This window comes from Leucopleurus acutus, assembly GCF_964270905.1.
Source record: "Leucopleurus acutus genome assembly, chromosome: X".
NCBI classification, from domain to species: Eukaryota; Metazoa; Chordata; class Mammalia; order Artiodactyla; family Delphinidae; genus Leucopleurus; species Leucopleurus acutus.
The window spans coordinates 116,992,303-117,064,391 of NC_139148.1; the positions used below are offsets into that span (position 1 = coordinate 116,992,303).

The 72,089-nt window shown below is 44.1% G+C and overlaps 2 protein-coding genes across 2 annotated transcripts in view; both read left to right on the plus strand.

Moving 5' to 3' along the window:
- HTATSF1 (HIV-1 Tat specific factor 1) overlaps positions 1–1,515 on the plus strand; it is a 16,061-nt gene extending 14,546 nt beyond the window's left edge. The window contains exon 10 of the mRNA XM_082864044.1: positions 1–1,515. This exon is cut by the window's left edge and continues 187 nt beyond it. Within this exon, the coding sequence (XP_082720170.1) occupies positions 1–1,055 (1,055 nt within the window). The 3' untranslated portion in view covers positions 1,056–1,515.
- Positions 1,516–22,373: 20,858 nt separating this feature from the next.
- VGLL1 (vestigial like family member 1) lies at positions 22,374–47,738 on the plus strand. Its single transcript, XM_082864045.1, has 6 exons — positions 22,374–22,462; positions 22,611–22,688; positions 26,933–27,151; positions 38,304–38,723; positions 40,271–40,330; positions 46,605–47,738. Exons 3-6 carry the CDS (start codon positions 26,950–26,952, stop codon positions 46,646–46,648), a joined length of 726 nt encoding a protein of 241 aa, XP_082720171.1. The 5' UTR covers positions 22,374–22,462; positions 22,611–22,688; positions 26,933–26,949; the 3' UTR covers positions 46,649–47,738.
- The last annotated feature ends 24,351 nt before the right edge of the window (positions 47,739–72,089 follow it).

Genomic DNA, 72,089 nt, shown 5'->3' on the forward strand with positions numbered 1-72,089 from the left:
CAACTGAAATGGCATTTGAAGAACCTATAGATGAAAAGAAGTTTGAAAAAACAGAAGATGGGGGAGAAGTTGAAGAAGCTCCTTCTGAAAAAGATGCTAAAGAAAGTGGCCCTGAAAAAGAGGCTGAAAAAGGCTGTCCCCAAAAAGAATCTGAAGAGAGCTGCCTCAAAAGAGAGTTTGAGGAAGGCTGTCCCAAAAGAGCGCGTGAAGAAGACTTCCCCGACAGAGAGTCCGGAGAACGTAGCCCCGAGAAAGAGCATGAAGAGGGTAGTCCTAAAAAAGAGTCGAAAGAGAATGGTGCAGAAAGAGAGCCCAAAAAGAAGAGACTCAAAACAGATCCTGATGGGAACAGCCTTGAGCAGGAGCCTGAGGAGGAGGCCAGCCCCCAGAAGGCGGCTGAAGATGGCAGCTCAGAACAAGGGTCTGAAGAGTGCTCGGAAAAGCAGTTTGAAGACGACTCCGAAAAAGAGTTAGAAGAAAACGGCCTTGAGAAAGGTTTTGAGGAAGAGGGCTCGGAGAAGGAACTTAATGAAAACATTCTTGAGAAAGAGGTAGAAGAAAATAACTCTGAAAAATCAGAATTCGAAGATGACAGCTCTGGGAAAATGTTTGATGAAGAAGGCTCTGAGAAGGAGTTTGACGAAGAGTCAGATGAGAAGGAAGAAGAGGAAGATGTGTATGAAAAAGTATTTGACGACGAGTCGGATGAAAAAGAGGACAAAGAAGTTGCAGAAGAAAAGGGGCTGGAAGATGTGGTTGAAAAGGACAAAGAAGACGATGCAGATGAAAAGGTGTTTGAAGATTCAGATGGAAAAGAAGATGAGGAAGATGCAGATGTAAAGGAAGATGAAGACACAGATGAAAAGATGTTCGAAGATGATGATTCCAACGAGAAGTTGTTTGATGACGATGCCAGTGACAATTTGTTTGAAGATTCCGATGAGAGAGGGACTGTGGGTGATTCAGGGAATGTTAAGGAGGAAGGGCCCCTGTCCACAGGCAGCAGCTTTGTCCTCAGTAGTGATGACGACGACGAAGACGACGATGACGTTTAATCCCTTAAACTTGCTTTGTAGGGTGATTCCTCCATCTCCGTTTTGCCTCTGCTCCAGGGTAATTACTAGTAGTGTTACATGAACGTGTGCATAGAGGTAGGATGCCCTCAGATCAATGCAGTGAAGTGTTCGTGATTATCTGTACTGGCCGATTTTAAATATATGTGAACAAGTCAACTGGATTCTTGTCTTTTGTCATATTGGTTAAGTGCATGCAGAATAATATTTTTTAAAATATTCTGATTGAAGTTTGTGATATTCAGAAATTAAAAATAAGTTGTTAATATGCAGAAACAGAAAATTAGACCTGAGTTAAATTGCATTTTTCATTCTTGCTATTGCTTTATTCATACTAAGGTTTGGTTTTTCTAAGGACCTGAAAAATCCCTGTAGGAGTCTCCTTGCTTCAGCTTATGATGTTACCACTGATGTCCCCATTTCCCCTCTCTAAACCAGAACATGTTACTAAAACTTATGAAGTAAAGAACACTTCGGAGTTTTTCCCTGCCCGGTCCTCGCAAGTTACTTTTATTTTTCTTTTCTACCCTCTTGCCATGAAAATTGCAAAAGTAAACTTCCCAAGGTCCACAGCTTCCATTATTGAAAATACAGAGGAAATCAGAATTCTCCCGTGTACTGTTTGGGCCCCTCTAGAAGCTGATTAAAGTTACAGGACCTTTGCCCAGAAAAATCTATGCATGCACTACACAATCTTTTGTATACAGTTTGGGGTGGTTCATGGATCCCCTGGAGTTTAAGAACTTTGTCATGCATATTTCAGATTTTTGCTTTTGATTTTGTTCTAGAATCATGGTATCTAGTATCTGCTAAGTTGTGTAGTCCCAATAAAAATTTGGGTCTTTCTTGACTGTGCTTTCCAAATTCAGTATTGGTGAATTGACTTCTGATGTAGCATTAAGAAGTTATTCTCATAAACTAGAAGAATTAAAATAAACTGCATTGGTGCTTTCTCATTATACCGTCTGTCAGTGTAATCATTACCCTCCATAGACAGAAAAGAGTTCTTATACTTCAGGACAGCGTTCTGAGAATGTTTTAGTTGATGTCTGGGGTCTATTAGAAATCTTTAGGCTTTTCACCAGGGATAAATCAGTAAAAGAGGTGAAGAAAGTTAAACATAGAAAAACTGCAAACCAAAATAGTGTTCCCTTTGAAGATAAGCCAGAAGCATTTAAACACTGTATTTATTGTGTTTTACTACAATTTATTGTAATTTGTTGGCAAATTGGTTTTCTAAACGAAAGGGTAAGAATGCTTTATCTTCCATACACAGTGGTTGGAACACATAACTACAACATAAATTAGCTCCAGGCCTGTCAGAAGGAGGCCGTTTTCAGTCTAACTTCTTTTCCCCTGCTCATTAGTTTGGTTGATATCAAGTACTCATGCTCTTTTCATATAAACACCCTGGAGCAAAAGTCACAAACAGCTGTAAAATGGTAAATAATTTACAAGGTGATATTGATGAGCAGACGTTAAGAGTCATGAAACACCTGTTTTCTAAGCAATCAGGTTTTATCGGTCCTGAAAATGGAATTTATGGTGGAGCAACAATACATCTTGTTAATCAAAAGAAAATTGAAATGTACGGGTGGATTGTAAGCACAGCAATGCTCAGCAATTACCCGACAGTTTCTAAGGAGCAATGCTCCTTAAGACTATATATATAAATTTCAAATAATGTATTCAACCCTGAGTGTATGAACCAGAAGTTGCTTCAGAGATGCCTTTCAAAGGCTTGAACGCTCTGCCCTCTGAGTCTACAAGTACCTTGTATAGGAACATACCTGAAACTTCATGTTAGCAGGTAAGAATATTACTGGTCTAGACAATATTAATGAAATCTTTGAAATCATTACTAGTTTCTACAAAAGAAACCCGACAGCAAAATTGGAGTAATTTGTTCCAAGGATCTCTCCTTCTCCAGTAACTCTGGGCTCTTTCTCGAGCCCTGCGTTGTCAAATCTGGCCAATCTGGAAGCCACTACCTCTTCCTTTTTAGAGTGGAATCTTCTGATGTAAATTATTTGGTGATTCTGAGGCTTGGAGAAAAGGTGGGAGTTAGCTAGTTTTCTGAATATACCTTTCTCAAATAATGCCAAGAAGTGCTCTTGGGAGTTCCCTGGTGGTCTAGTGGTTAGTATTTGGTGCTTTCACTGCTGAGGCCCAGGTTCAATCCCTGGTCCAGGAATTGAGATCCTGCAAGCCGAAAGGTGAGGCCCCCCCCAAAAAAAGTGCTCTTAATTAGTTTGAACAATGCCATGGCTTGGGCAACAGCGGAAGGCTTATAAATGTGCCCTTTGTGAATGTTTGTCAATATTCTTACGCATTATTTTTTCCTTATTGAGTCTCAGATTTACAAACTGCATGCCTTTTTTTTTAGACAGTCACTTCTATTCATTTAAAGTCTATTCATAAATGCTTCAGAAAAATGAGCAACTTACAAAAACAAGCTGCTCTTCAAGTTGTTCTTTCTTAAAACCACTCACGCAGTAATCCAGAGATTAATTTCAAATCCCTCTTTTTTAAAAGCACAAGTTATGAAGCACTATAAATAATCTTGTGATATATCCTAATAAATAAAATTAGTGTAAAAAAATCTGTTTGCTCAAATTATTTTTGCTTCTTACCACACTCCATTTACCTGACTGGCTTTGTTCATATCTCTCTAAGTGAAATACAACCTGATGTGAGAAAAAATGTTAAAATTATCCCTTTCTAAAATCACTAATTGCTATTGCAAATAGCCTAAATTCTTGGACACCCATTATTGCAGGGATCGATTGCTTGAGAAAAATACTTAACAGTTTAAAGTTTATTTTTAGGTGTTCAGATCTGTCCTACAGACTTGTTTCAATTTTCATTTGGAACCAAGAGGATACTGTTGTTAGATACAGTACGCTCAAGTAGCATCTTTAGATTGGCTTGTGTTTATAGTTTAGTTATCTAGCATTTCTGGGCTGTGTGATGAAGATGCACCAGTGATCCCAGGCTAGATAAAGAAAGCTCGGACAATAAAATCTTTTATAAATTTTTTTTTAAATTAAAAAAATGAAAAATAAATAATAAAATTTTTTAAAATTTAAAAGCTCAGACAGCAGCAGCACAAAGGTGGCTTTTCTGCTGCCAGCATTCTACTTTTTGCACCCCTTTGTAATGTTTCTGCTGAAATAGCAATGATAATGTTAGAAGAGCAAAGCTCTTAAGAATAAAGCGTTTTTGATTTGCCATTTCCAGCTTTTTCATAGAAACTGGGACTTTGATAATAATAATGATAAACCTGCAACATCTTAATGTAAAAATGTCTAGACTCAACTATGTCTAAAGTTTGAAAATGTGATATCTTGTGCTCTTGTTTTTCTTTATTTTAAAACTATCTTTTACTTTAAAAAAAATTTTTTTTTTTTTTTTTGGCCGTGGCGCGCCCCACGGCATGTGGGATCTTAGCTCCCCGACCAGGGATTGAACTCAGGCCCTTGGCAGTGAAAGCATGGAGTCCCAACCTCTGGACCACCAGGGAATTCCTGAAACTATCTTTTAAATGAACAAGATAAGCTTTGGTTTTCAGGCGATTCTTAGGAAATTATAGATTAGGGTAATAAAATTTTGTGTATCATTTCAATGCTTTTTACTACGAATATATTGCTTACCATATTAAGATACAAGTAGTGTTAGACTGTTGGTTTGGTGTATTTACATTCACTATAGCATTTATTTAATTTGATTCAGTCCATTAGCAAGTATAGATTGGGCCAGTGTGTATCTATTAATATACTAGATGAAGTGGGGCAGAAGGGGCAGTGAGAATAAAGACAGCATTAGGCATGAACCCTCCTCAAATGGCAGCTGTCATCTATGTTGAGATAAGACAGCCAAAAGAAAACAAATGTGGCAGTGATCCGGCAATACCATTTCTAGAGCCTAGCACCGTGCCTGGCACTTAATAGGGGCTCAAATAAATATTTGTTGGATGAATGAATGTAGTCTATGGATACACTTGCACACTCCCATTCATTCATTTGAAGAGGTTCATGGGCTTTACCACCACCTTGTCATCATTCTTGTTGATTTCAATATTGGCATGAAAGACCCTGTTCTTCCCCCAGTCCTCCCACCTCAGCAACCCAACTGTCCAAACCCCACATCTAGGAATCGTCTTTGGTTTCTCTCTCCACCTCCCACATCCAAGCCATGTTGGCTCTAACTCCAAATACACCCAACGTTTGAACGCTTCTCCCCATGTCCACTTCTACCACATTTACTGCCCACAGTGCCCTGATGGCTCTCTATTTAAATGCTCCAGTCACACTTAATAATAAAGTTCAGACTCCTTACTGCGGCCTGAGCACAAAGCTCTGAGTGATCTTGCCCTGCTGCCTCTCCAGACTCATCACGATCACACTACCATCGCCCTGGGTTCTCATTCCTATCCCAGGACCTTTGCACATGCCTCAGCCTGGGATGCTCTCTCCCCGGCCAATCTGGATCTCTCTCATCCTTTAGGCTGCTCAAGTATCACCTGCTTAGAAATCCTGACGGTCAGTAAACCACCCTCTTCTCCCCCTTGATGCTATTACTGTTGAATCCTTTTCTCAGCAACAGATTATCTTATTTATTTACTTGCCTTCCACACCTTCCCTTCTCCCCACAGCTGCCTTGCAAGCTCTGTAATAGCCGTGGCTTTCTCCTGGGCTCTGCTGTCTCTCCAGTGCCTAGAACAATGACTGGCACAAAGTAGACAATCAGATATTTTTTCAGGGGTGGGTGGGAATCATCATCATGAATGTTGTATTCTGTGAGAATCTCCACATTTTTAGAAAAATGTGAAGAACAAGTAGGGCAAGAGAAGGGGAGTAGCAACACTTATCTGTAATATAAAACCAATGAGATAAGAGTTTGAAAACACAAGGCTCACAGATAGAGTTAATCTCTATTGGGGAACATAAAAAATTTCATTTTACAGTTTATTACATTCTTTTTCTTCATCTTCATGCAGAACTGGATTTGAATCATAGCAAAAGGCCAAAGGCAAAAGCAAAAGGCCATAGCAAAAGGCAAAAGATAGGTTAAACTTTCTGACAGGACCTCTCAGTGGGAAGCTTATGGAATCCTCATTTCTGGAAATCTTCCTGGATAGAAAATGTCTTTCCTGAATGAATAGTGGAATATTTGCGTTGGAAAATCCATTTATTTGATTCCTGCAACGATTTCATTCTCTGACCTCCTGATCTCTTCTTTCCTGTCATTTTATTCTCTCTACCTGCTCTGCAGACAACCGGAAATGTTACCAAAATGTTGTGTCTTTACAAACTAGTTTAGGTCTCTTCCAATCTGACTACACACATCATCACTAACCAGTAGAAATAGCTCCATCTTTGATGAAAATGAAAAAACAAGAGCCAGAGTCAAATGCAAAGGCCAGTATCACTGCAAGAGAGTAGGGATTTGGGCCAGTTGGTGAGAAGACTCTCTATTTCATATCAATATATACCAATATCTCTGTTACAAACTCACTGTCTATTAATACCAAGATACTGAGCTTCATTTCCAGTTCCACTTAGATATTGAAATCTCCCAGAATGATGACAGGGACAATGGTGAAGTAAATGAACCTCTTCAAATGAATGAATGGGAGAGTTCAAGGATATCCATGGAATACAAGAACAGGCCTGCCAATCTTAGAACTTTTTATGTCCGAGTCCCACGCAATCAGGAATTCGCTTATAAAACTTTCAGAAGTACTAGTTAATCTGTTCATTCAGTGAATGCAAACTATGACCCAAACATTGTTTTAGCTCTGGGAATACAGGAATGAACATGGGGAAATTGGAGGGGAGATAGACAATGCATATATATATATATATTTTTTTTTTTTTTTTTTTTTTTTTTTTTTTGCTGTATGCGGGCCTCTCTCTGTTGTGGCCTCTCCCGTTGCGGAGCACAGGCTCCGGACGCGCAGGCTCAGCGGCCATGGCTCACGGGCCCAGCCGCTCCGCGGCATGTGGGATCCTCCCGGACCAGGGCACGAACCCGTGTCCCCTGCATCGGCAGGCGGACTCTCAACCACTGCGCCACCAGGGAAGCCCCGACAATGCATATATTTTTGAAAGATAAATTCAGATGGTAGATGCTGGGAACATATCAAATCAAGATGATGTGCTAGAGCCGATTTAGTTGGGGGAGAAAATTCTTTAGGGTGGTAAGGAGGGAAGATCACTGAGGAGATAATGTTTAAGCCAGTACCTGAATGATGAGAAAGAGCCTGCCACGTGAAGAACTGGGGAAAGATAACTCCAGAAAGAGGGAGCAGCAAACAAAAAGACTCTGGGGCATGGTTTGAGAGCCATGGAAAGGGAATGGGTTTTATCTGGAATATAATAGGAAGCAGTTAGAGAGTTGATTTTTTTTTAAACTGTTTTTGGACTTGGTTTTAATTGAGGTATAGTTGATTTACAATATTGTATTAGTTTCAGGTATAGAACAAAGTGATTCTGTTATACATATGTATGTATATATATATATTCATTTTTTGGTTCTTTTCCATTATAGTTTATTACAAGATATTGAATATAGTTCCCTGTGCTATACAGTAAATCCTTGTTGTTTATCTATTTTTCTATACGGTGGTGTGAATCTGTTTGTCCCATACTCCCAATTTATCCCTCCCTCCCCAAGAGAGTTGTTTTTAAACAGAGTGTTGGTGCAATCTGATTTATATTTTAAAGGGATCTTTTTAGGGATCTCTACTGCTGTGTAAAGAACGAACTAGAAGGAAGAGAGAAGAAAGGAGCCTATTTCAGTAGTCTGGGCAAGCAAAGATGGTGGTCTGGACTAGGGTGGTAGCTGTGGAAGAGGTGAGAAGTGATTGGATTCAGGACATTTTGCAGGTAGATATAACATGGAGACTGAGGGTGATAAGAAGTTTGGATTTTATAAGTACAGATGTTTCTATTATAACGATGCCTCTGAAAAACTTCACATTCTGCAAAAATGTGTGCTAAAAATAATAGGGCTTATGGGAAAATGTAGGGTTAGGGAAAACCACTCAAAACCCAAGGAACATGGTAACCGGAGCATTAAGAAAGCAACAGCAATTCCAATGGTAGTAATAGTGGAGTTATGTCTCTATGGCATTTGTGTCCTGTATCCCCACCGGTTAATCCTTCACAGTATTAAACCCTGGGTCAGCTTCCGCCTCCAAGATGTGAGTCCTTGAGGGCATCCACTTCTAATAAAGACCATCCTCAGTGAAATTAAATAAATGGTTCAGGACATAAGCCTTTTTATTTTTCATCATTTTACCATGGGAGAAATGCCTCTGCAGTATCTTCCTCTTCATCTGTACTCACAGCTTGGACAGATAGCTTACCACAGAAAAGACCACAGGCACTATTGAAAGCACTAAAGCGGCCACACTAGTACTAAAGGAAAGTCTCTGCAGATTCCCTGCTTTTTGCTTAAGGTCTTCGTATATTGCTCAGGCCTTTTTGTGTGTGTGTGTGGTACGCGCGCCTCTCACTCCCGTTGCGGAGCACAGGCTCCGGACGCGCCGGCTCAGCGGCCATGGCTCACGGGCCCAGCCGCTCCACGGCATGTGGGATCTTCCCAGACCGGGGCACGAACCCGTGTCCCCTGCATCGGCAGGCGGACTCTCAACCACTGTGCCACCAGGGAAGCCCCAGGCCTTTTTAATGGTGAGGAAGTTGGCCACAGGTCGCTTCAAAATGTTAGCATGCTAGAAAAATGGCATGTTAACCGGCACAACTTCTGTGTTATCCCAACATCAGTCCCCTATTACTTATTAAGTAATTTCCAACACAGAAAAACACACTGTCGGAAACAGGCTATACAAAAGAAAGCCTTTGGAGCTGTTAAGCAAAGGAGTGATGTGATGTGATTTCTGCTTCAGAAAGATCACACTGACTGCTGACAGGAGGACAAACAATGGAGGAAAAGGGCAGCCCTGAGAGACTGTTGCACTGGGCCAGGTGAGAGGTAATGGTGGTTCCGATTAGGCGAATAGCAGTAGAGGTGGTGAGAAACGACTGCATTCATTCTGGATATAATTTGCTGGGAGAGGTGATAGCATTTGCTGATTGAGTGGATGTGGGGATTGAAGGCAAGAGAAGAATCAAGAATGACTTTCTAGTGAAATAAGCCAGATACAGAAGGACAAATATTGTACAATTCCAGTTTCATGCAGTATCTGGAGGGCGCAAATCCATAGAGACAGAAAATAGAAGAGAGGCTGCCAGGGGCTGGGAGGGAGGGAGGAAGAATGATTGCTTAATAGGTACAGAATTTTGTTGGAGAAGATGAAAACTTTTGGATATAGATAGTGCCCATGGTTACACAGCATGGTGAATGTATTTAATGCCACTGAATTGTGGTTAAAATGATAAATGTGAAGTTACGTATATTTTATAACAATAAAAGAATTTCAGCTCACAGATGGCGGTTTCAGGGAAAACTTCTGAAATCCTATTATACTCACTCACAGAAGACTATGCTTTTTCTTTCATCACTTTTATCCTAGTTTGTAAATATGTATTTATTTGTGTGGTTTTTGAGGAATGTCTTTCTCTTCTCCAGGACTGTGTGATCCATAATGATTTCCATGTCAGGTTTGCTAACTTATCTCCCAGCAGTGGCTAGCCCATTGAACTAATTTGGTATGAAAGTTTTTATTGAATTAATTTTTTCCAGTATTAAGGAAGGAAACTAAAATACAACCTTCAGCACCACAAGCATCGCAATTATCTAAATCTTTCCTAGCCATGACATTTATAGAGCTAATTTTAATAGGTCATTTAAAAATATATTTAGCAAATGTGGCATGACTATGCCACACACAAATGCAGAGAGAGAAAGAAGTCTAATTATTCTATTGTTACATCACATAATTATCCATGATCAAATTATAGATTGTAGAAGGGATAATTATTCCTAATGGTCTCCAAGAGCCATCATTTTCTTTAATTGGAATTTGGTAGGGATTAAGTGATTCGGAAGGGGCACGGCAAAACATTCTGATTTTAGGTGATTCACCTGAAGACTGATAATCATGGTAAGTAAACAAAGTTTCCTCTGAGAATCTACATGTCTTGTAACGGGCTTCAAATAAACTAACAGAGTGGGAAATATTATGGACTTATATGCCTAATAATTTGCAATAACTTTTCATGCAATTATTAATAGTTCAAGGGATGAACAACAAAAAAGTGAGGTTTGCTCCTGTTTCTACTTTTCTTTCTCATTTGACTAGAAAGTTTAAGATTTTAGAATAGCTTCTTTGGCGAATGATTTAGATTCTGAATACCCGGCAGAATACTGACAAAATTTATTCTGTAAGCGTATTTTTTTTCTCTGTAAGCTTATTTAAAAACCAATTCTCCTTCTAGTCAAATGCGTTTTTGTTTTTTAGTAGTAATGATAGTGGTGGTGAGGCTGGTAGATTCAATGCTACCTACAATGGGAAATTTCTCTAGTTCACATTAACTATATTGAAGTTATTTTACTATGTGCCTATTCCTTCTTAATCTGCTTTGTTATTAATAAGTGTATTCTCCAGTTGTGTCACTTAGTCTATTTTTCCAAATAGAAACGACTTCATGTCTTTGTAAATAAATGATTATGACTGTTAAAAAAAAAAAAAGAATGACTTTCTAGAATTTTGTCCCGAGCAACTGAGTGATTGGTAGTGCTATTAACTGTAGAAAGAAAGATGGGAGAAGGAACAGGTTTGAGGAGGGGAGGAGGCCATGTTAAGTTGGAGATGTTCGTATGACATCCGTGGAGAGAGGGCAAATAGACCACTTGATGTATGATTCTAAACCTGAGGGATGACACAGGAGCTGGAGATTTCAACTTAGTGACATCAGCATAGGGATAATATTTCAAGCTAGGGGATTGGATGAGGAGCCTTCAGGAGAGACAGTGAAGAGATGAAAGGAGAGGACCAGACCCAGCCCTGAGACACATGAGCATTTGCAGCTGAGACAGGGGAGGAGGGATCAGAAAAAGAGACTGAGAATGAGTGCTCAGTGATACAGGAGGAAAAGGGGGGAGGGTGTGGGTTTCTGGATGCCAGGAGAAGACGGTATTTCAGGAAGGAACGAGTGATCAGCTGTGATGAGGTGAAAAGGAGGGCAGAGAATTGATCATTGCATTTGGCAAGTTGGAGGTGGCTGGTGATCTTTGTGTAGAGCCATTTCAGCAGAGTGCTGGAGAGTAAATTCCAGTGGAGGGGCTTAAGAAGAGAATGGGAAGCGAGAATGTGGAGACAGCAACCATAGGCAACTATTTTGAAGACTTTTGCTGTGAAGCAGAGCAGAGAATGGGGCAGATTCTGGAGGAGAATGTGAGGTTAAAGGAAGGGTTTTCTGTTTTGTTTCATTGTGTTTTAACCTTCACTTATTCCCTCTCTTCTTTACGTACATCCGAGTTTCCTTTTTTATTTTTCTTTTTTAGCTTCATCACGCGGCACGTGGGAATCTTAGTTCCCCGACCAGGGATCGAACCTGTGCCTCCTGCAGTGGAAGCAGGGATTCTTAACCACTGGACCACCAGGGAAGTCCCAACATCTGAGTTTCTGACCTATACCATCTTCCTTTTCTCTAAAGAACTTTAAGGGCTTCCCTGGTGGCACAGTGGTTAAGAATCTGCCTGCCAATGCAGGGGACACAGGTTCAAGCCCTGGTCTGGGAAGATCCCACATGCCGCGGAGCAAATAAGCCCATGTGCCACGACTACTGAGCCTGCGCTCTAGAGCCCATGAGCCACAACTACTGAAGCCTGCACGCCTAGAGCCCCCGTGCTCCACAACAAAAGAAGTCACTGAAATGAGAAGCCCTTGCACTGCAAGGAAGAGTAGCCCCTGCTCGCCACAAGTAGAGAAAGCCTGCACACAGTAACGAAGACCCAATGCAGCCCAAAATAAATAAATAAATAAATAAATTTAAATAGTTTACAAAAAATAAAATAAAGAACTTCTTTTAACATTTCTTATAAGGCAGGTCTACTGGCAGCAATTCCTTCATATTTTTGTTTGTCTAAGAAGGTCTTTATTTGTCTTTCACTTTTGAAGGATAATTTCACAGGCTACAGAATTGTAGATTGGTAGACTTTTGTTCTCAGCACGAAATATTTCACTCCACTCTCTTCTTGTTTGCATGGTTTCTGAGAAATCAGATATCATTCTTATCTTTGCTCCTACTCGTAGGTAAGGTGTTTTTTCCCTCCGGCTTCTCTCAGAATTTTTTCTTTATCTTAGATTTTTTGTCGTGTGCAACTGATATACCTAGGTGTAGTTTTGTTAGCATTTTTTCTGCTTGGTGTTGTCTGAGCTTTCTGGATCTGTGGGTTGGTGTCTGACATTAATTTGGGGACATTCTCAGTCATCATTGCTTCAAATAATTCCTTTCTTCTTCTGATATTCCCATTACGTGTGTATTACACCTTTTGTAGTTGTCCCACAGTCCTTGGATATCGTTGGGTTTTTCCCCTGTCTTTTTCTTCTGTTTGCTTTTCAGCTTTAGAGGTTTCTACTGAGATGTCCTCAAGCTCAGAGGTTCTTTCCTCAGCTGTGTTCAGTCTATTAATAAGCCCACTAAAGGCATTCTTCATTTCTGTTACAGTGCTTTCGATCTCTAGCATTTTTTTTTCTAGCATTTCTTTGTGGTTCTTTCTTAGAATTTCCATCTATCCGCACACTGTCTACTTTATCCATTTAGAGCCCTTAGCAACTTAGTCATAGCTGTTTTAAATTCCTGGTCTGATAATTCCAACATCCCTGCTGTATCTGGTTCCAATGGTTGCTCTGTTTCTTCAAATTGTGAGTTTTGATGTATTATTAATTATTATGTCAGTGTTTTACAGATGCCCTTTATCAAATTAAGGTAGTTCTTTTCCATTCTGAGTTTTCATTATGAATGTGTGTTGAAATTTATTAAATATTTTTTTCTCTATTGAGAGGCTCATTTAAAAAAAAAAACAGAAATTGTGTGTTTTGTCTTTTAGTATGCCCTGAAATTTTTCCTTGAAATCTGGACATGATGTATGAGGTGAAAGGAACTCTGATAAATAGGACTTTAGTGGCATGCTGGTAAGGTGTTGGGGGAGGGGAGGCATTCTACAGTCCTATGATTAGGTCTCAGTCTTTTAGTGAGCCTATGCCTCTGGACTGTGAACCTCACAAGTGTTTCTCAGCTTTTTCTTCCCCCTTAGGTGGGACAGGATGGCTAGAGGGGGCTGGAGTTGAGTATTTCCCTTCCCTCAGGTCAGTTAGGCTCCGCTAAAAACCCCAGTAGGTTAGGCTCTGGTTAACTAGTCTCTCTTGAGGGTAGACCTTAAGAAAAACAGGGTGCTCTGGTGTATTTCAAAATGGTTCCTTTTCCCCTCCGCCTGTTGAAAGCACGAGGGGATTTTTCTCCGATATTTATTGTGAGAACCTGGTGGAGCTCCTGGAGGTAAAGCTCATAAAATGTGGACACTCACTGATGACTAGGTCCCCCTGGAGTATTTTATCTCTCAGACTTGTCTGTACTGAGCCTCCAGCAATCTGTCGATTACAGTTCAGGTTTTCCTGCCCCAGCACCACTTCACTCAGGGGTTTCTGCTCTAGTCAATTGTAATTCAGTCAGTCTCTTCAATTCGGGAGCAGCGGTTTGCCCTGTGACCTCGCTTTTCTTATGAATCTAAGAAGAGTTGTTGATTTTTTTAGTTTGTTTAGCTTTTTACTTATTGTTAGGATGCAGTGGTGACTTCCAAGCTTCTTACATGCCAGACCAGAACTAGAAGTATTTTTTTAAAGTGGGTGTACACACACACACACACACACACATATCACTTGTATGCTGATGGGATGCTGCAGAGAAATGGATGTACAAGAGAGGAGAGGATAATTACAGGTCCAAACCCTTGAGCAAGCTATTTCAATTGGAGAGATGCAAACAAGTTGCCTTTGGCTGGGCAATTCAATTGATCAATGCAAATTGTAGGGCAGATAATAACATGTTTAGCCTTCCATTGTGACCAGCAGTTACCCACACCTCACTCCTCGAGGCCAAAACACAGTTTGCTCACTTGAGGGACTGGACTAGCTTTTAAGTGGCTTATGCAGAACTATCAGCTTAAAAGTTGCCTACTGAACAGCAATGGAGACCAGGCATATCAGAGGTGAGCAGCTGCCCTGATCAACTCTGGAGCATGTGTGGACACACTCCCAGAAATACTATGGGGAGAAGGGAGCAGACCTGGAAAGGATTGGGGAGTCCCGCAAATGTGGGTGATCGAGGGAGCTAGTGTCATTTGGGCAGTGATGTAAATGTGACTTCATTTGTACCCAGAGACTGATGAGGCTCTGGTCAAGTACACTTAGGTTAGTGCTTCTTAAACTTTAGCATGAGAAACCTGAAAAACTAGTTAAAACGCTGGGCCTCACCCCCAGAGATTGTGATTCAGTAGGTCTGGGGTAGAGCCTGAGATTCTGCATTTCTAACAGGCTTCCCAGGTTCTGCTGGTGCTGCCGGTCTTGATAGAAGGCTGGCCTGGAAGCAGTGGGGCCATAAAGAAGCACTGATCCTGTCTCCATACGGCAGGGGGTAGTCAGGAAAATCTTCATAGGAAGAGTATGTGAGCTGCAAAGATGCGTAAGTGTCAGGCATGCCAGTAACAGGAGAGGGAGGGCGCTTCTCATGGTGGTATCAGCTGAAACTAAATTGATCACGTGGCGATTGACGTTGATTGTTAACTGTAATGAACACGTCCGCTTTGCTGTGGGGCATTGCAAAGGAAACACTGATTTTAGATAATGCAGTCTTAATGGATGGGTTAGTTTTACTAAATAAATATGATAGGAAAAGATTTGGATAATACTTGGCTATTATTGGACTGTGAATTTAGATTACCGGAATCCTAATTCGTCAATAAAGGAGCAAAGGAGGAGGGACACGAGTGTGTTTCATTTCCTACCATAAACTATAATAAAATTTTAATAAATACTTTAGATAAATATCCCCTGGCCCCCCTCCCCCTGAGAATACCTTTGCTTATTTAATAGCTGCAGGCTCTACCCATCCAATAAAAAGAGAATTTTTTACTGTACCTCTCTGTAGATTGACATTCTTTAGTTTGGTTTAGTTTTGTTTTGTTTTTAAATTAAGCAAAGGCCAACAGCGTTATCAGTCTCTCTGGAGGTTTGCACAGATGAATAGTGTTCATGTTGAAACTTCACAGTTGACTTGTAGTTATCTCATTATAAATCAGAATGTTGTTTTTGTTAAATGCAAGTTGATCTTTTAAAATAAAATTCACCCTTTTATTTTTTAATTTATTTATTTATTAAATATTTATTTAGGCTGTGACAGGTCTTAGTTGCAGCACTCAGGATCTTCGTTGCGGCACGTGGGATCTTTTAGTTGCCACATGCAGACTCTTAGTTGTGGCATGCATGCGGGATCTAGTTCCCCAACCAGGGATCAAACCCGGGCCCCCCTGCATTGGGAGCATGGAGTCTTACCCACTGGACCACCAGGGAAGTGTCCAAGTTGATTTTTAAATGTCTTCTAGTATTTCTTTAAAATAGATTCCATAAAGTAGTGGTGCTGCATTATAAATCATGTATATATTTTAAACTTTGATTGATTCTGCCAGATTGCCCTATAGAAATGTTGAACTCACAACACCACTCACTACAACGGTGTGTGAAACTGTGCAGTTTCCTCATATTTTTGTTAACACTAAGTGTTATTGACCTTTAAAGTGTTTGCCAATCTGATAGTTGAAAATGGTACTTCATTTTAATTTGTACTTCCCTAATAACTAAGGAAGAGAAGCTTCTGTTCATCACTTGACATTTCTTCCTTTGGATTTGCTTCTTCATATCCTTTGTCAAGTTTTCTATTGACTTGCTTGACTTTTCTTAAAGATTTGTAGAAGTTCTTTTTCTATTATAGATAGTAGTCATTTGTGATAAGTACTGCAAGCAGTTTATCTCAGTCTGCCCTTGGTCTTCGAACTTTACGTTGATTTTAGTCATGCATAAGTTTTTTGTGTGTCAATTGGGAAATCTTTCCCTTTATGTCTCCTGAGCTTTGTGGCATGCTTAGAAAGACCTTCCCCATCTCAGTATGATACTTATTGTAATATATTTCCCGTATATATGTTTCTATATATTCTTTTTTGTAGTTTAATAGTTTAATTTTTATGTTTCTATCTTTAACTCTTATGGCATTTACTTTTGCATAAAACATGAGAAACAATTGGAGTGAGGGGAATTCAGAGCTCAGTTTTCAACATATGATGTTTATGGTGCCTATTAGGGGAGAGGGCTGGGCTGGAGATGTAACTTTGTGAGTCATCGTTACATGGAAGATATTTATGGCTCTGAGGCTGGGATCATCAAATGAGAGATTATAGCATCAGAGGAGAGAGGCCAGAACTAACCAATCCCTGAGGTAACCCAAGGTTGAGAAGTTGAGCAAAGGAGATTGGGAAGAAAGAGGCAGCAAAGCCAGAGAAAAACAGGAGAGAGCGGTGCCACGGAGGCCCAGAGGAGGATGTTTGAAGAACAGAAGAAAGTGATCAACCCTGCTAAGCACCTCTAAGAGGTCGAGTAAGACAAGGACAGAGAGATGTCATTGGATTTAGTAACGTTGAGGTGATTGGTGACCTTGACAAGAGCAGATACGTTGGAGTGGTGAGAATGGACACCCTCCTGGACTGAGTTTAGGTGGGAAAGGAAAGGTAAGATGTAGAGATGATGACCAACCATGGACCACAAGTTCAAGAAGTGTTGCTGCGAAGGGGAAGAAAGGAATGGAAATGGAGGTGGTTGGGATAATGATGGAAATGATCCAGTAGAGATTGAGAAGTTGAAGCAGGAGAGAAAGGGGATAACTGAGCTTTAAGATATGCCTCTAAGTTAATTCATTTCCAAATGAACAGCCAATTGTCATGATACCATCAAATGATTCACCCACCTGTTTCCTACTGATTTGAAACCTATAAAAATATGAAATACTCATTTGTTGTCCATAGTCTGTCCTACTGATCTTCCATGACCTGGCTTCCAAGCTACTAAGACCATTTTCAAGTTATGCCCATTGCGATTGACCTGTTTTATTTCAACAATTGTTTCCCATTTGTAACTCTGTCTTATTCTCTGACCACTTCTTCTTAGCAGACTAGTTTTGTTCTAGGGATGCAATATTCTCTTAGACATCTCTCAAGATATAAGGTAGAATTTTAAAAACATTTTCCACACTAACGTTTCCCTCAGGAGTCAGTTGTTTTCTTGTTCATCCTAGTGTTTCTCCGTGGTGCTGTTGATTTTCCTGAAATGTCTGGTGACAAGCCATTCATATGAAGGACTTGGCTACATTTTGGTAACCTGGTTGGAGTCCTCAGCAGCTGTGAATCACTATTCACCCGACAGGTTTTCTCTCGGAATGTGACAGAGCTGTGTGGGCGAATGGTTAGGATGTACCAACAGGAGGGTTCCCGTTTATGAAGCATGGATGGGGAACAGGTGGCAGCCAGAGGCGGGGAACGCGTCTTATTGGGTGTATCGTGGCTTAGAGGATTTAACTGCCGTGCCAACATGTCCTTTGTTTCCATATCCTTATGGTGGTCCCCAAATTACCCGGACACACCCCACTTCTCTCTCCAACCACAGAGTCGATGCTGGGCTCCCTTTCTGCGCACAGAAGGGCTTTATTTAGAAAGCTGCTCTCACTGGCTATGGCCAGGGCTGAACACTACAGCAAGACACTGTGCGCAGAGTTGGAGAATGGCCCAGCTGCTTTGGCAGACCTTTAACTTCTCTACTTTCTGTTCCATGACTCACGCTAGCTCCTAGCCTCTGCGAATTCTGAGTTTTTCTGGGGCTCTATTTGGAGGATTCATAATTATTTCTCAAATATCCTTCTCCTATTTCTGTGTTAGCAGGATGTGGGTTTCACAGTATAATTTCTAGAAATATCCTATTGTTTCTGAAAGGTCACAGAACGGTGGTTTAGCGTACGGACTCTAGAGTCGGACTGCCTGGGTTGGACAAGCTCTTAACCTCTCTGCGGCTCTGTTTACTCGTTTTTTAAATTGGATAATAATAGCGCCTGCCTTGTAGAATTATTTAAGTGGTTTAGTACATGTAAATTGTTTAGTGCAGTAGCTGGCCCACCGGAAGTGCTGAATAACTTATTAGCCATTATATTTATCTGGTCTGAAGGTGATACCTTTTCGGGCTTTCTAGCACTGCTCTGGATTTGTTTTCTTCTTATTTGTATATCTCTTTGGGCATTTGGGAGGGAAGATGAGATTAAATACATTGCCTAGGTCCATCACCTTGAACTGGAAGTGAGCACTGCATTTGAAAACAATAAAAAGTAAACATTTCAGGTTGTTAATTTTCTACCATTTTGAATTTCACATTCTCTTGATTTACTTAGAATAAGCACAGCTGTAAGAAATCCTAAAAAAAAAAAATCCTAGAGATCATCTAATAGCGCACTCTTCCTTTAAAAATGGGCAAAGAAATGAGAACTTCCCCAAGGCTGTGAATCTATTTAGGGGAAGATCCTATACAAAAGTCAGGATCTCTTGCCTCCTAGTCCAATTCTCCTCCCACTGAAAATAAGTAGATAAATATCTACCATAGGTACCAAGGTTATAAACTTTGTCTGTCTGGGACCATCCTATGCCCCTTTCCTCCTCTTACGACAAAACAGTCTCTCCTTGTATTTAAAGCCCATCTTTCTACCTGGACTTTGATCCCATCCTCTCCTCTTGCTTTCTCCAATGTTTTATATTATTAATACCTTCTTTTCGTAGTATATTCAGTCTCGTGCTCTGAACTGGATCCTTTCCATTGGCCTTTAATCATGTCGAAATCTATCCCTTCAAGAAAAACGAACAGTGAAGTCAGTCAACCACTCATACTCTCACTCCCAGATTCTGCTCAATCTTTCCACTCTTTCACCTCCAAACTCTTGCAAAGTCCTTCTCACATTGTCCGTACTTCCCTCTTCTCCCATCCCGCTGGAGTCTGCCTCTGGCCTCATCACTCCAGCAAACATCTCTCACTAAAGTCAATTATGACTTGCATGCTACTAAATCCAACAGAAATTTTTCAGGCATCAGATTCTCCCACTTCTCAGCAGCATTTGACCCAGGTGATGGGTTCCACCATCTTGAAACATGTTCTCCTTTGGGCTGTAGGGTCCTGATGTTTATCCTCCCTCCTTTGCCATTCTTTCTCAGTAATGTCTGCTGGCTCATTGCTTCCACCTGGCCGGTAAATGTTGCCGTTACACGAGCAGGTCTTTGTTCTTTTTTTTCCCCCCGTATTTTTAGAGTGGTTTAGTTCTTTTTTATGTCTCACTCTCTACTGCCCCTGGGTGAGTTAGACCGTCTACATAACATGACCGTCTACATAACATCGGCTTCCAAGTTTATAGCTCCAACTGAGACCTCTCTCCCTACTGACTACTATCATCCCTTCTTAGATAGCTCAAAGATTCCTCAAAATCAACATGTTCAGACAGAAATCTTTATTTCCTCTCGTAAAGAAGACACACCTGCGATGTTTCATAGCTCAGTGAAAGGTGCTCTAATCAATCAGGTTATGCAACCCGCAAACCTAGGAGTTATCCTTGAGACCCCTCATTCCCTATATCCAATTCGGTATCAAATCTGTCGAGTTTATTTTCTAAATACTACATCTTGAGTCCATCCACTTCTCTCTGCTTCCACCTCAACCCCCAGATGCAGCTACCATCATCTCTCCCCTAGACCACGCGAGCAGCCCTCCAACTGGTCTATTCACGGCCATGTGCTCCTTCATCCTTTCTCTATACTGCGGTCAGACAGAGGTTTTCAAAATGCATATCTGGGGATTTCCCTGGCAGTCTAGTCGTTAGGATTCTGCGCTCATACTGCCGAGGGTGCAGGTTTGATCCCTGGTTGAGGAACTAAGATTGTGCAAGCCGTGGGATATATAAAATATAAATAAAAAAGAAAACAAATGCATACCTGATTATATCACTTCCCACTCCCTCCCCTTCCCCACTCTCCTCAACGCACATCTCCAAAAAACCTTTAAATAGCTTCCTCTTCTTCTGCTGCTTAGGAAAGAGACAAAATGCTTCAGTAGGGCCTGCAAAGCCCTTCTTGCTCTGGCCCCCTGCTTACCTTTCCAGCTCACCTTGCACCACGCTCTCTCCCACTGTCTCCATTCCTTTTCCCTGTGACTCATATTTCCCAGGCCCCTCCCGCCATAGGGCTGCTGCACAGGCGGTTTCCTCCGCTTGGACCAGTCACCCCTCCCCTCTTTGCATGGTTAACTCCTTCTCAGCCTCTCAGATCTCAGCTGGAGCATTTATTTGCACAAGGAAGACAACCCTACCTTTGCTGACGGAGTCAGGGTTCCTTATCACAGGCTCTCCTGCACCAGCTATTGATTCATTACCATTGTGGTTGTCTATTTGTGTCAACACCTGAATAATTTCTCTCCCTCCACTACTCATTCATTCACTCAACAACTATTTACTGAGCCCCTACCATATATCAGGCATGATTTTAGAAGGGGCAACCAACTGTAAATAAATAAATATGCAATATGACGTCCAGAGATGAAAAGTGCTGTGAAGAAATAGGACATGGGGTAAGAGGACAGAGAGTGCGAGACGCTGCTGACGTGGATAGGATGATGAAGGAAGGCTTCTCGGAAGAAGTGACTGAGCCCAGGTTTAAATGAAGGGGAGGGCAAGTCAGGAGGATGTCAGGGGGGTGAGCATCCCGGGGAGAGAAAACAGTCAGTGTGAAGACGACAGGGTGTTTAACTTGTTCAAGGACCAGTCAGGAGTGAGTGGGGCTGGAGTGGAGCGAAGGGGACGGTGGTAAGAGATGAGGACAGACAGCAAAGGGGAGGGGGGCGGGTCACGGGCCAGGAACAAACACCACTGGAAGATTTTCAACAAGGAGTGACAGGATTTGATGCATGTCCTCAAACGATCACTCTGGCTGTCTTGGGGTGAAGGATTAGAAAGGGCGAAGGGTGGAAGTACTGAGTCAGTTAGGAGGCTGTGGTCCGGGGGAGAAATGATGGGGGTTTGGACGAGGGTGAGCAAGGTGGAGGTGGCGAGAAAGGATGGAAACCATCAACAGGTTTCCTTCTCACTTAGAGGAAAAGCCCACAGCCTAAGCATGGCGGGAGAGGCTGTCTGTGCTGTGGCCCCATCTCTCCTCCCTCCGCCTCTCCAGACGCACTGGCCACCTCGTTCTTCTGTGAACAAGCCAGGTGTGAACCTGCCTTTTGTATTAGATGTTCCCTCAGATATCAGGAAAGCAGGTAACAACATGGTTTCCCCCCCGGGGTTCTGCTCAAACGTCACCTTATCAGAAAATTCTTTCCTGACCGCCTTGGATAAATGAGACACTTCCTATTCCCTGTCTCTGCTTCGTTTTCCTGATTAATTTCTCCTTGTACTTACTGCCATCTGACAAGTCCACATAACGTACAAACATAGAACGTGTGTATATTTATTCCAGGAAGGCAGGGATTCGGTCTGTTTTGTTCACTATGGAACAGAACTCCCAGAATAATGCCTGGTATAGAGTAGGTGTTTAATAAATATCTGTTAAATTAATATGATTGAAACAGAGAATGGGAGAAGCAAAGGACGGCTCCAGGCTTTGGGGTCTGAATGATGGGTGCCACTTACTGAGGTACTATTGAAGATTTTTCAGGACGAGGTCTGGGACTCCTTTGCTCCAAACCTGCAGCTGGAGTCCTGAACTGCTCCATCTCTTGCCGGTTTGGAGAAGTCCTCAATCCCTCTGGGCCCCCTGGAAGCCTGAGAAAGTCCAGAATCCTAGGGGGTTGGGCTCCCCTTCTCTTCCCAAGGGGAGAGAGGAAGAAACTAGAGACCAGCCAAACTTCCTGTCTGTTCCAGAGACTGAAAGTCACATCACTTGGATCCCAGCCCCACCACTGAGGCTTCAGACATTACTACTCTGTGTGTGGTTTCCGGGCAAACAATTGGCCGCCCACTTTAAGAGACAATATCGCTAAGTGCTTTTTTTTTAATGCAAAAAGAAAGAAATAAAAAAAAAAGAACTACCTATTTTCCTCATTCCTGCAGGTGCCCAACCCGATTGACTTGTTGGAGTACATTTTCTGCATTCTTAATAGATAGCTAGCAGGAAATGCCTCGTTTAGGCTCTGCTAGAAGGGTAGAAAGTAGCAAGGGGAGGGCACAAGATCGCCAGGCCCTGCCTGGGCCAGCACTGAGCTGCTCTAAAACGGGCCAGGCGGCTCCGGCCATCAAAAGGTACGTTTGCCCGGCCATAGCATCTTCCTGTGTCTCCGCCGATGGTCGAGAATTAAGGTAAGAGAAGGTGGGGACTTTGGGGGAGACAGGAGGGATGGGAATTCAACTGGGAAGGAATCGGGGCTGGGGGCGGGGTGGTGGTGGAGGGCATCACATGCTCTGTTCAGTGAGATACAGTCCGGTCCCTTTGGGGTTTTTGTTCCAGGTGATCACCTCTTTGACTTCCCATCCCACCACCGGCGTGCTGGGTACCATTTCGCAGAAGGGTGGTAAGCACGTCAAGGTAGGCAGCCTGGTAGAAGTCAGGTCAAACCGTTCCTCTTGGATTCCACGTTAAAATATTTGTGCAGAAGACCGGGCAGTATTTTGATGCCTACTTGGTGTCTTGATATTTTGTGCGTTGGGGAAACTGCAAGTTACAGTGGGCTTTTGTAGTTCTGCTGTTCGAACGGCACAGCTGACAAAGCTTGGACAAGGCCGAGGGTTTTGTCAGCAAGAGACTTTCGCTACAAAGCCAGGCGTCGATACAGAAACATCTTGGCTAGGAAAGTCCCACCCTTTCTTCTGCCTCGTTGACCTCCCATTAGATCCAGCTTTGCGGCCCCCCTTCTAAGTCAGACCCACCCCACCAATTCACTCCCAAATAAAGAAGAGAGCCCTCGAGGAGGCTTCGTGTGGGGATGAAAGAATTAAATCAGATAACAGTTCTCAGAATCTGAATCGCCCGCAAATACAGATCCTCGCCCCTGAGCTCTGAGTACAGTCCAGAGAACTGCTTATCAGCTGGGTCCAGAGACGTAACCCAGGGCTTTCCTTTCGAGTATGTGTCATGTGTTTGGTGAGGAAAAGAGAGGGGCACGGGCAGGTCTCGGGGTTTATTCAGGATCAGCAGTTGTGTAAGGTCTGAGCCCCCCGGGTGAGGGCGCTGAGACGGTGCTCTGACCTGCTGTATCGCTACGGAGCTAGCCTGTGGTCTCTTACCACGGGGGCTGGCAGCGTGCTTCACCGCCCTGATGTCCCGAGTCCGGCCGGCTCTTTTCGTGGCTTCAGGGAGACTTAGCAAAGAGAGGTGGCAGGCTGGGTCAAGCCTGAGCTAGAGAAGTGGCCACTGACGAGAGGGTAAGAGGGCAAAACCCACAAAGGCGCCAAGCGGCCCTTGCCGGTACAGGCTTCCAGAAGATGTGTGCGAGAGCGCACGGGCCGCCTGCCTGCACGCCCGACGGGGAGCCAGAGAGCTGGGTTAGGGTCCTGGTGCGAGTCCCGTGGAGGGGAACGGACGGTTAGCCCCACCAGGTAGTTAGAAAGGGATGGGGAGAAAAGGCCAGACACTGAAGTCAGGGAGACCTGAGTTCAAACCCCAGCTTTGCCACCACCGAGCTGCGTGGCCTGGGCCCTCGATTTCCCTTCTCGAAGCCTGAATTTGCTCATCTATAAAATGGGGACAAGAATACCTCCTTGAAGGTTGTAAAGATTGGAGAAAGTATATCTGTAGCTTCCGACACAGGGTAGGTCTTCTGTAAACTGCCGCTTTAGAAGAAGGGCTGCGTCCACATTTATCATTACTTCGTCATTCACAACACTGTCGCTTTATTTATTTGATTTGCTATTTTTTGAAATATATTTGACGTATAACTTCTGTAGCTTTAAGGTGTACAGCATGCTAATGTGATAAATTTATATGTTGTCATATGATTGCCGTCGGAGCTATTAATTAGCACCTCTATCATGATGCATAATTATCCTTTCGTGTTAGTGGTTGAAATAATTAAGTTCCAGTCTCTTAGAAAGTTTGATGATTATAATACAATATTGTTGTCTACTTTCACTGCACTGTGCAGTAGAGCTCTAGGACTTATTCACTACTCATGGCATGTTTGTTTCCTTAAACAACATTGGTCCTGCCCCCCATCCCCGGGAATGACCATTTTATTCTCTATTTTTACAAGTTTGCCCTTGAAAATTTCACATATAAGTGAGATCATACAGTACTTGTCTTTGACTTACCGTGTAACGGGCCCAAGGATTACACCTTTGCTTTATTTCTATGAGTCCAGGTATCTGACGATAATATGTGCTTTTTCACTGAGGAATAATTTGCCTTCAGTGAAATGCACAGATCTTAAGTGCACAGTTTGATGAGTTTTGACAAATGTCTACATCCACGTGTAATCTTCACCCTCTTCAGGATGTAAGACATTTCCAACACTCCTACGAGTTCCCTCTCACCCCTTTCCAAGCCCCACCCCGCAGGCGACCGTTGTTCTTTTATCACCATAGATTATTTGCGCCTGTTTCGTGTAAGTGGAATCATACAATATGTGGTCTTTTGTGTCTGGCTTTTTTCACTCAGCTTAATGTTTTAGTGATTCATCCATGCTGTTGGGTGGATTGGTAGTCTGTGCCTTTTTATGGCTGACGAACATTCCATTGTATGAAAGTGTCACAGCTAGTTTATTTATTCTCCTGGTGATGGACACTTGTGTTGTTTCCACTTTTTGGCTATTATAAATAAAGCCACTGAGAACATGTAGAAGTCTTTGCGCAGATATCTGTTTTCATTTCTCTTGGTTACATGTGCCTAGAAGTGGGATTGCTGGGTCATATGGTTAAGTGTACGTTTAACTTTAGAAGAAACCGCCAGTTTTTCAAAGTGGTTGTTCCCACGTGTTTTGAAATAAGGATACAGTGGATTCAGTTTTCAGGTAGTACCTGTGATGCTTACTTAGCATGGTTGTCACCCGGGGGAAACAGATTGACGTGCTCCATCAGAGGCTTCTGGAGACAAGAGAATCCAGCCGTGACTGAGGCTAGGATTCCGAAAGGAGGACTTTTAAGTAAGGGTCCTCTGCTCACTGCCAGATTCCCTCGTAATGTTTCATCATAATCTGTTGGCACTTCTGGCGGGACCATAAAAGAACAGGCTGCAGAATTCATACACCCCAACCTCTTCATTTTACCCTAGAGGAATCTGAAGCCCAGAGGGGCTCTGTGATTTCCCCCAAAGGCACACACCCAGCCAAGGGCAAGCCCAGGTCCTCTGACCTGTGACTGGTGTGACTTCCTCTCTTTGTGCTTTTACTGCACGAAATGGCATTTCATCACTCAGCCCATTGTTTACTAAGTGTTAGGTGCTAGAGATAAAGAAATGAATAAGAAATGGTCCCCATCCTCGAGGATCTCAGAGACTAGAGAGGGAGAAGAGCTATTAAACTCTAGTCATTTGCATTATATGCATCAGAATAGATTCAAGGTGTCTTTAGCCAGAGCACAGGGCAAGTCGGATTGGATGGCCAGAGGTGACGAAGCACCCAGACTGGTTACTTCCTGGTGAAGGAAGGCCACGGCCTGTCTCCAGTGCCCACTGTGTGCCGGTCCCCGCCTGGGTGCAAAAGGACAGCCTCTGCCCTCAAGGAGCTCACAGGTAGAATCCAATGATGGAGGCCAAGTTTAAGGCAATTTAGCCAACGGCTGTTGAGCATTTGTTCAATATTAAGCTAGGCATCAGGCACCGTTCTAGGCGCAGAGGAAGCGTGGTGAACAGAGCGCTTTTCCCCAATGTCGCCACAAAATATTAGTGTGAAAAGTGTTCTCTGCATTTGCTTCAGGGTATATCTGTCTGGGAGTTCCCTGGTGGCCTAGTGGTTAGGATTCCGGGCTTTCACTGCCGTGGCCCGGGTTCAATCCTTGACTGGGGAACTGAGATCCTGTAAGCCATGCGGCGCGACCAAAAAAAAAAGAAAAAAAAGAATATGGGATTCAGAGTCAATTGGACCTGGATTTAAAGCTCTGACATTTTCTAAATGACTCTGGGCAGAGTATATCTGTCTGGAGGCCTCAGAACTGGTGTTGTTTGTAATTGTTAGTTTCTAAGATGGGGTGGGGGTGGGTGCAGGACCCCATCGAACACAGATTATGGCTTCAGAGGGGAGGGAGAATTTGATGTGTTTGCTCCTGCATGGAAGTCGCCAAGGTGGAAAGCAGTGCTTATTAGGGAACCTGAAATTGTCAGTACCCACTGGACTGCTTAGCCAAGCTCTACTGGGATACTCAGTGCCCTTGTTCAGGGGGATCTGCACGTGCTTTTCGCGGGAGGCAGACACTTCCCCAGAAGGCAAGTTACTCCACTCTTTGTTCTCAGTGTCCCCTCCCTCCCCCTCCTCCCTCCCTCCCTCCCTCTTTCTTTTCTTTTCTTTTCTTTTCTTTCTTTCTCTCTCTCTCTTTCTCTCTCTCTCTCTCTCTCTCTCTCTCTCTCTCCCTCCCTCCCTCCCTCTCTTTCTTTTTCATTTCCTGATGCTCTTCTAATCATGCTCCCAGACAATCTTTTTCATTTGTAAGAGAGTCGCTTCAGGACTTGGTAGAGCTCTGTCTTGTTTCCTGGACTCAGCAGCTGCGCAGCTACCCAGGGCCCCAGTGAGAGAGCCCGAACCTTAGGAGCAAACTGCTCGCCCTCAAGGACGCTGCTTCTCCAAACTACAGCCAAGCCGCTTGGAAAAAGAGTACCAGTGACATTTTGCGTTTGCTCCGCAGCTCTCCCCTGTGTCACGATGGAAGAAGTGAGGAAGACCGCTGTCCAGATGCAGAGTCCTATCAAGACTGAATGGAATTCCCGCTGTGTCCTTTTCACCTATTTCCAAGGGGACATTAGCAGCGTAGTGGACGAACACTTCTCCAGAGCTCTGGGCAATGTCAAGAGCCCCCAGGGACTCAGCCCTTCCGGCCAGAGCGGAGATGTGATCCTGAGGAATGGTGAGCATGTCGGGAGAGTGGGGCTGGAATTACCTATCGGGCTATCACGGAAAGACCAGTTCTGATGCCCTCAATGCTGTTAGACGTGTGTATATTTCCTGAAGGCACGTCACACTGTCTAGTGAGAAGCCACACCCTTTTCTCAGAAGTTTCACATGAAAATGGACACTGTTTAGGGAATTCCCTGATGGTCCAGTGGTAACGACTCTGTGCTTCCACTGCAGGGGACACGGGTTCCATCCCTGGTCGGGGAACTAAGATCCCCGCGAGCCGTGTGGCACGGCCAAAAAACAAAAAGGACACTGTTTAATCAAATTGATATACCTATTCCCTTATGTCCTCAATTGTGTTAAGTGCTGAGCTCACTACTCAGTATACAGTAAGAGCGCCACAACTGTTCGTTATTAGCACCATTATCTGTACTATTATTATTATTATTACTACTACTTCTGTCTGACAGGTCAGGAACACCAAAGGACTTGTGATAAGAGCGTGTGTGTCCCCTGCGTGTACACCCAGCCTCCTCTCAATTAATAGTGGGTGCTCTGGGGAGCAGGGCCAGGGCCAGAGGGAGGCAAATGAACTGTCTGGCGGCATCCCTCTCCCCACCCTTCACAGCATCAGGGGTGTCTATTGCACAAGCTCTTGGGTCATTTTTTTTTTAATAATAAGCATTCTTTCTTTTCAAAACGCATTTCAAGACAGCTATGTCAAAAGGCGCCACGCTCACGTGCTGAATGCCTCCAAGTGGGACTTCTGCTTTCAGACGCCAACACCCTGGCTGGCCAGACTCTTTCAGTCTGGGCAGGGAGTGGGTGTATTAGCTGATATAGCTTTTCAGAATTTGCTTCTCTCCCAGAAATAACTTTTCCAGTCAGGTGACGTGATTTCCTCAGAGACTCTTGGGACTTCAGGAAACATGTGGAAGGGGGTGTAGCAGCAGCAGATCCTAATGGAAACACTGGGCACCAGGGGCTGGGTGGACAGCGGGGAGGTGTGCTGTCTAACGGTGTGCTGAGTGCTTTAGAGCAGCGGCAGGAACGGCTGCTCTTGAGTCGTTTGGGGAATTGACATGCGGTAAGTGGGATTCACAGGAGCTAACTGGCTCCTGGGAAGGGTCAAAACCGCAGGCTCTTCATGCCTAGACAAGTCTGCTCACTTTGGGTATTTGACTCTGGGTTAGTTCTGAACACTTTGGCTTGGATATATTACAATCCCTTCTTTGTCAGCGCCAGCAGTTCATGGTCCCTCACTTCTTCTATCCTGCTCGCCTTGTAAACCCAACCTGAGATAAAACCAACTCCGCTTATTGTCACATCTCTTCATTTTGCAGCAAGACTTATAACTGGTGTCCATGGACTCTCCGTCCTCTTCCTCTCCTCTCCTGCTCTCTTGAATCCACTCCACTCTGTTTTGCATCCTCAACACTCCTTGAAACCACTCTTATCCAGGCTAGCCGGGGACCTCCACTTTCCAAAGCCAAACGTTCCTTCTCTGTCCTCATCTTAGCTGAGCCATCGTCAGCAACGTTTGCTGCAGTCGACTGCTCTCTCTTGTAAATACCTCCTTCACTTGGATTCCATAATGTCACACCCTCATGCTTTTCCTCCTGGCTTCCTGGTTACCCTCCTTCTGTCTCCTTTGCTGGATGTCCTCTCCTCTTCAACGCTTCAACTCCTAAACATTTGAAGGCCCCAGAACTCCGATCTCAGACAATTTCTCTCTCTACACTCACTCCCTAGGGGATCTCTTCCAGTCTCTTGGTGTTAAATACCATCTATATAAATACCGCCTGTGTGCTGGTCAATCCCAAATGCGTATCTCTAGCCCAGACTGGATTTCAGACCTATCTACACAGCTGTCTACTTGATACCTTCATTTCACAGAGCTAATAGGAATCTCAAACCAAACAGGTCCCAAGCTGAACTCTTAGTTTCCCCGTCACCCTGCTCCGTCCATAAGTGGCAGCTGCATCCTTCCAATTAATTGGAGTCATATTTAACTGCTCTCTTTATCTTATATCCCACATCCAATCCTTCGAACAATTCTGTAAGTTCTACCTTCAAAATATATCCGAGCTCTGACCACGTGTCCTCACCTCCACTGCTGTCCCCTTGGTCTGCGAAGCCGTCTCCACACCCCCGCCCCGGAATTTTTTTTTTTTGTGGTACGCGGGCCTCTCACTGCTGTGGCCTCTCCTGTTGCGGAGCACAGGCTCCGGACGCGCAGGCTTAGCGGCCATGGCTCACGGGCCCAGCTGCTCTGCGGCATGTGGGATCTTCCCAGACCGGGGCACGAACCCGTGTCCCCCTGCATCGGCAGGCGAACTCTCAAGCACTGCGCCACCAGGGGAGCCCCCCCGGAATTTTGCAGCAGCCTCCTCACCAGTCTCCCTGCTGCTGCCCTTGCCCCACTTCAGTCTATACCATTAAATTGAAAGTCGTACCATATGACTTTTCTGTTTGAAATCCTCCACTAGCTTCTCATCTCACTTGGAATCAAATCCAAGGTCTTTAATGGGGACCTCCCTGGCCTGGGCCCCTGTCATCTTTCTGCTCTCATATCTTACCACTTCCCACCTCCCTCACTCCAGTGTAGCCTCCTTTCTCTTTGTAGAACTTGACAAGTACAGTCCTGCCTCGGGCCCTTTGCACTTCCTCTCCCCTCTTCCTGAAATGCTCTTTCCCCAGATAATGGCATGACTTCCCCTTTCTTCATTCAAGTCTCCATTGGAATGTCATCTTTTCAGACAGGCCTTCCCTGAACAATCTATTTAAAAAATAGAAGTCCCCACCCTGTCACTCTCTGTCTTACCCTGTTTTATTTCTCTTAGCATTTGTCACCATGTGGCATATTATATATTTATGTGTTTCTTAGCTCTTCCTACCCCCTAGACTCTGAATTCTGTGGCAACAGGGACTCAACCTGTTAACTGATGTTTTCCAAGTACCCAGCCTAATGTCTGACACATGGAAGGTGCTCAATAAATATTTCGTGAATGAATGAAATTGTGATTTGTAGAGCTCTTTTTTAAAAAAAAATTATTTATTTATGGCTGCATCAGGTCTTCGTTGCGGTGCGTGGGCTTCTCATGGCAGTGGCTTCTCTTGTTGTGGAGCACGGGCTGTAGGTGCGTGGGCTTCAGTAGTTGTGGCACATGGGCTCAGTAGTTGTGGCTCGCGGACTCTTAGCGCAGGCTCAGTAGTTGTGGCACGCGGGCTTAGTTGCTCCGCGGCATGTGGGATCTTCCCGGACCAGGGCTCGAACCTGTGTCCCATGCATTGGCAGGCGGATTCTTAACCACTGCGCCACCAGGGAAGCCCCCTGAAGTTGTGACTTGGATCACAAGGTGTTGATTCTGTCAATTATGGAGTCACTGTAGAGAGAGATTCATTTGGTGTATGGCTTTAGAACCAGGCAGCCTGAGGCGGGGCCTGCTTCACCATTGACCAGCCATGTGATCTCAGGGCACAGCACTTCATCTTTCTGGGCCTCCGTTCCCTCATCTGTAAAACTGAGTATTATTGAACTAGAGAAGGAATCGATGAGATAACGCATGTCAAAGGGCACATAGTAAATGCCATGTAGGTGGTAGTTACTTTTGCGGTGGTGGTGTGAAGACTTGACGCATGTTTCTGAATGGCTACAGTGGGTACGAGGGCCCACCTTCAAAACATCAGGATCAAAGGAGCAGGCCCCTCCCGTCAGCCCCCAAGTTGTCCAGGTGCTTCTGCTGGGTGGCTGCTGCCCTGTTTCTTATGCCTTCTGACTTTGCTCTGTATTCTGTGAAGCCCCTGCCCGCCAAGGGAACTTGGACATGGCCTTATATCTTGCCCAAGCCAGCCTTCCCAGGCCAAACAGAGAGGCGGCTTTCTTCTCCACCTACCTTCTGGGTTGTTGCATTTTCCGTGTGAGAGTCTCACAGATCCCGGGACTGTGAAGATGTGTCTCCCTCGCAGCGCGTGGTAGGGGCTAGGCCAATGTTCGTTCCTCTAGCTGCTTGAACAAATGAAGGAGAAAGTCCGTCTTCCTCAAGGCCTCTCTTATCGCAGTTAGGAGTCAAGTTTCTCATAAGCTCTGCTGCCTCCGGGGAGGGTCCCCTGAAAGAAGGCGGGTCCCCAGTTGTTCTCACTGGAAGTGTTACATGAGATGCACGTAGCTTCGAAAATAGTGGGAAATTCATTACTGACCCTTAGCATCCCCTCAGCCTCTTCAGGCCAGTCCCAGGCTGCCTGGCCCTACTGAGGCCTCAGCTAAGCCACACGGAGAACAGGCTTCCATTCACGGGCCCCCATGGCGGGCTCACCCACATTCTAAGGGTGCTCTGTCAGGCCAAATACGCAAAGCCCAAACACTGAGGCCCGTATGGCTAGGAAATGCCGTTGAACTTCCTGGCTGCTTTTCTCAAATCAAAGTTACTTTTTTATTTACTTAGGTATAATTTATACTGGCCCTACTTGTAGAAAAGAAAACACAAGCTGAAAGTATCTTTGAATTATCTCCCTTTTAGAAGGACGTTGGGGATTTTAGAGTAGGTAACTCGAGAAGCTTCAGAAGTTACTATTTCTGGGGTCACGGTTCTGGTACACTACCACCCTGTATTCTTCCTATCCCAGCCTCGAGCCCAGCCCTAGGCCTGGTAACATGCTCAAGGGCTGCTGAGAAGAAGGTATACGTACAGCCTGAGCCCTCAGAGGTCTTTCATAGCCAGTCTCCTTCTCTTGCCCCTCCAGAATCCAGTCGGGGTGGGGAAGAAACGCTGGGTTTCTTCCTTTTTTTTTTTTTATTTAAAAAAATTTTTAAAAATTGAAGTATAGTTGATTTACAATGTTGTATTAGTTTGAGGTGTATAGCAAAGTGATTCAGTTATACATATATATGGATCTATTCTTTTTCAGATTCTTTTCCCTTGTAGATTCTTACAAGATATTGAATATAGTTCATAGAGTTCCCTGTGCTATACAGTGGGACCTTGTTTTTTATCTGTTTTATATATGGAAGTGTGTATCTGTTAATCCCAAACTCCTAATTTATCCCTCCCCCCTTTCCCCCTCTGGTAACCATAAGTTTGTTTTCTAAGTCTGTGACTCTGTTTCTGTCTTGTAAATAAGTTCATTTGTATCATTTTTTAGATTCTACATGTAAGTGATAGCATATGATAGTTGTCTTTCTCTGACTTACTTCACTTAGTATGATAATCTCTAGGTCCATCCATGTTGCTGCAAATGGCATTATTTCGTTCTTTTTTATGGCTGAGTAATATTCCGTGTGTGTGTGTGTGTGTGTGTGTGTGTGTGTGTGTGTGTGTGTGTATCTCATCTTCTTTATCCATTTCTCTGTCGATGCACATTTATGTTGCTTCCGTGTCTTGGGTTTCTGTTTTAGTGTGAATATCTACATGAGGTATAGTCATGCTAGTTGTTTATGGCCCCTGTGAACCCTGATGACTTCGTGTCTTCCTTCCCAATGAGGGAGAGGACTCTGCACTAACTTACAGGGAGCCACACTGGGTGCCAGGTGCTGTGCTGTAACTGCATTCACTTCAGTCCTTTAAATCCACTACAATTGATAAGGGTCAAAGCTGGGTAAACAGAATCTATGGTGTTAGGAGACAGGAGAGGGGTTACATTTGGAGGGGTTTAGTGATGGGAAAGGGGGCTGAGGAAGGCTTCTGGAGTGACCGTCATATTCTGTTCCTTGATCTGGGTACTCATCACCCAGTTTGTGAAAAATTTTTCCCCCCAGCTGCACACTTATACTTGTGCATTTTCCTACATGCGTGCTGTACTTCACAAAACCACTTTACAATGGGTATTAATAGCTTCACTTTACAGAGGAGGAAACTGCATCCCAGAGAGGGTAAGTGATGGGATGGGTCACACAGCCCAGTGAGTGATAGAGATTGAAGCCCAGAGAGGGTAAGTGATGGGATGGGTCACACAGCCCAGTGAGTGATAGAGATTGAAGCCCAGGTCAGTCAGACTCCAGAATCAGTCTCTTGACTCTTCCAGTGTGTTGCCTTTGTAGACCCTGACGACACCCCAGCCAGAGAGTTAATGCCTATTAGGACTCTCACTAATAATGTTAATAATGACTAATATTTATTGAGCACTTCTTGTGTGCCAGACCCTTTGCTAGGGGCTGTCACGTGAATTATCTTACTGAATCTTCAGACCAACCTGTTGGTTAATTCTCACCATGCCCATTTTCCCGGTAAGAAAACTGAGGCTCAGAGAGGCAAATGACTTGTCCAAGATTCCACAGCTAGTAAGGGGCAGCTGTTCACAGCCAGATCATTTGATTCCAGATACTGAGCTCTTAGCTACTTTCAAACTACTAGTACACTTTCTATGTTTAATCTCCTATTTTCAGTTGGGAAAGGGAACCTGGATAATCAGCAAAAGACTAGGTAACCCAGGCAGGAGGCCATGAAGGAGGGGGTGGGACTGAATAGGACCCACCCCCCCTGAACTGGGTGCCCTGGAACAGGACTGTCCTCCATAAGCTGTCTCTGCCTCCGGTGTTATTTCAGCCATCGGCTAATACAAAGAATATCCTCTTTGTTTCTGGGATGAATGAATCAGGCAGGTCAAAGTTGGGACCTTCGTGGGGCAAGATGTGTGTGTGTTCAGAGGGATCTCGGCTTCAACTTCATCGTAAAACAGCATTTATATTAAAGGTGGAGATGGGGGACAAAGAAGGAGGAAAAGATGGGTGGAAGGTAATCGGGCAATTATTTCACAGCTGTGACAGGTTCACTGACTCAAGTGGGTTCATAAATTTTTACTTAACTAAATTTTTCTAATCACAAAAATAATGTGTCAAGTTTTGAAACTTTAGAAAACACAGAAGCATTCAGGACACAAAACCACATGTGCATCTATGTGCACATACTAAGTTTTACAACCTAACATCGTTTTGCACATCATGACTTGTAACTTGGTTTTTTAACCGACAGTAAGCCGTATGTATCTTTATTGCCATTACATGTTCTACTACAACATCATTTTATGGCTCAAGAGTATCCTTTTTATAGATGTACCAGATCTATTAAAATTTTCAGACATTTAGATTGTTGCCAGTCTTTCACTATATGTAAATATCACATCGAATATCCTTGTAGCTCAATTTTTGCAGGCATCATTGCTTATATTCTTAAAATAAATGGCTGTAAGTAGAATGACTGCATCAGAGTCCACTCAAATTTTAGGGTTTCGATAGCTACTGACAAATTGCTCCCAGAAATGTTATGCCCATCTGCCCCCCGTCCAGCCAGGGGAGTGTGTGAAACTGCAGGCTCGCTGCATTCTTGCAATTATGGGAGACAGAACCAGTGAATGAAGTCTGAGGCTGAGAATCAGCCGGCTCTATACCTGCTAGCTATGTGTGGCCTTAGGCGAGTTCGTTTAACCACTATTTTCTCATCTGGGTTCCTGTGAAGCTCACGGGAGACGCATCCAGAATGCTAGATAAAGAGCCTGGCCCATAGTAAGTGCTCAATAAACAAAAACTCTTCTAGATGTACAGTTGTTCCTGCCCACCTCTGATGGATTACTTCTGGGAATGTACACACCAAGCCAAGGCTTCTGAAATCTCTCTCATAGCCAATACCTACTCCATCCTCCACATCAGCCCCGAAGCGCTGCGGCTGCCACTGCTTCCCAGACGCCTTGGCTTTGTCCTTTCCTGCCCTCCCTTCTGTGCTGACTGAGGGCAAGGAGGCTCCTCAGGCCTCGTGCATTACCAATTTGCTTTTTCCTGGTTGATTCTGTGGAGTGTTGCAGACCAGGGGAGAAACCCGTGAATGTGAGCCTACACTGCGTTTCTAAACCAAAATAATACTAATAGTAACCACAGCAACAGCTCTCACTTCTTGAGTGCCTACTAGGTCCCGGGCACCATGCCAAACGATTTACATGTATTGTCCCCTTCCATCTCACAACAGCCCCAAGAGGCTCCGAGACGGGAGGGGACATGCTCGGTGTCACACATATAGGAGGTGGCAGAGCTGGGATTGGACTCCCAGCCTGTCTGGCCTCAAAGTCTGTGCTCTTAGACCCTCTGCGTGCTGCTCTCGTCCACAGAGAAGGATTTAGTGGGGACTCTGTGTGTGTGTGTGTGTGTGTGTGTGTGTGTGTGTGCCAGTATGCCTGTGCACGTGTGAGGGCACACACGTGGGTGTGCCTTCATTACAGTAACATTTAGTCAGGGCCCACTCTGTGCCAGGCACTGTGCAAGTTCCTGAGTATGTGATGGTGAACAAAAGAGAAGGGATCTCAGTCCTCTTAGAGCTTACTGGCTAGTGAGGAGGACCAATAGTGAGGGAAGGAGGGCAGGAGGGAATGGAATCACAGGTTAGGCTTATGCCACGGAGCGGTAAGCAGGGCATAGTCACAGAGTAGCAGGCTAACACCCTGGACATTGGCAGCTCAGGGAGAGCCTCTCTGAGGGGGTGACATTGAAGTTGGTGTGTCCAGAAACTAGTCTGGAATGGGAGACGGGACCACCACGCAAGGATAGACTGGAGGGAGGGTCCTCTGGGGTGGAAGCAAACTCTGATGCCTGGAGGTGTTTTCTAGAAGGTTCTGGGGTTCTCAGCAGTGTCTATGGGTGGCATGGGTGGTGCCTCTGGGTTTGCTTAGGATGCCAGAGAATAGCTAGCTATTTTCACCCTAAAAGGGCAGGGTGGGAAATGGAGACTTGCGCTCTCTGAACAGGACCTGGTCTTAGGACCAGAGGCCTCAGGAAAACTAGAGGCATGGATGGGACTAAGAGGCTGGGACTACATGTTCAGAGTTGGAGTAGAGGGGATGGAAGCCTTTTGTACTCCTACTGAAAGAAAAATCCAGCCTGGGAGGGAGGGGGAGGGGCAAAATAGGAGAAAGGGATTAAGAGGTACAAGCTACTAGGTACAAAATAAATAAGTTACAAGGATGTAATGTACAGCTCAGGGACTATAGGCGATATTTTATAGTAACTTTGTATGGAGTATAATCTCTAAAAATACACCTGAAACTAAAATAATATTGTAAGCCAATTATACTTTAATTTAAAAAAAAGACTAAAGCCGCATCCACTTCAAGACATCACAAGATAGGAGGTGGTTAACATTTCACAAACACTGCCTAGTATCACCTTGAAGGAAAAGAAAAAGAATGAGAAAAATCCAGCCTTCCCTAAGTGTCCCCAAAGAGCTCCTTGCCGGCTCTCCATTCATTAGTGTAGGTTGGGGTTTGAGAAGGCAGCAGAGTCTTCTCTAGGGCTCGCTCTCATCTCCCAAGTAACTAAGAGGGGGATCTTGGGTAAGGAAGTGTCACCAGGGCCACTTCTAGCGGTGGCAACCGGGAGCCACTCCAGCGGTCCCCAGGATAGATGGCCGTGGTTGTTGGAAGCTGTTTGCCCAAGCAGCCTGGGAAAGAGGCCCACCAAAATCTAGGGTCTCTGCTCCACGGGACACCACACCCAAGCCTGCTCTGGCCAGGTGCTTTCCCCAGGCCACCCAAGGCCCACCATTGGGTTGCTGTGAATTCAGGATTGAGCCACATACTCCAGCCAAACTGTGCTCTGGTGCACTCACTGACCAAGTGGGACCTCGGCCAGAGGCGCGCCACCCACTCCCCTTAACTCAGAGAATTCTGGAAGGGAAGCAGTTTTTAAAAATATTCAAAACATGCTGGGGCCTTGCCTTCCACTTTTCAAGTGTTCAGAACCTAGGTCCTATGCATGAGATCTGTAAAGCCAGTTCAAATGGAAACTGCCCAGTTATCAGAGGCTACACATTGTTTCTCATTTGTGCTTAGGACATGTTCTGTACCCTCATTCAATACGAAGCACAAACAGTGATTAGCCTAAGTCAGCTTAATCACTCTGTTTGTGCTACACAGCGCCCTGAATTGCTACTAGCCTGCAGATAACAGTTTTCAAAAGTAACATCCATCCCCAGGAACAAATCTTCATATGCTTCCTTGCCCTTGGCTTCATTAAAAGTAGCCACCCATCGCCCATCTCTCGTGAACGCTGGGAAAAGTTGGGCAGAGTATCTGTGCCGTGTAGGTTAGGGCTTGTTTTGCTGTGGTGGTGGGTGGGACACTCCAGTATCACTGGGCTGACCTCTCAGACAAAATCCAGGAAAATTGAACATTCAGGGGCACTGGGACAGGTGCAGGAGGAGGGGGAGGGGGCCTGACAGCCACACCCACGCGCCCCCTGCATTATCTTGGATAGATAAGAACCTCCAGGCTTTAAGCGCCATCTGCCAGAGTTCGCTCTCTCCCTCCGCCCCTCCTCCTGAGTGGGTGTTGAGAATGGGGAAAACGCCCGTCCATGTCATGGGCTGCCCGAGACTCTTCGAGAACTCTGATTCAGCAGCTGTTAGAGGCGCAATTTGAACAGTGTCTCTGAGACCAAAGGAGACTCCATCCCCACTAGCTTGTCCACAAGAACTTTGCAAGAAGAAACTGAGTTGCTGCTTGACCTTGAGCATTTTGCTTTCGCAGGAAGAGGTTCAAGCCACCACTTCCCTACCCATCACTGATCCCTCCAGCTCAGATCCCTACTTGGCTAATCTGCTTGGCTAACTTGGTCCAGTCTGTTAACATCCCCATGCCCCAGACCTCTCTTGAAAGTGGGGTTTCAATCCCTAGAGTTGTGTGATGTAAGCAAGTATTAAACCCTTTGTAAAGTTCTGTGGAGTCCTCCTATTCGGTGTGTTCCAAGCACCAGCTATAAAATAAAGCCAAACAACGGCAACAAACAAACACCAATCACCTTTAACCAAGTAATTCTACTTCTAGAAAAGTTTCCTTGAGGGGCTAGTTGGACAAGGGATGTACTGCCTTATGATGGGATACCTGCAGCCATTTAAAAAGCTGATGTTGGCTCTATTCTTTGCTACGGGAGGATGTTTGCGATATTTTAATAATGCAAAAGCGACCTTGAAAACAATATGTGATGTGAAAACAGTGCAAACATGAATAGAAACAAATCTTAGAAAGAAGTACACCTAAAGGTAGACAATGGCAGTCTCTGGATACTATGCTTAGAGTGATTTTTTTTACAATTAAAAAATAGTATATATTAACCAGAAATAAATTAAGCTAATTCCATTTTGAAAACAATACATAAAACTGTCTTCTAAATCTTTCCTTCCCAGATAGTGGCATGCCTCCAAATCAGTGGCGTTTCTCTTCTCAGTGGACAAAGCCACAGCCGGAAGTATCTTTTGCAAATGGTGCCGCCAGCTGCAGCTTGAGTGGATCTGGTCCCATGGCTGTGGATCAGTATCCAGTGTCCCTGACCGGGAGCCCTTCCATTCAGCCTGGCGAGCCGAGGCATTTCTCCTCCCTCGCCAGCTCCAGCTTCCCAGAGCTTGGCTACCCTCATGCCTTTTCCACTGGGCACTCGGTTCCAGAGACCCAGCCTGATGGGAAGTATGAGCCCCTCCTAAGTCTCCTGCAGCCAGAGAGATGCCTAACCCATCCTCAGGAATCTGCCTCGTGGGAGGATGGCAACTCTGCCCAGACGGCCGGAAGCATGGGATTGCTCTTCAACCTGCCTTCCGGCTCAGCCCACAGTAAGGAAATGCCTCCAGATGCTTGGAGGAATGCCTCTGATTGGTTGTGGTTGAGAGTGAGTTGGCGTGAGATGGGATGTGAGGACGACTTGCTGCCACTCCAGCTACGGGGCTTCTGAGCGATAGAATGTTTTGCTTAAGTTCCGTCTGTCTTCACTAGGCTGCGTCGATAGTCACCGTTTAACAACCAAAGAGTTGCATAGATAGCCAGACAGATGCACTTGGCTCAGAGTATTCACCCTGGTCTGCTGACTTGGACTTACCCTAGAAAAATGGGCTGCTGCCTAAAATCTTAGGGTCCTGCATTTACCTCACTGTGAGCTGCTATAAATAATCCATTTGTAAGACAGAACTCAGGGATACACCTACGGGCTCAAAACTCTATCCTCCAAACAGGTTGGCAACTTGCAATAATGCCAGACCCCTAGGCAAGAACAAGGGCCATCTATACCATCCATCTGCTCCACACATTAAAATTCAAAGTGACTGGAGGCAGCCTCCTTGCTGCCTGGAGAGCGTCACGGTGCCTGACTGTCTGGGACCTCTGCTCCCAGACCCACACCCCTCCACAAACGAAAGCATCCTTAAGGCTCATTCACCATTTCATTTACTCACTCACCCGACAGATATTGAATCCTCTGGCTTTCTGTACCCTAGATGAATTTTCTTTCCAGCTCCCTGGTCCATATGTATCTGGTTCTAGTGTTCCATGCCTGAAAGAAATTGCTAGAAGCTGTTTTTACTTCCGAACCAAGTATATATATTACACAAAGGGCCTGTTCAGTCTAGCCCTACCCAGGTCAGGTGCTGTGCTCCATCCTAATGTCGAAAACCAATTTCCCATTAAAATACCACTCCATCATTCCCACAGTTTGATTAGGAATGTACCTAAAGAGTAAATCATAAAAATGTCATGCTTGGGAAACCTATGAGAATTCCCACCCTAGTCCTCTTTTTCAAAAATCTGCTCCTGCTAGATTCAGAGGGACAGATGAGGCCAACTGTGTATATATGCTTGTGCACACACACAACAGAGCCCTGTCTCAACAGATGGTTAGAACACAGATGGCTCAAATCATCACCTCCCAAACATAACAAGCCCGTGCAGTTCAAATCCAATTCAGCAAAGATTTAGTGAGCATCTACTATATGCCAGGCACATCATGGCAAAGCCACCATGCAGGCATTATCCAATTCCTGAAAGTTCTAGACACATTCTCAAACAAATGTTGATCGCTAAAGTCTCGACTGCTACCAACCCTTCAGACTCCCCTACTAATGCAGATATCTGTCGGATTAATTGGTGACCGATGGTCCAGGATCTGTTGAGGAAGTCAGTGACCCTTGATCAGAAACATTGCCTGTAACATGTGAACAAAACCCACAGGGCCTTCAAAACAGAAGCTTCTCTGTTTTTGTAGCAACTGATAAAATGTCAGGTGTCTATAAATTGAGGACCAGGCAATTTGGGGTTCCCTGGGGGGCTTCTGGGCACTTTCTAACCCAGTCCCCGATTTCATTCCCAATCATGTTTTCTATTTTCCTAGGTAAGAAAATCTATTTCCCCCCTGATGGTGGACCTGCCAGTTCCAGCCTTGCAGTTGAAAGTAAGTATCTGCTTCTGCCTTTGATAGCATGTCTCTGTATCCTGAGAACAAGCTTGTAGCATAAAAACCAGGATCTCCCATGCTCGACAGACACATCAAGGCATTTTTATGGGTATCATGACATTTGTTTCTAGTTTTTGTTCCTGAGAATTGGGCTGCCCAAACCTTTTAGTCATGTCCAATTTTGTCATCATCGTGTAGATGTGGATAAAATCTTTTCATCATGGTCAATATGTTCTTTACAAATGTAGCAATTTCTCATGGAAAGCTTCCCTCCTGAGGGAACATAATAGACTTCATGGTTCCCCAATGAAGAGGGAAGGTGGTAACTTAGCCATGTGGCTCCAAGTACATCATTATAGTAACTGCTTCCCTTTAAGGAATAAAGAGCTGATATTACAGCCTTAAAATGCCCTTTTAATACCAATAAAAAGACATTTTCACTCTTGCTCTGTGAATAAAGTTTTTTCAGTAACTCAAAAAAAAAAAAAAAACAAACCCAAGATCTCCAGCAATTGAAATGACCCCCATTTCTACTTAGTATTTTCATCCCTAGAATAGGTTTCATTTTGGTCTCAAAGAGCCCGTGCACTTGGTATCTTGTAAAATGTCTTGCCCATTTTCTAATTGGGCTATAAAAGCAACTCTATTGAGTTCTTTGCGCTGGATTTAAGTGAGATAACCAAGGTGACGCAGGAAAATGAACAAATTCATGAGGGCTAGCCTGCTCTTTCCCAGATGTTCAGTTTTCAGCCTAGAACATAGGGCCACCCAGGGACTCTGCAGTCAGAGAAAATGCCACCTGACACCAAAGGCTAGGAGTCTGTCTGGGCCCACGCTCAATTTGAAAGTGATGTCAAATGAGGACAGTCTCAGGGGTTGACATGAGGATTTTCATGACCTGGTGTCGAATCCAGCTTCATTACTTACTAGCTTTAGGAACTTAGCCACGTTTCTTCACCTGTCCATACCTCAGTGGCTTCATTTATAAAATGATGATTAAAATAATGCCCACCTCATCAGGCTTCTGTGAGGATTAATTGAAATAATATATGTAAATGCTTAGAATTTACATTCTAATGGGAATTAGCTCCAGTGAGCCGGGCACAACATAAGGCAGCAAAAAGTGCCTTTCGGGAGGGCATCCTGTGTGCCTTCAGCTGTTCTCCTGCTGTGTGTTTGAGAGGCATCAAGGGAAGAGCTGCCACCACAGCCCCAGATCTCAGGCACTTTACAGTTTGGTGTGGAGTGAGGGTGAGCACGATATATAGGCCTCCCTAGGATGTCCGGTCCTTGAGGGCTGAGGCTTTGAGGGGTGAACCGCCCCATCCTTAGCACCTGCGGCAGTGCCTGGCGCAGAGGTCAGTACATATGTGTCAGATGAATGAGTGCACAGATGCTGGAAACAATAAAAGAACATCGAAAAAGGAAATGGTAAAAATCTGTCTGCCAACAGAGTACAAATTAATTTTGTTTGACACCATTTTGTAAAACAGAAACAAGCAAGGCGCAAATCACCCTCAGGGAGGAACTGGCGGGGCCCAGGTAGAGTTAAGGTAGCGCGGCTTTGTCAGGCTTCATGGAAGACTCTGCCTGAGGGGATGAGCCCTGCTGGCCTTCTAATGAATGACATCAGGGTTATCAAGTCTCCTAAGTACTTGTTAAGAGTTTATACATTTAAAAATTATAAGCCTTAGAATTACTAAAAACTTGATGATTTCCGTTGTTCACAGGCCCAAATTAACAGCAGCACCATCTGTGGGTGATGGCTGTGAGGCAGATCCCACACACTGCATCCCGCTCAGTCCCCACAACGACCTTGTGATACGGGTATGAGGACATCCTAGGTGCCTTATACGAGAGGTAGCCAGTAAATAGGGATTGACTGACTGAATGAAGGAATGAATATGCCCATTTTATAGATGAGGGGACTGAGTCTCAAACAGGTGAAAGGCCTTACTCGCCTTAAGATCACACAGCAGCAGGCAGCAGAGGTATTCTCTCTCTGCCCTTGCCGTGTCCTACAATGATCAGCATCGAAAATTACACGAAACATAAATCATCAAAACAATTCCAACTTAAATCAAGTGTACAACAGTGAAGATTAGCAACCGGTACGGTTGTTTCACTGTATATGGGTTCACTGTCCATCTGTGGCCAGGGCACCATCCTGGAATAAGAGGAGTGGGTGCAGAAGACTTGGAAAGCGTGCAAAGGAGCAGTATTACCTTGAGAAAGGGCCAATAGCCCCCATCCCCATTGGCCAAGCTGCAGCGGTGGCTTCGGGCAGAGGAGGCAGCAGGGCGTGGGGACGGGGAAGTGGGGTGACTCCCTAGGTGGATAAAAGGGCCAGGAAACCCCTTCAAAACCCATGCGCTTAAGAGAGCACACTGCCAGTTTCTCCATCTTACCTGGTGCTGAGAACCACAGGGGAGCTCGTGAAATGCCCAGATTCTGTGCCATCACTTCCTGGTTGGTAGCTTTGGCGTGGGACTTGGTCGCCTCTTTATATGTTTGATTCTTGATATATTTTATATTAACCTGATTTGGGGGGGGCTTGGTTTTTTTGGGGGGGGTTGTTTTTTGTTTTTGCCCACGCGGCTTGTGGGATCTTAGTACCCCGACCAGGGATTAAACCCAGGCCCTGGCAGTGAAAGTGCTGAGTCCTAACCACTGGACCACCAGGGAATTCCCATATATTAACCTGATTTTGAAGTGAGCTGGATGAAACTTTCAGGAAGGATTTTGGTAGTTCTGAAAGATTTCCTCTGTGAGACCCCAGATAAATATTTGTCAAAGGAAGGAAGGAAGGCCGAGTCCCCTCCTTCCCCTCCAATATGGCCTAGTCCCCTCATGCAGGTGTCCCACACCCATGAGGCAGAGACCTTGTGGAGAGAAGAACGATCTGCTGGAAGGGTAGTTAGTTGGAGAGACCTTTCCGGAGGGGACTCCCCAAAACTGCGGTGCCGAAATTTTTAGTGAATTTGATTTTTTTAATCTGTACAAATAGACACTGATTCCTTGTACATTTCCTCAGTTTTTACAGGTAATAATAATATTGACATTGCTATTTGCCAGACACGGTGCTCTTTTATTTACATATATAAATCTTGGTCCCTGCTCCCCAGAGAGTTAATAGTCTAGTGGGGAAGGTAGACTCCATCAAAAAAAACAATAAAGAAGACAAAACAAAATATTTGCAAGTTACGGTAAGTATGAAGGAAGCATACCAAGCGTTGAAATAGAGAAAGATGGAGGCCAACTTTGGATAAAGTGGTCAAGGGAGGCTTCTGTGTGGAAGTGATGTGCAAGCAGGGACCCGAATGAAGTGAGGGATGGAGTGAGCTTTAGGAAGAGCTGGAGTGGAGATGGAGGGAGCTGCCCTGCCCAGGCCCGGAAGTGAGTGAGGAACGGGCCAGAGCCCAGCCTGGAGAGGTCGACTGGGGCCGGGTGACACAGGGCCTTCTGGGTCATGGTGGGAGGTTGGATTTTCTCTTCTAAGTGACCCAGTGAGCCATGGAAGGGTTTGAAGTGTGAGCCAATTTGCATTTATTTATTTAAGTATTTTTACAAATTTTATTTATTTATTTTTGGCTGCGCTGGGTCTTCATTGCTGCGCTCTGGCTTTCTCTAGTTGCAGCGAGGGGGGGGCTGCTCTTCCTTGCGGTGCGCGGGTTTCTCATTGCAGTGGCTTCTCTTGTTGTGGAGCATGGGCTCTAGGCGCACGGGCTTCAGTAGTTGTGGCACGCAGGCTCAATAGTTGTGGCTCACGGGCTCTAGAGCACAGGCTCAGTAGTTGTGGCTCGCGGGCTAGTTGGTCCGAGGCATGTGGGATCTTCCCGGACCAGGGGTCGAACCCGTGTCCCCTGCATTGGCAGGCGGATTCTTAACCACTGCGCCACCAGGGAAGCCCCCAGTTTGCACTTAATAAGGGCGCAGAAACCTGCTGTGGAGAGGATTGACTGGAGAAAGGGATGAGAACAAAGAGACCAGTTAGGAGGCCAGAAGCATAGGATGGTAGCCTGGATCAGATGGCAGCAGTGAAGGCCAAATGAAGTTAAATGCATTTGAGCTCTATTTGAGGGGGGTTAGCTCTTCGGTTTCCTGCTTGAGCAACTGGGTGGATGTATGTATGGAAATGAGGAAGACTGTAGGAGAACAAAACTCTGACCACGTTCAGTCTGGGTGCCTACAAGACATGCAAGCGGATATCCCTCTTCAACAGTTGTGTATGTAAGTGTGGAGTTCAAGAGGGGAGTCTGGATAAACTTCTGAGATTGTTCAGTATAAAATGACATTGAAAGCCATTGAATGATCACCCAGGCAGAGAAGAGAGAAGGGCAGAGGGCAGAGTCTTGGAGTGTGCCAATATTTACAAGTTGAGGACATAAGGACCCAGAAGATGATACTGAGAAGAAGCAGTCCCTGGGTGGGAGGAGAGCCAGGAGCGTGAGGTGTTACAGAAACTCAGAGAGGAGAAAGTTCCAGAGAGCATGATCAACTGTGGCAAAGGCTTCCGAGAGATCAAATAAGAGAAGACCAGGGAAATTTCTATTGGATGTGGCATCAAAGATTTTGATAACCTAGTTAAGAGCAGTTTTCGTTATAGCGTGTGGACGGAAGCGAGGTTGGGTGGGTTGAAGAGGGAATGGGAGATGAGAAAGTGGAGACAGTAAATGCCAGTAGCTTCTCGGAGAGCTTAGCGTTGAGGGGGGTGAACAGAAATAAGGTGGTAGCTACGGAGACTAGTGGAGTGGAGTGGGTCTTTTTTTTTTAAAGAAGGCAAATATTACAGCCTATACAAAATGAAGAGATGGATGACGGGAGGATGAGGATAAATTCGTGGTTGAAGTCACTGAGAAGTTTTTTTTTTAATTTTTTTACATCTTTATTGGAGTATAATTGCTCTACAATGGTGTGTTAGTTTCTGCTGTATAACAAAGTGAATCAGCTATATATATACATATATCCCCATATCCCCTCCCTATCCCACCCCTCTAGGTGGTCACAAAGCACCGAGCTGATCTCCCTATGCTATGCGGCTGCTTCCCACTAGCTATCTACCTTACGTTTGGTAGTGTATATATGTCCATGCCACTCTCTCGCTTCGTCCCAGCTTACCCTTCCCCCTCCCCACACTGAGAAGTTTTGAAAGGGACATGTGGAAGTACTGACATTTGCTAAGAGGAGGGGACCTTCTGCCATTGAAAGCAGACAAAAGAAGGAGAATAAGGACACAGATGCAAGTAGACTTGCAGGCTTGTTTGTGGGGAGTCTGAAATGTACTAATTACACGATTTCTCTCTTCTCAGTCAACTATGAAGGCTGAGATCACCAGTTTAAGTGGAAACAGGCTTGGGTGACTTTTGCCAGTGCTGTTGGGTTAGTGTAATGCAGAGAAGGCAAACGGTGAGGTTCATCCAGGGTTGAGATTTTGATGAGTGAGTGCGATGGGTGGAGAAAGGGGAAAAGGAGTTGAGGGTATTTGCAAGCGAGTGATTGTAACAAGGGACCATGGCGTGTAAGCTGCTCAAAGAAGGAAATGGAGGCAGATGGAAGGTGCCGGGTAGTGGAGGTTGATGGATTGGAGGATGAGGTTATATAAAATGCGGTGATAAGACTACGTAAGCCAATGACATTGGGACATGGTGGTTGGAGAGCGGATGTTCGAAATTGAGATGGCAAGGATGCCACCTGTGTAGGCCATGATGAGGTCTAGCGTGTGACCAGGGCAAATGGCTGGCTGAAGTGGCATGAAGTAAAGATCATTAGAAGGTGAGGAGAATGACAAGAGCCATGGAATGAGGCAAAAGAAGAACCAATAGCTCCCCACACCACGGGTACTGTTTATATCCTCATTCACAGATGAGAACATGGAGCTTTAGGGAGGTTAAGTCACTTGCCCAAAGTCAAGGTAAGTGTCAGCGTCAGCTTTCTCTGTCCTTGGTCTTACCCACTAAGCTAAACTGCAGCATGACTCCAATAATTCTACTCCCTATAAAGGCACTGCCTCTTTAACAAAATAAGAGCTAATATTTATTGAACATATCTGTGCCACACACTGTTCTAAGGGCTTTACATGTGTGTAACTCATGTAGGAGGTAGGTATCATTAGTATTCCCATTTACCAGTTGAGGAAAGTGGGGCTCAGATAGGCTAGGCAACTTGCCCAAGGTCACACAGCTAGGAGTGGTGAGATAGGTCAGAATTCAAACCTGGGCTCCTTGGACCCCAAGCTGGCTTCTTTCCTCATCATGCTTATCCTATTTTTCAGAAAGCCAGTCTCCAGAGAGAAGAAAAGATCTGTTCTTTTACTGAACTCCGGTTTAAAGAAGAGAATTCCTTTTTCCAAACCTGCTTATGGTTTTCTACTGAGAATCCAGAGGGTCTAGAGACATCGCCGTCCTTATCTCTTTCTGCCACAAAAGAGCACTGAGTTCAAAGCAAGTTTCTGTTCTCCCTGAAATTCTATACTTTTCCTTGGCACCTATGCCCCACGTTAGGTTTTTTTTTTTTAACTTTTTAAGCATATAAGATGGTTAAAAGAGATGTTCCGCGGTGGGGAGCATAGAGGCTCACACCCCCTGCACCCACTGCCCTCCTACTTAGAAATCAGCCGCCTTACCCTCCATCAGCTGGGTCTTCCACATCAAGACTGATGGCGTGGTACCCGATGGGGTTGTCCCACTCTTCGAACTGAATAGAGGTTCCAGGAACAGCCTGACACTTTCTAGCCTTAACCAGACTATTTCCATCTTCCCTCTTGCCTCTACAAAAAGCAAAATGGAAATGGGGTGGGCAAGACCCACTGAGGGTGGCTGGAGTCTGAAAGGAAGCTGAAAAGGTCTCAGGCTGGGCCTGATGAATGAGATAGTCACCCGGAAAATTCGATCCCTGAATTCTAAAAAAGTGATTCCAAATAGAATGGCTGAGCAATCTGAGAAGTAACTTGCAAGTCGTTAGTAAGCAAACCACGCCATCCCAAGTGGGGCCTAGAATGAGCTCTGTATCCAGAACGTTTCTTGGATGAGTTGCAAGACTTGCTGGCTGCCTTCCCTCTGCGGAGGAGGTCATCTGCACCTGACAGCCTTCTGCAGAGGCCCGCCTGGCTGCCATGAACACGGAAGCTTTCCTGTAGCTCTCCCGCTGTTAGTGACATCGGGAAAAATAGTAACTTTCTTTTCAGCACAGAACCGTTGGGGCCACCAGTGTGGCTGCCCACGTGGGTCCAAGACTTGGTAGCAGGACTTCCCTGCAGATTGTTCCAGATGAGATGACAAATTTCTCCAAACTCATTCATCTCTCCGATCTGATAGACAGCTCATGGTCCGGTGTGAGCTCGGTACTTAGCCCTGACAACCCTGGAGGCCCCTGCCACCAGCGTTCCCCACGCACACCCCAGTTGCTCCCGTGTAACAGCTCAAAGGGTGAATAATCAAATGACATTTTTGATGATCATGATCATCCATGATCTCATGCAAACTTCTCAGCAACCCTAGGATTGACATGATTATCTTCACTTAATACATGTGGATACTGAGGCTTAGAGTTGGCCAATGACTTGCCCAAGGTCACACAGCCAGCGCTGGAACCCGGGTCTGATCTCGGCGCTCTTTTCTCTCCACCATAATATTTATCAAAGGTTACCATCTGGGCGGCTCTTGGATATTTTGTTCTCCCATCTGCTATGTAAATAAAGACCACAGCTCTTGCACGAGTGAATTGGTAACTTTGGCAGTAATACAGTAATTCTCTTGTCTCAAGCAGTTTTTCCAGTGTGTTACATAGGTTTCCGAGATTTACTAAGAGAAAAAAAACTTGACCAGTACATTTTCTCTCAGTTATTTGCCTTCAAAAGCCGTGTTCTATTTTAGGTGATGGTTGGGAAAATTCAGGGTGGAGGCTGATTCCAACACTTAAACAAGTGTGTGTTTATCTTGGCTCGCTGTAGAAAGATTCATCTGTTAGAAGATAACATGCCCATCAGAACTGAACTCAATATGCTATTTAGGGAAAAGAAAAATGATTCCAAGAGGGCTGGCATTTTGTGTAGCCTGGGTAATCTGATAATATTTCCCTGCAAATCCCTCAGCCTGGAAGCTCTTTCTTGAATACAGTTGAAAGCAGTGATCAATTTTCCCACGTTAATAAAGAGGGAAGAAAAGGTCTCCTGCCTCTGAAAGACCCCTGCTCCTCTGAGACAAGTAAATCCCTCCCCAGATCATCTACTTGATCCTAGACTTTGGTTTCTGTCTTTCTAGATCCATCCTTTTTAACTTTCACACCTCACGTCCAAAAAGGTAACTTGAAAAGCATTTCTTTGGCTCACTTTGGCATTTTGCTCTTGCTAATTGCGTGCACACACACATACACACACACACACACACACACACACACACACACCCCAGCCCCCTGTGTTATCTGTAGGGTTTCATCTACACTCCTAGTTGATAATCTTGTGAGATGCTAGTTGGGGAGGGGGTGGAATTAGCAGATCGATCAAGGTTTGAAACTGGAAAGTCAGGCCCAATAGGGCTACAGCCCATAAACCTCATTCACATTTTTCTCTACAATTTTCAGAAATTGACAAGTGGCCGGATTGACTCTGACTCACCCGCTGCCACATCTCCCCCAACCCAAACACACTCATTCCTGAACTTTACAGTCTGAAAGAATGGAAATTGTTTCCAAATGTGCTGGAAACTTACATACTTGAATGATACCTGGGCTAAAACAAAAGGTGACAATTTCCTTTTTCTGGTAGTAAAGACTATCAAGAATTCCAAATAAGGATGTTGTTTGCAAAGCCAATTGAGACTTGTGTTGAAGCAGTTTTCCATTCTAAAAATCAATATCACCTGTAAGGCTGAAAAGAAAGTCACCTCTCCAGAGATAAAGCTAAGTAATCTTTATATCACATCTTTCTCCCGTATAAACAATAGTTTCTGCCCTTACCATAACTGTTTCTCTAGCTTGACATAATTGAAAATCATTTTGTAAACCGTCTGTATTTTCAAAACAATACAATGGTCCGTACGAATTCCTTTAATAAGATTAGTACGATTTTAAAATAGTATGTCACTGAATTTTTTATAGATTAGTGGTGATTATAGAAATGAAATGGGCTATAGAATTTTCATAAGGATTACAGTTTTATTATCACTATTTCTTATCAATTTAATTGAGATTAAACTAAGCCTCAGAGATCTTCTCAAAGAGAAGTTTGGTTATTTTTTCCCTTCATTTTAATGATTCAGCATACTTGGAAGCAAGTTTAGTCTATTGATTTACAGCAGTTACAATTACGTTTTAGGTGAAGACTGACCCTCCACTCATCTTTCAAAATGATCAGCCTTTTCTTAATGTTAACCGCAAACCGGAATTGAGCGTTAGGACACTTGGGTTCCAGTCCTGGCTCTGCCACCAGCTAGCTGTGCCATCTTGAATGACTCACCCTCCCACCCCGCCCAGGTCTCAGTTTCTCAATATGTAAAATGAGATGATCCCTAAGGACATTTCCAGCTCAGACAGCCTATATTTCGAAATACATGTAGTGGTTATGACAAGACCTGTCAACAGTTGCCATAGGAGGGCTCAAAGAAAGGACAGGGTCTGGCCAACTGGAAAACGAAAGAATTGGCAGCCAGGGGGTTGCCATTCAGCTCCAAGAAGTGCTGTCCGCTGAGTGCCTCCACCTATCAGCACCTTAGGATCTGCTTCAGTCATGCTATTCATGGGCAGCCAATGACTGAGCATGACAGGAGTGTTAGGACCTGGCCATTACTGCCCAACATGGGACTCCTCTATTGGGCAGTATTTGTTCCAGGGTTCCTGTTGAGTTGGCTGAGACTTTATCAGATCTGCATCCTAGTCTGAGTCTCTTCCTCCTCAATTCTGCTTCCTTCTCTTTTTTTAAAAAAATAAATTTATTTATTTTAGGCTGCGTTGGGTCTTCGTTGGGTCTTCGTTGCTATGCACAGGCTTTCTCTAGTTGTGGCAAGCAGCGCTACTCTTCGTTGTGGTGTGCGGGCTTCTCATTGCGGTGGCTTCTCTTGTTGCAGAGCATGGGCTCTAGGTGCGCGGGCTTCAGTAGTTGTGGCACACGGGCTCAGTAGTTGTGGTGCACGGGCTTGGTTGCTCCACGGCATGTGGAATCTTCCAGGACCAGGGCTCGAACCCGTGTCCCCTGCGTTGGCAGGAGGATTCTTAACCACTGCGCCACCAGGGAAGCCCTGCTTCCTTCCCTTTTTATCTTTATCTCACATCTTTAACTCTTTCTCGGAGCCTGCTTTCTGGACGACCCAGCTGACAATAGGGCCGTATTTTAAGAGCAAAGACAAATAAATCTCAAGATTTGTTGAATAGATGACAATTAGACTAGTCTGACTGGAGTGGAGCATTTGGGTTGATAAGCAGTTGAAAAATCAAGCTGGGGTCAGATTAGTGAGGTTGATTGACACTGTCACGTGGACATGGAGTTAAGGTTGGTGCCAGATTGGAGCCCCAGGTCAGCTCCATCTTCAATCAGCTACCTGGACCATCCGCCAGGCCAGCAAATGACTGTCTACGCAACAGGAGATGGCTACTTCTGCAGAGCCATGTGGTCTATATCAGTGCCTCTCGAGAGCCCCACTCGATGCGTTTTATCACCTGGGGAGCACGGTGAAAAATACTCCTCAGTTCTGCCCTAGACTTACTGAATCAGAGTCTCTGGGGATGAGACACCCCCATTCTCCTACCTTTCCCCCGTCTCCTCCCTGCCCCACACCCCGCCATTAGTTTTGGGTGTAAACAAGTGTACCCGTTTCCTATTGCTGCTGTAGCAAATTACTACAAATTTAGTGGCTTAAGACAACCCTCATTGATTCTCTTACAGTTCTGGAGATCGGAAGTCCTTCTACGTGGGTTTCACTGGGCTGAAATCAAGGTGTTTGCGAGGCTGCATTCCTTCTGGAGGCTGTAGGGAAGGATCTGTCTCCTTACCCTTTGCAGTTTCTAGAGGCTGCCCACATTCCTCAGCCCATGGTCTCCTCCCTTCATCTTCAAAGCCAGCAATATTGCATCTCTTTGATCATTCTTTCATAGTCCCATCTTCTTCTGACTCTCTTCTTTTGCTTTCCTCTTCCATTTTTAAAGATCCTAGTGATTTCACTGGGCCCCAGATAATCAGAATAACCCCCCTGATTAGCAACCTTCCATCTGCACCCCTAGTTTCCTTTGCCATGTAACATAACATATTCACAGGTTCTGGGGACTAGGACGTGGCCATCATTGGGGCTATTATTCTGCCTACTACATCAGGTTTGGAAACCACCGACCTACGTGATATAAATGTTTCTTCCTGAGGCTATATATCTGAGGACCTCTGTTTAGCAAATCTGTGTGACAGAATGGGCATTTTCCTTTTAAATGAAATGACTACTCAAAAATATGTGTACTCCTTGACCTGGCAACTTCACCTCTAGGAGTACGTCCAATGAAAATAATTTGACAAATGCACAAAAATTTAAGCACACAGATGTTTAACATTGCGTTGTTTATACTAGTGAAAAATCAGGAACAGCATAAATCTCCAACAGTAGGGCATTCATTAAACAAATTATGTTCCATTCATCCAATATAACATAATACACAGCCCTTAAAATGATGCTATAGAGACTTCCCTGGCAGTCCAGTGGTTAAGACTCAGCGCTTCCACTGCAGGGGGTGTGGGTTTGATCCCTGGTCAGAGAACTAAGATCCTGCATGCTGCACTGTGTGGCCCCCCAAAAAAATGATGCTATAGATCTATATTTATGCATGAAAATGCATATTATTAAGTACAAGAGGTATACACATGCACTGCACACACACACATACACATATACTTTAAGCTCATTGTAAAATATACATAGATAATTAAAATAGGTTAATTGTTTATTACAGTATGGTTACTAGTAGCAAAAATCTAGGAGTGATCCCAATTCCTGTCAAAAAAATTGGCTAAATAAATGATAATACATCTGTACAATTGAACACTATGGACCAGGTACAAAGAATCAGGTAGATTTATATACACTGGTAAGGAAAGACATCTAAGATATATCATTAGTTGAGAAAGGCAAGTTACGGAATAGCCAGCTTCTATTATCCTCTTTGTGATTTTTGAAAAAGGACATGTTAGTGTGTGTGTGTGTGTGTGTGTGTGGAGTTGTTGCTTCACAACACATAGGTGTTGTTATTCCCACCTTGCAGATGAGGAAACTGAGGTTGTGTGAGCTGTTATAACAAATTACCACAAACTGGGTGGCTTAAACAACAGAAATGTATTTCTCATAGTTCTGGAGGCTGGGAAGTCCAAGATCAAGGCACAGGTAGACTCTGTCTGGTGAAAGCCTGCTTCCTGGTTCATGAACAGCCATCTTCTTGCTGTGTCCTCAGGTGAGGGAAGGAGAGAGGGTGTTTTCTGGGGTCTCTTTTATAAGGGCATTAATCTCATTCATGAGGGTGCCACCCTCATGACTTTACCTCTCAAAGGCTCCACCTCCAAATACCATCACCTTGGGAGTTAGGTCAAAATATAAATTTGGGGGGACACAAACATTCAGTCCATAGCAGCCATAGAGCTTGAAACTTTGCAGAGCCAGAATTCCAAACCAGCTCTCTCCTTTTTTTAGAGGAAAGTGTGCTCTCTATTCCTCCACTGGGATCTCTCTGCAACCTTTCCCTGGTGAGCCTTAAATTCCCTTGACTTAATCCTTCAATTCAAACAATAATTAATTTAAACTTTTTATTTTTACAGAATACACAATCCTGCATTTCAAGGTCTCAAAACCTCTGCTCCCAGCCCTCGCGGGCAACGATGGTGGGAAACAGGAACTCAGCTCTGAGATTTGGGGTTAACAAAAGATAAAATGTCACTACTTCAGAATCATTCTTTTGTTCCCAAGTAGTGGGCAGGGAAAGGGAGGGAGCAGTTTTTGCGACAATTATTCCTTTTAGTGAAAACACTGACCCATAAAGGATTGTCTATGAGTGATCCCTTGATAAAACCTGTTAGAGGGGGCAGCAGGGACGGGGAATGGTTGCTCAACGGTTACAGAGTTTCAGTTTTGCAAGACGGAATGTTCTGGAGATCTGCTGCACAATATTTTGAATATACTTAACACTACTGAACTGTACACTTGGAAACAGTTAAGATGATAAATTTCATGTTATGTGCTTTCTACCACATTTGAAGTTTAAAAAAAATTTCTTAGTTCTGGGAGCTTTTAAATGATGTCCCAGAAAGAAAAAAGAGAGAGGTTATGCCCTAACAGTGTATTATGCTCTAACAATGCCCTTCTCCCCCCGTGCCCCGACTTATAGTCAGTGCAGACCTAGATTCTTTAGATTGCAGACCCGAATCTATCGTTCTCCTGACAAGGTAAGGAGTCAAGCAACAGAGCTCATAATAATAATACCAGAATGAAGGAGCTGACCATTTCCTTGCACCTAGAATCTCTCTATGAAACAATCCACAATGACCCGAGCCCACAGAGATTCTTTTAAAGAACAATTCACTTAAAAAATATCTATGTGTCAGCTATACCACTAGATGGTACAGAAACCTAGTTTTCTGGTAACGATTTCCTCATATTGTGAAGGCAACAGCAGCAGATTTCATTGGAAATACTCTGAATATATTCTTTGTGAAGTTGGAAAGTGAAATACATTGAAATAGTATCTGGCCAAGATAGCGTGACATTCTCATTTTCTGTTAGTTTGCATCCAGCTTGCTGATGACAGAAAAGGGACTTTGGGGAAGACAACTGGGACACATTTTCAAAATTTCCCAACCCTTTCACGAGGATTTTGTGTCCCCAAACCTAATCGCAATGGCGATCTGTCCACTCTAACTGACTTAACCCCAGTAACTTCTAGAATTATTGAAATTATGATAGAAGCAACTCCATCTCCGGGTCAGAAGAGCTTGGTACCTTGAGATAATATTGTCTTTTTTACTGAAAAGGGAAATGCTTTGGAGTTCCAAAAGAAAAGGTAGCAGGATTCCATTTATATATGGTTAAAAAAAAAACACAAGCAGAAAAAATCTATGGTGCAAAATGCCACGCCTCTAAATGGAATAAAACTAGAATTTAAAAATGGAAGCCAAAAACCAGAAAGACAGCCCTCAACGTTAACACGTCTGCTCATATCACTGACATTGAGTTTGATTTCATCTTCAAAAGGTGAAGGTCAGTCTTCAAGACTTCATTAGTTAATATCATAACCTATTACCATGCAGGAAGCTCCAGAAATTCAGGTGCACTTTCCTGCTCACAAACTAACACATTTTGGGGGTGGGGGGGCTGCGTTCGGTCTTCGTTGCTGCGCACGGGCTTTCTTTAGTTGTGGTGCACAGGCTTCTCGTTGCTGTGGCTTCTCTTGTTGTGGAGCACGGGCTCTAGGTGCGTGGGCTCAGTAGTTGTGGCTCGCAGGCTCTAGAGCACAGGCTCAGTAGTTGTGGCGCACGGGCTTAGTTGCTCCGCGGCATGTGGGATCTTCCTGGACCAGGGATCCAACCCGTCTCCCCTGCATTGGAAGGCAGATCCTTAACCACTGTGCCACCAGGGAAGCCCCAAACTAACACATTTTGTGATGCAAAAAGAACAAACAATCAACAGATGTTTTAACCAGGCAGAAATCCAACCAATGAATTTTTCAGACTTAGTTATCGTCACCTGTTACCTGAAGCTGATGGAGTTGATAATTCTGAATACATTGAAAAGCACCACGGCTACCCATTTCCTAAAGGAAAGAGCCAGCTTTCAGAGGGGCAATACCCAGGGCTGAGTCATCTCTGTATTTTATCGTGCCTAGCACAGGGACCTCATTCTGTAAATGTTTGTTCAAAAAATGAATGAAAATAGCACTGTGCCACTGACCAATTGATATTACTCTTGGCCAACAGAAAGAACAGATGAACTTTATAGATCCTTCCTGGACCCACACCCTCACTCCCACCCAAGTCTGGGTTAGCTGCCCTCCTCTGAGCTCCCTCGGCTCCCCAGGCATCCCATTACAGCGTTGGTCACCCCGTGTTTATCCCCTTGTCTGTCTTCCTCATTAGACTGTGAGCTGAGTCTTCCCTGATCATCACTGTACCCCTAGTGCCATGTTTATGAATGACTGGATGCCTGGACTATTAATTATACTCTATGTTCCAGAAGTACAACATCAAGGCTAAGGAATAATGGATTTACCACTCTTTCTCCAGGTCTCCTGGCTCAGCCAACTGTGTGACCTTAGGCAAATAACTCGGCTTCCTGGGAGCCAGCCTCAGAGCAGTGGACTTGAGGATGGACCCTGAAGGGGACGCAGGGCAGACTTTTACAACCTGGTTCTGAGAGATCTCAGGCTGGAGGGAAGAGTCGATTCCAGACTCTTCCAGATTCCAGACTTCCTTCCAGACTCTGGAAGGAAGAGCCCTTCCAGAACAAAGTTGACATGGGAGGCTTAGTTCTAGCCTCAGACAGACAGGGCTTAAGGTCCATCTCTAGCACTTTCCTACCAACTTTGGGCAATTACGTCATCTCTCTGAACCTCATTACTTGATGAGGGTTTGTTTCGGGCATTTTATCATGACCATTGACTGTCCTCAGTGTGAATTCATGATCGCGTGCCCGTGTGTTTTAGCATTCTTATAGTATTTGAGTATATCAAGGGCTGTGATTTACCGAGCACTCGTGGTGTACCCTGCTCTGGGCTAAGTGCTCTACACGCATCATCTCATTGAATCGTTACAATTACCCTTTGAGGCAGGAATTAGTGTTGCTGTTTTACAGATAAGGAAATTGAAGCTTGGAGCGGTGCCCTAAGTGGCCCAGCCCGGGCAGCTGTTAGAGCTGTTAGAGAGCCGGGATTCAAGCCCTGTTTTTTCTGACTCCAAAGCCCATTACTCTTAACCCCTTCACTCAACTGCTGGAGAGTAATTAAGGGGTATTAAAATGGAACCCTGTAAAAGCCAGAGAATAAAGTAAATAAATAGAAAGCTTTGCCTTCTCTTGAAAGGCCATTAGTCCCAGCAGCCTTTTGGTGTCAAATGGAAAAAATAATAAGGTTGGCCCATCAATTAGTAGAAGCAGGCCACTTCACCAGTATGCTGGGCCCTACTTTCCACGGCTAGCTAAAATAATTACCATCCATTCAGCCACTTTAAATGACTCCCAACACGGACTTGTGGGGCCTTCTATTAACGACAGAACATCAAAATAATATGTAGACAGCAGCTCTCTCTAAGCGACCTTTGAATACACTATTTAAAAGAAAGGGAAAGAAAGAAACAGAAGTTTCCAGTTCTCGATCTTCTAAAGCCAGGAACTCTTTCCAAACTCGATAATACCATTTGTCAAACGCATTGAGCTCTGTGGGAAGGAGTTGGGAAGCGCCACCGTCCCTCCCTGGAGAGTTTCAGGCCTCATGGACGTGGTGGCTTAGCAAACTTTGGGAATGGCCTTGGTGACTAAAACGACTCCTGTTGCCCTAGTTTCAGGCCGAAATTTGAAAACTGCTAAGGTTTGGGGAAACATTTTAGTCAAACGGAGCACAATTTATACCCCTTGGGAGAGAGGCCAAATGCCATGCAATGTCAGAGATGCACGGAGACTGGCCGGGTACCCGGGCTTGCGCCGACACGGTCTGGGCCTAGGGTCTCTGCTGCCCTCTGCTGGCCACAGGCTGGTGCGGTAGGACTGTAGTCATTCCTTCGAAGTGCTGCTGCTGGGGCCTCTCCTCCTATTGCCGCTCTCACTGTTACCCCCAGAAACTAGTACCAGATACCAGGCGCCTCTCAGGGCCAGGTACTGAGCCAGGTGCTGTGGAGACAGAGATGACAAGTCCCAGACAGATATCCAAACAGAGAGTTACAATAAAGTGCAGTTAGGGACTTCCCTGGCGGTCCAGTGGTTGACTCCGGGCTTCCAATGCAGGAGGCGCGGGTTCCATCCCTGGTGGGGGAATTAGATCCCACGTGCCACGTTGTGCGGAAAAAAAAAGTACAGTTGGTGTCGCCAGAGAGCGTGGATCAGGATCCCTGAGTTCCCCCCATCAGCGGTGCTAGGCTCCTACTTTGTGTCCACTGCCAAATGAGGTTCTGGGAAAATAAGAGTACCACCTACTTGCGTCTGCACAGAGCTTTATCGTTTTAAGCATTCTCTTAGTACACATCTCAATTGCTCATCACAACAAACCGGTGAGGTTCGCAGAGCCGGTATTAATATCCCCATGATATAGATTACGAAACCCAGGCTCAGAGAGGGTGTGTAAGTAGCCAAATGTAGCACAGCCTGCTGTTAGATTACAGAGCTTGGACTTGACTGGCTGACTTCAAATCCACTCCCTTTACTCCTGCACCACGCTGCTACCTGCTGCTCCTTCCTGAGAGGTCGGTAGATCTTGGTTAAGGCCAAGTGCTCTTAGAGCCCTACCATGCTCTAGCTAGACAGCGGCAGGCAAGTCACTTTACTTCTCTTTGCCTTGTTTCCCTCATCTTTGAGATGGGAAGAATAACTGTACTTGTAAGGTTATTTTGAGGACTAAATGAGTAAAGGCTTATGCCAGACATATAGTTAGCACTTAATAAACGTCAACTCAATATCACTGTCAACATGTGAGGCAGACAACTTGGGGCACGTGTGACGAGCCCACGCCGACAGCTCATTTTTCAGTCTTCCGGGGACCACATCTCTTCCTGTTGTCTCCAAGAGGACCTGCAGGAATAACGGGGCTGCAGAGGGTGGAGGAACTAATTCTGCCCTGGAGAGATGACCTCTGTCTTTCTAGGGGCAGGGGCAGGGGGGAAACGGGACCAGGGACCAGGACTCGTAAAAGAGACTTTTATAATGTTCTTGTTAAAAACATTCTCATCGTCGGGTGATGTGTTGATATAGCTCTGGACTCATCAGTGAAGGGTTGCAAGCCACCCATGTCAGTGACCAGTCGCATGGCTTATACATTAGCAGTTTAATTAAATTATATTTTAAGAGACAAAGATATTTGTTTGCTATGTATTTTTTTAAATTTTTATTAAGGTATAGTTGATTTACAATATTATGTTAGCTTCAGGTGCACACATAGTGATTCAAAATTTTTATAGATTATACTCCATTTAAAGTTATTATAGAATATTGGCTATATTTCCTGTGCTGTACAATATATCCTTGTGGCTTATTTATTGGTAGACATTTTAATAATGTATTAAATGTCCTTATTAAATGTCCTTATTATCAGGACATGTATCAAAGAAGGACCTTATAATATGTACCATATATGCAGTCGGAGAATTTTATCTGGCTGTAAATACAGGCAGACCTCATTTTATTGTGCTTCACTTTACCGTGCTTTGCAGATACTGGGTTTTTTACAAATTGAACGTTTGTGGCAACCCTGAATCGAGCAAGTCTACCGGCGCCATTTTTCCAACAGTATTTGTTCACTTCATGTCTCTGTCCCATTTTGGTAATTCTCTCAATATTTCAAACTTTTTCATTATGATTCTATTTGTTATGGTGGACGTGATCATTGGTTTTTGATGTTAGTATCAATGCTATGACTCGTGAAGGCTCAGATGATGGTTAGCATTTTTAGCAATAAGGTATTTTTAAATTAAGGCATGTACATTGTTTTTTCAGACATAATGTTACTGCACACTTAATAGACTACGATATAGTGTAAACATAAATTTTATATGCATTGGGAAACAAAAAAAATTCATGTGACCCACTTTATTGCGACATTCGCTTTATTACCATGGTCTGGAGTCAAACCCACAATATATCCGAGGTCTGCCTGTAAATGCATTTTGTAGCAAAAGGGGGGAAAAAGAATTAAAAGTGTTCTTGTTGAAAACATTCTCTTCTTAAAGAGAACTTTTTAATTACAGAGAATTTATCATTGCACAAAATTCATCTTACCCATACAGGCAAAACAGGGTCAGTATGGTCTGGTACTAGGAATGTGGGCAACGACTTAATTATATAATAGTATTTACATTGGATTTTGTATCTCAGGCTCTGGGATCCCATGACAATCCGTCCTCTCACTTGGCTGCTTCTCCTCAAATCTTCCTGAGCCTCCTCTTTTGGCTCCTGCATGAGCTCGTCTTTCTCTACCATCCCCTAAATGTTAGTGTTTTCCAGGGATCTTTCCTTGGCCTACAGCCCTCACACACCACAACCTCTTCCTCAGTGATGGAATCCTTTCCCATAACATCAATGACCATTGATGACCAAGTTGATGACTCCAAAATCACCGTCTCCTACCAAGACCTCTCCCAGGAGCTTGGGACTCACCATCTACCTGGCTACTGAACGTCAGTACCCGGAGGCCCCACAGGCACCAGTCCCTCTGAAATGTGTTCTGCCAGGATTTCCCTGGCGGTCCAGCGGTTAGGACTCCATGCTTCAGCTCTGAGGGCGTGGGTTCGATCCCTGGTTGGGGAACTAAGATCCCGCAAGCCGAGAGGTGCAGCCAAAAAAGAACTGTATTCTGTCACCTGTTTTCTCTGCATCATTTAACAACACTCTTATCCATTACTAGTCACTCCCCATTCCCCCCTGCCATTTTACAACCCCATCAGCAAAGTATGACGGTCAAATCTCTTGGCGAGTCATGCCTGATCCCTCCTTCTCCTTTAGTTCATACAAATAAGCACTTAACACTCCAGCTACAGTGATCTGCATGTGATCTCCAATAGAAACATGCTTTTCCTTCTCTGTCTCCTCTGCCTAGAATGTCCTTCCCAACTCCCTTCACCTAGGAAGTGCCTACTCGTTCTCTAAGATTCAGTACCTCTGGGAACTCTTACTATATCATGTCCCTCTTGTTCTGTGGACTCATTGAGCCCTGTTGGAGCTGTCTTCCCCAGAAGACTGGGACACCCTCACCCCCATCCCCAAGCCCCACTTAGCTGATTCAGTCCTCTCTCACAAGCACCTGAAATTTATCAGGCACGCTATGAAGAGTTGTCAGGTGAATGAATGTCCTCAAATGAGTTGCAATACAATATTTACTGGGTGCTATCTTAACAGTCAGACCCTGAGGGCAAGGAGGACTTCAACCTGGAGGAATGGCCCTGTGTACCCAGTCCCACCACATCAGCACACAGCTCTCCTAGCCAGGAGAATCTTAGGCACCTCGAAACTTTGTCCTCAGTCAGATAGGCTGTTGACTAGAACACAATGAACATGAAACTAACTCAGACCTACCGGAAGCACATGCCGTAGCAGATCCTTCCCCTCAAACTCCAAAACCCCCGCCAAAGAGAAGGGTGGCCACCGCCTGAGCCTGCATAAAGAGCTCTAGCGTGGGGCAGAATGAAGCTGCATCCCTCTCTGAGTCTGTTCTAGTGCGCCATCCCATCTCGGGGACTTCCATGTTTAATGCCTCTCCACACTGTCTCCACTCGAATCCCAGATCCACCTGCCTGCCTGGCTCTCGGACCTTGGTGCCGCCTTGATCACTTGGTAGCAACTGATCGGCCAAGCACACCAAGTGCCAAGCCCATGAGCTCAAAGGAGCCCATCTCTCTGAGGAGGGCATCAGCCTTGCCAGCCTACCTCAACATCAGACCTGGCCCCTCGATTAGGTATTCACTTTACACGTATTTCAATACTGAAACGAGATACCAACGCTAACGTTAATCGCCCATTTGCATGCCAACTATAAGAGAAAGCATCATTTGAAAAAACACAGACTGTGCACACATTAGAATACTTTATTACTTTAGCTGTGCTTTATTGCTGTTTAATTTATGATTCTCAATCTTAGCTGCACCTTGAAATCACCTAAGGAGTTTTTTTTTTAAACACCGATACCTATAAGTAAATCAATCAATCAACAGCAACTTATTAATTAATTAATTGATTAATTAACTCGCTTAAAACAACTGATTCCTGAGTCTTCCTCCCAGAGATTCTGATTTAATTCACGTGGAGTGCAGCCTGGACACAGAGTTTTCAAAGCTCCCCAGGCGATTCTAATACGCAGACAGCACTGAGACCACTTTCCTTCCGTTTACTTTCTAGACCACAAATCCCCTCCCCTTGACTTGGTTCTGGGCAGTGGACACTGGCAATGTGATAACTTGGTCTTACAATGACGTTAGTTCCCTCACCCAGTGGTGTCCAAACTGAAAGCCCAAAGTGCGAGAAACCCACGCTACAGAGTGACTCGCTGGGGTTTAGTGCCAGGTCTTACAACGCCCACTTTCCAGCCCAGGGTGACTAAATGCTGAAGTAGTACCGCCCCACCCCCTCCTTTTTAGTCCCTCACAGCGCCTGCTCTCGCCTATTTTATAATTAGTAGTTGATTCGCATGAAAAGATCTTCCTTCCTGAATGAGGCCTCGCAGTCGTATTTTTCAACTTCTACTCCAATTGCAGGACCACTTGGGGCTTTTGTTTGTTTGCTTTGCTTTTTTCTTTTCACTCACTGAATTCTTAAAAATCCTTTTTTGTTGTTGTTGCTGTTTTTTGGTTTTCATTTTTAGTGGAGTATAGTTGATTGACAATGTTGTGTTACTTTCTGCTGTTCAGCAAAGTGAGTCAGTTATACATATACATATATCCACTCTTTTCCCATATAAACCATTACAGAGTATTGAGTAGAGCTCCCTGTGCTATACAGTAGGTTCTTATTAGTTATCTTTTTTATATATAGTAGTGTGTATATGTTAATCCCAATCTCCCAAGTCATCTCTCCCCCCTTTCCCCCCTGGTAACCATAAGTTTGTTTCCTACATCTGTGACTATTTCTGTTTTGTAAATAAGTCCATTTGTACCATATTTTTAGATTCCACATGAGTGATATCATAGGATATTTGTCTTTCTCTAACTTACTTAGTATGATAATCTCTATGTCCATCCATGTCGCTGCAGATGACATTATTTTGTTCTTTTTTATGGCTGAGTGATATTCCATTGTATATATGTGCCACATCTTCTTCATCCACTCCTCTGTCAATGGACATCTAGGTTGCTTCCATTGAAACTCCTTTTGAAAAAAAGCAGCTTGGAAGCCGAGTTAGGTTGTTTCTGCATACAAATAGAAGAGCGCCTATACCCTGTGTTTTCACCAACGGTAGAGAAACTACTTTTTTTCTTTTTGCAGGAAAAATAAAGATTAACAACCATGGAGGACCAAGGCTCAAGTTTCACTTAGAGGAAACCAGATTCAATTTTCCACGTGACACTGAGAGTTTGTATTCCAGGGTCAGGATTTACCTAATCAGGGCTCTGTTTTCTCCAGGGAGAATGTGAATTCTCCACGTTGGGTTTTAGGGTGCACATGGTGGGTGGTTTTGAGACATTTCCTCAGCAGTTTATTACTGGCCAAGACAGAGGTACCACTGCAGCTCTCTCCCTGAGAAGGGTCCTCCCACAAAGCTTCTCACTTCCTTTTCAAAATTTACTTATTTTGCTCATCAGCAAGAAAATGAAAATGTCTTTTTCACTTCTCTATGATCTTCTCCCCAACTCAGCAACTTAATGCACCTCTGTCACTTTGATTTATTCAAATGATGTGAAATGTCAACCTATTGAAGATCTGTAAGGACCGTGGGTAGTGTCACCCACTGCCCTGAAAAGCCAACGGATTTCAACTCTCTGAACGGATGTCAGACAGGGGCAAAGCTGAGCCCGCGGGATGTCTTCCTGCTGTGCTTCTCATTGGAGTGAGTCGAGGTGACTTGGGCACATTAATGAGGAAGCCACATCTCCTGCCAGTTTTTAAAAAATATTTATTTATTTATTTCCTTGTTTATTTTGGCCGTGCTGGGTCTTAGTTGCTGCACGTGGGATCTTCGTTGCGGCATGCGGGATCTAGTTCCCCGACCAGGGATCGAACCGGGGCCCCCTGCATTTGGAGTGTGGAGTCTCAACCACTGGGCCACCAGAGAAGTCCCTCTCCCGCCAGTTTGAATGACACCATCTTGGCAAAAAGGAAAATAGTCCCTGAGAGACTTTTCCCCCCAACTGTGATTTCTTAGAGAGCCACGACAACATTCTGACACTTAATGAAGCAGAACCTTTTGATCCCAACCACAGTCTGATCTCACTGGATTGGGAACAGCCCCAGACAATTTAGATGAGGACGCCACCAGCTGAGGTCTTTGTGTGGGGCCTCGTTAATTAGTCTGTGAGGATGGCCTTACACGGTGCTTGGCACAGAGGTACGAAACACCCACTGTGTGTTAGGTATTGCTATGATTATTAAAAGTTCTTTTCCAGAAGGTTTCACCAGTGCCTGAAAGGTAGGCTTATGTCGACGAAAAATTAATCAATCTAAGAAAGAATTGGAAAATTTTATTCGAGCCAAATTTGAGGATTATAACCCAGGAAGAGCATCTCAGAAAGCTCTGAGGACTGTTCCACCCGTTAGAAGTCAAGCCACAATTTATGTAAGTTTTTTGAGACAGAGGGCTGTATATCAAATGACATATTATTGACAGTTTACATAATCCAGATTTAAGCACTTTTGTGGTGGGTCATGTGACCCTTTACAAGATCAAGAAGGAATGTTATAGGGGTTCCAGAAGAAGAAGAGAAAAAGAAAGGGACTGAGAAAATATTTGAAGAGATTATAGTTGAAAACTTCCCTAATATGGGAAAGGAAATAGTTAATCAAGTCCAGGAAGCACAGAGAGTCCCATACAGGATAAATCCAAGGAGAAATACGCCAAGACACATATTAATCAAACTGTCAAAAATTAAATACAAAGAAAACATATTAAAAGCAGCAAGGGAAAAACAACAAATAACACACAAGGGAATCCCCATAAGGTTAACAGCTGATCTTTCAGCAGAAACTCTGCAAGCCAGAAGGGAGTGGCAGGACATATTGAAAGTGTTGAAGGAGAAAAACCTGCAACCAAGATTACTCTACCCAGCAAGGATCTCATTCAGATTGGATGGAGAAATTAAAACCTTTACAGACAAGCAAAAGCTGAGAGAGTTCAGCACCACCAAACCACCTCTACAACAACTGCTAAAGGAACTTCTCTAGGCAAGAAACACAAAAGAAGGAAAGGACCTACAATAACAAACCCAAAACAATGAAGGAAATGGGAATAGGAACACACATATCGATAATTACCTTAAATGTAAATGGACTAAATGCTCCCACCAAAAGACACAGATTGGCTGAATGGATACAAAAACAAGACCCATATATTTGCTGTCTACAAGAGACCCACTTCAGACCTAGAGACACATACAGACTGAAAGTAAGGGGATGGAAAAAGGTATTTCATGCAAGTGGAAACCAAAAGAAAGTTGGAGTAGCAATTCTCATATCAGACAAAATAGACTTTAAAACAAAGACTATTAGAAGAGACAAAGAAGGACACTACATAATGATCAAGGGATCAATCCAAGAGGAAGATATAACAATTGTAAATATTTATGCACCCAACATAGGTGCACCTCAATACATAAGGCAAATACTGACAACCATAAAAGGGGAAATCGACAGTAACACATTCATAGTAGGGGACTTTAACACCCCACTTTCACCAATGGACAGATCATCCAAAATGAAAATAAATAAGGAAACACAAGCTTTAAATGATACATTAAATGAGATGGAGTTAATTGATATTTATAGGACATTCCATCCAAAAACAACAGAATACACATTTTTCTCAAGTGCTCATGGAACATTCTCCAGGATAGATCATATCTTGGGTCACAAATCAAGCCTTGGTAAATTTAAGAAAATTGAAATTGTATCAAGTATCTTTTCTGACCACAACGCCATGAGACTAGATATCAATTACAGGAAAAGATCTGTAAAAAATACAAACACATGGAGGCTAAACAATACACTACTTAATAATGAAGATATCACTGAAGAAATCAAAGAGGAAATCAAAAAATACCTAGAAACAAATGACAATGGAGACACAACGACCCAAAACCTGTGGGATGCAGCAAAAGCAGTTCTAAGGGGGAAGTTTATAGCAATACAAGCCCACCTTAAGAAGCAGGAAGCATCTCGAATAAACAACCTAACCTTGCACCTCAAGCAATTAGAGAAAGAAGAACAAAAAACCCCCAAAGCTAGCAGAAGGAAAGAAATCATAAAAATCAGATCAGAAATAAATGAAAAAGAAATGAAGGAAACAATAGCAAAGATCAATAAAACTAAAAGCTGGTTCTTTGAGAAGATAAACAAAATAGATAAACCACTAGCCAGACTCATCAAGAAAAAAAGGGAGAAGACCCAAATCAATAGAATTAGAAATGAAAAAGGAGAGGTAACAACTGACACTGCAGAAATAAAAGAGATCATGAGAGATTACTACAAGCAACTCTATGCCAATAAAATGGACAATCTGGAAGAAATGGACAAATTCTTAGAGAGGCACAACCTGCCAAGACTGAATCAGGAAGAAATAGAAAATATGAACAGACCAATCACAAGCACTGAAATTGAAACTGTGATTAAAAATCTTCCAACAAAGAAAAGCCCAGGACCAGATGGCTTCACAGGCGAATTCTATCAAACATTTAGAGAAGAGCTAACACCTATCCTTCTCAAACTCTTCCAAAATATAGCAGAGGGAGGAACACTCCCAAACTCCTTCTACGAGGCCACCATCACCTTGATACCAAAACCAGACAAGGATGTCACAAAGAAAGAAAACTACAGGCCAATATCACTGATGAACATAGATGCAAAAATCCTCAACAAAATACTAGCAAACAGAATCCAACAGCACATTAAAAAGATCATACACCATGATCAAGTGGGGTTTATTCCAGGAATGCAAGGATTCTTCAATATACGCAAATCTATCAATGTGATAAACCATATTAACAAACTGAAGGAGAAAAACCATATGATCATCTCAATAGATGCAGAGAAAGCTTTTGACAAGATTCAACACCCATTTATGATAAAAACCCTGCAGAAAGTAGGCATAGAGGGAACTTTCCTCAACATAATAAAGGCCATATATGACAAGCCCACAGCAAACATCATCCTCAATGGTGAAAAACTGAAAGCATTTCCACTAAGATCAGGAACAAGACAAGGTTGCCCACTCTCACCACTCTTATTCAACATAGTTTTGGAAGTTTTAGCCACAGCAATCAGAGAAGAAAAGGAAATAAAAGGAATCCAAATCGGAAAAGAAGAAGTAAAGCTGTCACTGTTTGCAGATGACATGATCCTATACATAGAGAACCCTAAAGATGCTACCAGAAAACTACTAGAGCTAATCAATGAATTTGGTAAAGTGGCAGGATACAAAATTAATGCACAGAAATCTCTGGCATTCCTATATACTAATGATGAAAAATCTGAAAGTGAAATCAAGAAAACACTCCCATTTACCATTGCAACAAAAAGAATAAAATATCTAGGCATAAACCTACCTAAGGAGACAAAAGATCTGTATGCAGAAAATTATAAGACACTGATGAAAGAAATTAAAGATGATACAAATAGATGGAGAGATATACCATGTTCTTGGATTGGAAGAATCAACATTGTGAAAATGACTTTACTACCGAAAGCAATCTATAGATTCAATGCAATCCCTATCAAACTACCACTGGCATTTTTCACAGAACTAGAACAAAAAATTTTGCAATTTGTATGGAAACACAAAAGATCCCGAATAGCCAAAGCAATCTTGAGAACGAAAGAAGGAACTGGAGGAATCAGGCTCCCAGACTTCAGACTATACTACAAAGCTACAGTTATCAAGACGGTATGGTACTGGCACAAAAACAGAAAGATAGATCAATGGAACAGGATAGAAAGCCCAGAGATAAACCCACGCACATATGGTCACCTTATCTTTGACAAAGGAGGCAGAAATGTACAGTGGAGAAAGGACAGCCTATTCAATAAGTGGTGCTGGGAAAACTGGACAGCTACATGTAAAAGTATGAAATTAGATCACTCCCTAACACCGTACACAAAAATAAGCTCAAAATGGATTAAAGACCTAAATGTAAGGCCAGAAACTATCAAACTCTTAGAGGAAAACATAGGCAGAACACTCTATGACATAAATCACAGCAAGGTCCTTTTTGACCCACCTCCTAGAGAAATGGAAATAAAAAGAAGAGTAAACAAATGGGACCTAATGAAACTTAAAAGCTTTTGCGCAGCAAAGGAAACCATAAAGAAGACCAAAAGACAACCCTCAGAATGGGAGAAAATATTTGCAAATGAAGCAACTGACAAAGGATTGATCTCCAAAATTTATAAGCAGCTCATGCAGCTTAATAACAAAAAAACAAACAACCCAATCCAAAAATGGGCAGAAGACCTAAATAGACATTTCTCCAAAGAAGATATACAGAGTGCCAACAAACACATGAAAGAATGCTCAACATCACTAATCATGAGAGAAATGCAAATCAAAACTACAATGAGATATCATCTCACACCAGTCAGAATGGCCATCATCAAAAAATCTAGAAACAATAAATGCTGGAGAGGGTGTGGAGAAAAGGGAACCCTCTTACACTGTTGGTGGGAATGTAAATTGATACAGCCACTGTGGAGAACAGTATGGAGGTTCCTTAAAAAGCTACAAATAGAACTACCATATGACCCAGCAATTCCACTACTGGGCATATACCCTGAGAAAACCATAATTCAAAAAGAGTCATGTACCAAAATGTTCATTGCAGCTCTATTTACAATAGCCCAGAGATGGAAACAACCTAAGTGTCCATCATCGGATGAATGGATAAAGAAGATGTGGCACATATATACAATGGAATATTACTCAGCCATAAAAAGAGACGAAATTGAGCTATTTGTAATGAGGTGGATAGACCTAGAGTCTGTCATACAGAGTGAAGTAAGTCAGAAAGAGAGAGACAAATACCGTATGCTAACACATATATATGGAATTTAAAAAAAAAATGTCATGAAAAACCTAGGGGTGAAACAGGAATAAAGACACAGACTTACTAGAGAATGGACTTGAGGCTATGGGGAGGGGGAAGGGTAAACGGTGACAAAGCGATAAAGAGACATGGACATATATACACTACCAAACGTAAGGTAGATAGCTAGTGGGAAGCAGCCGCATAGCACAGGGAGATCAGCTCGGTGCTTTGTGACCGCCTGGAGGGGTGGGATAGGGAGGGTGGGAGGGAGGGAGACGCAAGCGGGAAGAGATATGGGAATATATGTATATATATAACTGATTCATTTTGTTGTGAAGCTGAAACTAACATACCATTGTAAAGCAATTATACTCCAATAAAGATGTTAAAAAAAAAAAAAAAGAAGAAATGTTATCTTTAAAAAAAATTAATTTATTAATTTATTTATTTTTGGCTGCGTTGGGTCTTTGTTGCCGTGCACGGGCTTCTCATCGTGGTGGCTGCTCTTGTTGCAGGGCACGGGCTCTAGGCGTGCGGGCTTCAGTAGCTGTGGCACACGGGCTTAGTAGTTGTGGCGCACAGACTTAGTTGCTCTGCGGCATGTGGGATCTTCCGGGACCAGGGCTCGAACCCGTGTCCCCTGCACTGGCAGGCGGATTCTTAACCACTGCGCCGCCAGGGAAGCCCAGGAATGTTCTTTAAGGAGTTGTCTTGTTGACGCTGAGAGAATGTTGCTCTTTATGGTTGAGCAGGTCTTCCTCTCGATGGGGGAGGTTTGTTCGCTCCATAATGCAGATACACGATGCACAGTCGGGGGAGAGAGGAGGCCAAAGGGCAGAGCAGAATTTTTATGTTTAAATTCTTCTCATTTTACCGTACATATGAATATTATTTCACACTTACTATGACTTGGATTTGGCCTGAAACATACTGTAACTATTTCCGTGGTTCTATCCTGCTGGTGGCCGGCCTGGTGCTCTGGGGTAGTCAAAACCATTCCAAGAAACCTCAGGGAAATGTCTGAATTCTCCCATTGGGTTGGAATTCTGTGAATTCTAATGGGTCTTGAAATAATTGGATCGGTGTCTGAGGCTTGGAGAGGCAAGAATTCTCTTTTGCTGAACGGGATTTGGCGTGAATTTGGCCTTAAGATCAGAACTGCACTATCTTGCTTGCTTCCTTAGGAAGAAAGCTGGTGTTTGCCCCTCAGCCTCCTGGTAGCTCAGCGGGTAGGAAGCTGGTCGTGAGGTCTTATATGTCAGAGATCTGACCTTGTTCTTAGCTGAGGTCGGAAGGCTTCCTCTAGAGCATTTGCCAAGTGACCTTTGTAGGGGAGCAAAACTTGCCACCCCAAGATGTCTCTTTGGCATGCGGATTATTTCGAACTGAAAACAATCAAGGCCTGAAAGACTCAGGAAGAAATTTTCACCTTCCCCCTAAGTGCCTAAAAGAATGTACACAGAGGGCCTGTTCCCAGAATAAAGCTATCAGCGGAGACATCTGCAGAGAATATGGGCTGGGGGCAGGGGATTGGGGGAAGAGGACCTAGAGATCAGAGTCCACTCTGTGTCCCACTGTCTCTGCCTGGCCTGGCAAACATGTATTTACCAAACATTTGCTTGTCCATCTCTATGTCAATTGCCTTCCCACCCTTCTGAAGTCCCAAACCCCTACCCCCAACATCCTCTTTTGTCTTTAGCTGAAGTTGGTATTTAAGGTGAGGGTTTCGTCCATTTTCGGAGTTACTCAGTTTTCCTGGGGCTCTCCCATGTATACATGTTCCTAAACTTTGTGTGATTTTCTCCTGTTAATCTGTGTCGTGTCAGTTTAATTTTTAGGCCAGAAGAACCTACAAGGGGAGAGGGAAATCTCTTCCTTCCCAACACCTTTGTGGTTAAAGAGCACAGCGAGCTCTCTCTGAACTTCTTCGATGGGGGAACCAAAGGTTGGATTCGCCCGGCTACCTCCAGTGAACATGGGTGAGTGTCTCCTCCAAGCTGCGGGGCAGGAGGTACGGTGAGGACAAGATGGTCCTGGTCTCAGTCCTCAAGGAGCTGACAGCCTAGTCTGGGAGACAGAGAATGATGTGCTGGCGTGAGCTCCTGCTGGCTCGGGAGCGTGGATAAACAGAAATTTTGCAAACCGATTGTTAAACACACTGCTATTAAAAATTAAATTATGTAAACTTACAATTAAAGCAAATATAGTTAAAACAAAGCTAATAAATACTCAAAGCGGGCTTCCCTGGTGGCGCAGTGGTTAAGAATCCGCCTGCCAATGCAGGGGACGTGGGTTCGAGCCCTGGTCTGGGAAGATCCCACATGCCACGGAGCAGCTAAGCCCGTGCGCCACAACTACTTAGCCTGCACTCTAGAGCCCGTGCTCCACAACAAGAGTAGACACCACAATGAGAAGCCTGTGCACCACAATGAAGAGTAGCCCCCGCTCGCCACAACTACAGAAAGCCTGCACGCAGCAAAAAAAGACCCAATGCAGCAAAAATAAATAAATAAAATATAAATAAATAAATACTCAAAGCTTATCAGTTCCTAATCATTTTTTTGTGCCTTTTATGATTACCTGTGTTCTTGAGGTTCTCCACATCTACTGTGTCTGCATGGTGGAAATACTGTATAATGTTGCACAGCCAGTCACTTCTTCCCTAGTAGGTGTTGAGTGACCTCACACTGGTAGCTTGAAATTGACCACGGTAGGAGTATTTATACTATGGAAATCAGCAATCACTATCAACCAGGAATATTTTTTCAGAAAACCAGTTATTAACCATTTACCAGCACACCACTGGAGATAGACTAGCAAATATGTGGTTTCAGTAAATCCAGGAGGCCACATGGGCTGTAGGAATTCCGCCTAGGGTGGAAGAGTGTGGAGGAGGCTTCACACAGGAAGCAGGGCTTAAGCAAAAGCCCTGAAAGATAATTAGGAGTGAAGACCCAGAAGCAAGAGAGGGCAGAATGATTGATCGGAAAAGATGTGTTCTTGCCTTCAGGGGATCTAGGTCCAGTGGGAGAGACAAAAGAGGAAACAGGCAGAAGGAGGTGAGCAGTCAAGTGCTCTGCTGGGGCTGCTTTGGAAGCACAGAGGAAGATACTCTCTTGGTGGGGGTGAAGGAAGGCTTCCTGGAGGAGGTGATGTGGCATCTTAAACTGAGATCAAAAGATCATTAGAAGCGGCCATATCTCTTGGAAACTGAGGTAGAAAAGCAATGTCTGCTTATATATTAAAATATGTTGCCCACATATTCCACATAAGAGTAGAGTAATAATTCTTTTTAAAAAGAGTTCTCAAGAAGTGCCTCAGTCTCTTTAGAGCTCATGTAATTCTTGATATGTTGCCTTGTGGGTATGAGGGGGCCTCAGTTTCTAGGACAGCCTCCCATCCATTACAGGGCTTTGCTTGACAACAGGCCTGATGGCAGGCTTCCAAGTTTTGCCTAAATACTATAGGGGTTGGGGCAGGTAGAGAAGGAAACTGGGTGCATTTGTTAAATTCTGAACTAAATGGGAGCGAATCTCTCATTTGGGGGAGTAATTCCTAAGCCCTATATTCAAAAGCCTGGCAATTGCTAAGTCCTTGGGTTTCCTGAGCAAATTTTTAAAAATTAATTAATTAATTATTGGCTGCGTTGGGTCTTCGTTGCTGCGCGCGGGCTTTCTCTAGTTGCGGCGATCAGGGGCTACTCTTCACTGCAGTGCGTGGGCTTCTCTTGTTGCAGAGCATGGGCTCTACGCACGTGGGCTTCAGTAGTTGTGGCACACGGGCTCAGTAGTTGTGGCACATGGGCTTAGTTGCTCTGCAGCATGTGAGATCTTCAAGGACCAGGGCCCGAACCCGTGTCCCCTGCATTGGCAGGCAGATTCTTAACCA

Excerpts from the sequence above, each read along its gene's own strand:
- VGLL1 (XM_082864045.1), top strand. The coding sequence starts at position 26,950 with ATGGAAGAAGTGAGGAAGACCGCTGTCCAGATGCAGAGTCCTATCAAG. Across the intron at positions 38,724-40,270 it reads GCCTTCCGGCTCAGCCCACA|GTAAGAAAATCTATTTCCCC; the intron begins GTAAGGAAATGC and ends CTATTTTCCTAG. Across the intron at positions 40,331-46,604 it reads TTCCAGCCTTGCAGTTGAAA|AAAGCCAGTCTCCAGAGAGA; the intron begins GTAAGTATCTGC and ends CCTATTTTTCAG.